This window comes from Haemaphysalis longicornis, unplaced genomic scaffold (genome assembly GCF_048455015.1).
Source record: "Haemaphysalis longicornis isolate Haplotype H1 unplaced genomic scaffold, Haemaphysalis longicornis Haplotype H1 scaffold_5, whole genome shotgun sequence".
Lineage (NCBI taxonomy): Eukaryota > Metazoa > Arthropoda > Arachnida > Ixodida > Ixodidae > Haemaphysalis > Haemaphysalis longicornis.
Genome location: NW_027526385.1, coordinates 89,937,647 through 90,008,772, shown reverse-complemented (window position 1 = coordinate 90,008,772; position 71,126 = coordinate 89,937,647). Strand labels below are relative to the sequence as shown.

Sequence of the window (71,126 nt, the reverse complement as noted above, 5' to 3'; positions counted from 1 at the left end):
GGTGTTTGTTCTACAAAAACTAGCGACCGCTTCGCCAGAATCGAACTATCCCTTGTAAACTTTAGGGCTACGGTTACATGTAGGTATCGGCTCCGAGACGCGAAGCTCTTTCTTAGGGATGACCGCCGTTAACTCTTGAGAGAAATAAAATTTGTTAATACCTCTCGCCAAAACTCTGCGACACCTCTATGTCGTGTGCTGAAAAGCTTCACTGACATATCAACCTTCACAGAGGGGAATGACTGTTTTAATCCTCTTTTATCCGTCATTTAGAGCATCTTCATGTTTTAGTCTTCGGGCCCTCTACACCCATATATACATGTTTTATCCAGTAATATATTTATCTCGTACATTATTTATGCTTAAACCTGACATTGAAAGACCACCTAACAGAGGCTGGCGCTCTTTGGTCATAGATACCCTTGCGCCAACAATCGCAAGCATGCTACTACTGCTACTTTTTTTAACACGAAAGTGTTTTATTCCTGGATACACCAAGACTTCACTGACGTCATATACGTCATGGAAATGACGCCAGTACAACGAAGCAAGCGGCCTGTAAAGGGTGCACCCCTGCACACAGGGTCTTTTTTCGGGAAAGCAACCTTTAGTACTAAAGAGTACGTTATACTTGGATTGTTCGTTTTCGGGTTTTATATTCTCACACGAAAGTATTTTATGCTGGGATGCACCAAGATTTCACTTACGTCATATCCGTCACGGAAATGACGCCAGTACAACGAAGCAAGTGGCCTGTAAAGAGTGCACCCCTGCACACAGGGTCTTTTTTCGGGAAAGCAACCTTTAGTACTAAAGAGTACGTTATACTTAGATTGTTCGTTTTCGGGTTTTATATTCTCACACGAAAGTATTTTATGCCGGGATGCACCAAGATTTCACTTACGTCATATCCTTCACGGAAATGACGCCAGTACACCATTGCCGAAGCGACCCGCCAGCAGGACGTCGCTCGCCAAGCGCACCCACTAGAAAGCCGCCGACCCGCAAATAATGTTCAGCTGCAGATTTCGCTGCACGTTTCACTTTGGTGTTTTACCGATTACTATGAGAGCGGAATCAGCGGAATTTTTGAGCATTTACTATTCATAGGTGTTTCAGCAAAGAACTTCCCTTACAGTGCCCGCCAGTGCGTTGGAATCCCTACAACTGGTAACGCCGGGCTCTTCAACCGCTTCGCACGACGGCGGAAGTTGGAGTGGAGCAGGCGCTCCCAGTACCAGTACGGGAAGTGCGTCGTTGCCCACGGAACTCACGATCGTGGTGAACATCCTGCATGACGACCCCAGCGCCCAGGAAGGGAGCAGCCATCAATCAGAGACGCCACGCCGCCGTCGGGGAAGACCTCGGGGCTGCCGCGGAGCCCTGCACGGCTACGACGTTCCTAACCCACCCGTGCGAGAGGCGCCCCGGAGGCCACTGCGGATCGGTCAGTGCGAACGTTCAAATATCGTTTATAGCGAACTGACGGTTACATCGAAGTCATCGTGATCTTCATTATTATGAGATGTTCAAACAAATGAAGGTTATAGCGAAACGACGGTTAGCCGAAGTCACTGCGATTTCCATAATTATAACAAGTTCAAACAAGGTTATAGCGAACTCACGGTTACATCGAACGCATTGCGGTTTTCATTTTTGTTGCACGTGGAAACAAATATCGGTTATAGCGAACTTAATGTTTCTTCAAACTCATAGCGATTTTCATAATAGTTATACGTTGAAACAAATATCGGTTATAGCGAACTCCCGGTTACATCGAAGTCATTGCTATTATCATCATTATTATTATTATACGCTCAAATATCGGCTATGGTGATATGACGCTGACATCAAAGCCGTTGCAATTTTGAGTATTCTTATTACACATTCAAATACACTTTACATTGAAATGACGGCATGACGGCTACCTACATCGAAGTCATCGCGATTTGGTTATTATACGTTCAAACAAATATCGGTCACGGCGAACGGGTGGTTACATGGAAGTCACCGCGATTTATTATTTGACCGGATTATTATGATAAACATTGATGACGACGAGGGAGTGGTAAAGGACGGCGGCTTTGTTGCATATTTCGACTCAAATAGAAAAGATGTCAGTGTGGGATTTCCGCCGGCTAAGTCTTACGAATAATGCGGCAATACTTAAGCGTATCGTTATAATTAATTCGATAACGATGAAATGGGCGCTATATCTATAAATCGTCCCGATTGCACACAGCTGGGCATTGTTTCTTTGCGGAGTTCCAATATAAATGAATGGATAAAGGAATTTATTCATCCCATTGTTCCTTCAGCGAAAGAGGAAGTGGAATTGTATATTTTGCGATGTCGATGTGGTCTCACATGCAACGAGATGAGTACAGAGTGAAAGTGTCTGTTTTTTTTTGTTTTTTTTAAGTGTACCTTCAGGCTATTTGTTAGCCCGACTAGGACAGGCATTAGCCGAGATACGCCGCCTCTCCTGCTTTTGTGGCGTAACAGCTCGCCTGCCGCACATGCCGCAGCCGTCATACAGTGGGTCTTTACTTCTTATATTTTATGCATGCCCCAGGAAACGCCGTCAAAACAAGCGGGGCTAGTGCGTATCTACTGGGCTAATGACGTCATAGCTTGCCCACGCACGGCGCAATGGGGAATCCCCTGCCCCTCACTCGGCTGACAGTTACTCAAGCGTAGTGACGGATTGAGATCAACACACCAGAGGAGTCCTTGAACGTCATCGCCTAGAAAATGGTGCAGCCACGCCATCAACCGCTCGAAAGGTGGGGAGGTGACGACCCTGTGATTGGCCAAGGTCGAAGAAACGTCACTGTGCGTAGTCTGCGTTAGCCAAGGACGTTCGCAGAGAATAGGTGGTAGAGAGAGTGGAGCATTGCAGAGTTGTCGCTCGGTGGTGACGTCAAGGGCGTTTCGCGCGCTCTGACCGTCGTCGACGCAGAAGCGTGAGAGAGAAAAAACACGTCTCTTCTCCGGGGGAGATCTTCCCTGCGGCTGCTTTGGTTGCGTTAGAGGAAGCAATTGTTTCCGGTCCTGCAACGGGCCGACTTCCGGTGGGCTGATGGCCTCAGCAATGCTTGTTTACTTGTCAGTTTGATACCTTTATTTTCATTCGTCTTAGACCAGCACGAAAGGACTGGTTTCCGGCCCTGTCGGCACAAAAGAAAATTGACCGAAGTAATGCTTCTCTTTGTATTTACTTGCCGGCCTGACTAGAAACTCAGCTCTCCTGTATTATCTTCCCGCTTGTTTGTTTCAGTAATTCCGCTTCACCTTTCGCTACGTGTTTGAAATATGGCCTAATTTTCGTCACTCAGAGCTCAAAATCTTGGGTCAAGAGCTGGGCTCCTCCATCAACACTATTAACAACTGAACCCTAAAAACACGGGCGCAAGAGACGACACAGGCCGTGCGCTCCCGTCATGTCGTAAGAACATTGACAGTTTTTCCAGCAACTAGTACTACGCTATTACTAAAACTTGTATGAATGAACTCACGTACGTGACGTCTATGCTTTGGCGTGACAATCGTCCCGTTGAGATTGTCACGCCTACGCGTGACAATTTAGGTTGTAACGATACCGGCAACTCACCTATAGCAGCTAGTACTTCGCTATTACTAAAACTTGTATGAATGAACCCACGTACGCGACGTCGATGCCTAGGCGTGACAATTATCCCGTTTAGATTGCCACGCCCATAGGCGTGACAATCTAGGCTGTAATAATATCGGCAACTCACCCAGCGACTAGTCTTTCGCTATAACAAACAACTTGGCTAAGCAAATCCCCACACGTGCCGTATACGCCTATACACGCACGACAACTGTTCCACGTAGATTGTCGCGCCCCGGCGCGATAACCTTGCAGTGTTAGTGTGGCCTTCGGTTTTCTTATAAAAAGGTCAAGTAAAGTACAGTGACATTACCGGTACCACTTCCAGAGTGCAAGACAGATATGCTAAACGCACAATCACGTAGCTTCCAAGAGACTTGGGAAAGCGTGTAGGCCATTTATGAGAGCAAAGGGCAGTTTCGCTTACATTACGCACAATCGTGTGCTTGAAGAAGAAAAAAAAACGACCACGCTTTCCTATCCTTCCGATGTATGTGCGTAAAACTGACGCTTTCGTGCAAAGGAACCTTCTTACTGCCTCGGACTTGTTCGGACACTTCTCGTCGAAAGGCAGGCGCGTTATCTGCGTGTCGCAGCTGGCTTTGTCGTAAGTACTCAGTGAAGTACCGCATGCGCAGAGCTTTTGAAAGGCTTGAAGCGTGGCGTTCATGAGTGTTAAATCCATACTGTGAATGCTGCTGTGAAGTCAGGTTGCAGCGGAAGTCAACTTCACTAATTTAACAAGAAACTTTTTAGATGCGACGCATCTCTTTAACTCGCCTTGTCCCTCCATGCATGCATCCGGCGTCCATCCGCACGCCTCTCCCCCATTCTACTCGCCACGCCAGCTGCGCGGTAACGCCGCTCTCACCGCAGCGCCATCTTGCGTTAGCGCTCGCTCCCCTCGCCATGCCAGCTGTGCGTCAGCGCGCGTTAGCGCTCGGTTAACACATGCGCATGCGCTACTCTCTCTCTCATTCCCCTCACCGTTAACGCGCGGTACATATAAACGCGATAACTGCGCCGCTCCGCTCAGTCGCTCCCCCACCGCCGCTCCGATGACATCCGATGACCACCGATGATTTGAATGGAGACTAACAGGTCTGCTACCGGGATGGCCGGCGCAACCGTAACAAGCACTGCCCAGATGCGTCGCATCACCCCATGGTTTCCCCCCGCGGAAAGATGTGGTCAATTTTTTTGATCCGCCGTTGTGACTCAGGTAATAAAGAAAAACCGCCGTTGTGACTCAGTGGCTAAGGCGGTGTGCTGCTGAGCACAAGGGCGCGGGTTCGACCCCGGCCGGGGTAGCGATGCGTTAAACCCCATACAAAAATTTGCTCAGCATCCCCAGCCATCATTATCGTTGTGTAGCTGCAGGGTCTTCCAGTGACCGCTGCAGCAGCGCGAGGGAAGTCGCCCCCTCGCGACTCCTATAGTCTCTGGATAAATCTGACGAGTTATTTTTCGTTTTTTTTTTTCAATCCACCCAAACGGAATTTGAGAAAACAGCGAAACTTTAATGTTACGGGACCTAAATGCGACGCTGCCAATGCTATTATGTGATATTTTTGCATGTCAGCTAGGAGAAGTTTACGGCCACAAGTAATTAAAAAGTGAGTAGCTGATTAATTCAATGTTAATCTTCTGAATATGTATTTGTTGATATCTTAAATTATTCATTCCGAGCTGACGTGGGAACTCAGATGGAGGCTGCCATGTTGGTTATATGACGTCAAGCCAAAAGCGCACTCGCACAATAGATTTGGCTCATTTTGATCCGTGCCACAGCAAGATCTGGTTAATTTTCGATACGAATTACGATCTGCGTACACGTTCACCGGGCGTTATGTGACCTATTTTGTTGCAACCTGTTCCTTAAGGGAAAGTTCCCGAGTTTTTCTTGCCTTTGCTGTTTTTTATCTGATTAGTTTCGGTTTCTAGATTTGGCTCATTTTGAAAGAAACTTCTCATCTGTTTACAATCTTCTATCGCAATGCGAACCGCTGCGGTGGCTCAGTGACTGAGGCGTTGTGCTGCTGAGCACGAGGTCGCGGGTTCGATTCCTGGCCGCGGCGGCCCCTTTTCTGATGGAGACGAAAAGCGAAAATGCCCGTGTTCGAGATTTCGATCGGTACACGTTAAAGATCACCAGGCGGTCGAAATTAATCGGAGCTCTTCGCTGCGGTGCGGCTCATAGCCCGTGCAGCTTCGGCGCCGCTAGGTTGTGCTGCAGAAATGACAAGAAAGTACATATAAATCGAGACATGCTGATTTTGAATACAGCGGAGAGGATTGTTGATCTGGAGGAGATATACGGCGCGCTACCCGGCCTCATAAGTTTTTCTGAGGCCATATACCGTGTTCCGCTTGCGTCTCAGTGTCAGCTTTGGTGAAATCATCATCAAAGTGAACTTCCGGTGGAGGCAGTAGAGCTGTCTTTTCAAGCATTTCCCCTTCATGCAGCTTCTCTAAGCCACGCTGAATTCTGTCGAATGCAATGTCGACGTCTACGTACTCACACTCAAGCTTGTCGATGTCGGGTAGCTGCCTACAGACCTTTTTCCGGATGAGGTAGCGCAGGTCGAGATCGGCGATGGCATTAGCGATGGCGGTTTCGATTGTGGTCTCCACGTCACAGTCGAGTACAAGGAACTCGTCAGAATTTTGAAGCCGCTTCCGCTTAACTTTGGGTGTTCGTTCATTGTCCTCGAGGCATGGCTGTTCGTCGCTGCGAGCGCTATCTGCGAGAGTCATGCCGCTTGTCTGTACGTACGTGATGCTGGTTGCTTCAGAGTCATTCAAGGTATGGTCAGCTGGGCACTCCTTCTGAGTTAGAACAAAGTTTTTTCTGAGACCACAGACAGTGTTCCGCTTGCGTCTCAGAGCTCGACGTACTTCTCTTCAGGCGGCCGTCCAGATATGTCTCCAATACCAGGTGGTAGCTATAGGGCAGAAGTTACAGTATTGTGTGCGGTGCAAAGCGTGTATAGTAGGGTGTTACGAGGGTAGAAACGGGTTTTTAGTCGTGGAAAAGTGGTCGTTGCTTCGTCACGGAGTTATATTTTAGACAGCGGAGTCATATAGGAGTTGGCGCACTCCGATCTAAATCTTTGTCAAGTATATATTCCAGAAATAATTCCGGCACCGAACGGCGAGCGAAGCGGAATGAATGTGTCTCCACATAACAGCACCACCAGTGATAGGGTGAAAGACGCAGGTTCAATTCCCGGCCGCGGCGGCAGCTTTTTTGATGGAGGCGAAAAGCGAAAACGCCCGTGTGTTCGAGATTTCGCGCGCGTTAAAGATCCACAGGTGGTCAAAATTAATCCGGAGCCCTCCACTACGGCGCGCCTCATCGCCTGCGTTGCGTCGGCGCGTTAAACCGTACAATCAATCAACTATCGCGATGCGAAAAGGCAATGCCCGCTTCGTTATTTCAAAGCCGTTGTAATTTAGCACGACATTAAGAACGAAAGTACAATGAAACTTATCATTTTGTTTATTGCCAGCTGGGTTACTTCAAAACCATTGAAATTTCGTGCGACATCGTTTTGTTTAGTGTAATTTTGTTGCACACGAGTGTGGCTCCAATGCTTCTGTTGTCCCCCTAGCGACAAGAGGAAGGCAAGAAATAGCGAGGAGCTCTTTAATGAAAAGAGTAGGAGCTCGTCCGCATTGTGAACACCCGCCGCAGTTGAATGGCCTATTCGCCGCGCACCGACATAAAGACTTATGCGCACTCCAAAAACAATTGAGACGTTTTTTTTTTTTTTCCTTTCAGAAAGAGGCAGATACATTTAACGCGAATTTGAAAAGCAAGCGTAAGTTTGTCAGCGAACCTAAATGCAACCTCGTCAAAGCGATTATATGATATATTTTACATGTCAGCTAGGGGAATTTTATGGCCAAAAGTAATTAAAAATTATATGTGGGAGTAAACTAAATAAATGGAACTAAAGTTATTTCGTAGGGACGGGGGAGACGAAGTGAAAGCATTGTTTCACATCTCTGTTTCATTTCGTTCACTTCTTCTTCCGTTCACTTAGTAGTTGACATCTGGGGACAGATCTTTCGGCGATCTCTTAATTGCCGTCTCAATTCATAATAAGCCAGCTCCGAAAAGCAAAAAAAAAAAAAGAAAGAAATCCGGAACCACCCACGAAACACTCTGAACAGCCAAGCCAAAAACAAACTTCCATTGGGAAAATGGGTTAGGCTCATTTTCATCCGTGCAACTGCAGGATCTGGCTGATTTTCGATACGAAGTTCGATCTGCGTACACATTTTCAGGGCGTTATCTCAACTAATTTCTTGCTGCTCCTTTTGCATGAAAAGTTTCCTAGTTATTCTTCTCACTGCAGTTTTATCCGACTTCGTTTCGGTTTCTGGATCTGTCTCATTTCGAAAAAAAGAAACGCCTCAATTGAAGGCGGCGAAAATACGAGTGGGGCAAAACACAAATACGACGACTGACCAGCGAGGGAGGGTATACCTGAGATTAGGGGGCTACATCACTCAGATGGAACGGAAACCCACAATGGCCGCGTCGCCCCCGAATGACACAAGAATTGATCCTTCTGATTGGCTGACGCAAAGTGACGTCACTTAGGTCTGTGCGATCCGACAAAAAAAGGAGCGAAAAACACTAACTAAAAGGTGCGGGCAACACCGCATCGGTCCGCTTTCCAGAGTGAGGTCTTCTGATTGGTCGAGACATTGTGACGTCACTGCCAAAGCTGTGATCTGACCAGTGGCGGCGTCGCGAGCTCCGCGGCGAGGAAGAAGGTATGGAGCGGGGCTGTCCCCTCGGGGTGGGGTAGTTCAGGAGCGGCAGAAGGGAAAGAAAATAAAGAGCGCAGATACGCGGGTGCGGGCAACATTTGTGCGCCCTGTTCATTCACGGAAACGCGGTAGCAAGCGACAATGCGCCGCCCGCCGGGGGGAGCAACCGTCAAAATTTCTACGCCCCTGCCCACTCACGCACGCACGGTGCCGGCCATTCTCGTCCGCACCCGGCCCCCCGAATTCTTGTTTTGTATCTTCTGCTTGTTGTACTACTGCTTCCTTTTCTCCAGTGCGTCCGCCGAGTGATGGAATCGCGGGAGCTAGGCTGTATTGAATGAACCGCCGTGACAGAAAACGCGCCGCCTGTTACAGCACCAGGCTGTAAACGTTTTCTTCTTTTTTTTTTACGTAGACTGAGGCGCATGTTTAGTACATTTTATATATGACACATTACGAAACTGCGGCTGGTGCGAGCAATTTGCGCAGCAGGCGAAATGCACTGCTTTTTTTTTTTTTTGATGCACTAGAGTAACTCGGAAATGATAGTATAGACTACGCGACAAGGTTTGAGAGTTAACCACCCCATATAACCACCACGCGCAACCCCCCAAGTTTAACATACTTTTTGCTCCTGACAGAAATACGCACGCACATGCGCACGCGCATTCGGAAAACGTTCAGTGCTCTACTGGATATATAGTGTCAACTTCCTGTCTTCTTCGTGAGCCGAGCGGATGCCGACTGCTCAAGGATACCGGAACTCGTTGTATATACTATGTTGGCTCGCACACCGTCCTCGGAATACCATGCTGTTGAAGCTAGGCTGGGCATAGTTGTCGTGCAAAAGACATAAGGGATCGAATGATATAGCAGTTGCATAACGCTTCACTTAACGAGCTTCTCTTGAACGAATGTTTCAGTTTAACGAACTTTCATGAATATATCCCATTGGACTAAGTTTTACATCAACAAAAGATTACATCTTTATCTCTCTCTCTCTCTCTCTCTCTCTCTCTCTCTCTCTCTCTCTCTCTCTCTCTCTCCATCGACTTAAATGGTATTCACCTCCCTCTATCCCGAATACCCTGGTGGTCCATCCGGTTGTCATTTCGGCTTACTACATAACCTGCCCAAGTCCATTTCTTTCCCTCAATTTGAAACACAATTTGTTCCTCCGGAGTTTATATCCTGATACGAGATGCTCGCTTCCGGTCTTGCTTCACACTTATCACCTTTTGTTGCACGGCTTGATGAGTGGCCCGAAGTTTTCTCTCCAGGTGTTTAGTAAGGTGTCATGCTTCTGCCCCATGTGTCATCACCCGCAATACGCATTGGTTGAATGGCAATCTTTTTAGTGAAAGGGCGGCCTATTATTTGCGCGTGCTCGCCGCGCGTCACACATAGAGTAAGCGGATCGTTCTTTTCCGCTTATGAGTAACGCAAAGCCGGCTGCGCGTTCATGCAGGCAGGTGACAGAAAGCGCGTGGCTGTCGATTCAAGAGCTGCTGAATAAAGGCGAAGGCGACCCCGCGACCCCTTGTATTCTCCCCCTCTCCCTCCTCCTCCCCTTTCTGGAGGGCCGCATATATCCGTCACGTGGCTTCAGCTGCTCAGATTTGTCGACGGGGCTGGTTTGAAGCACGCATAAAAAGTCTATGAAGCTGTTTTATTTGTCGCATGGCACGCGGCCCTTGAACCTTCAGAGGGGACAGAAGTTGTGGAATTTTATTTTGCGATGCCTCGTTGCTCCTCTCAACCTTTTTGACCCCTCGTCGTCCTCGGTCGCGGGTTCGTATTCAATGAGCGAGTGGTCGAGTCAACAAACAGTCAGTGAAAGTTTGATACGTGACAAATAAAGAGCATTAACCTAAGAGACGTCGTGTAGCGGCTCACCTTTCATCGTCAGTCGTTAAGCCTAATCACGAAAAGCCGTATCCTGGGTCCAACGGTCATTGTATGCATAAGTGCGGTCTGAGTTGACGCGCGAACTCATTCGACCAAGCGGAAATTTGAACAAACCACTCTACCGAAAGAGCTGCTCTAGAATTTCCTTTATTTGCGTGGTTCTCTTCGGAAGATGAACTTCATATTTCCTGTCGTAGCAAGAAGCGCCCTCATTATAAAGACTCTACTGCGACACAAAAATTGTTTGAGCTACCCCCAGTTGACAAGTATGTTCAGCAAAAGCACCCCCGCGACCAAACCAATGCTCCCTTTAAATGATACTATATCTCAATCTTGTATGAACGCTGCGCTGAAAAATAAACACCTTGGCGCTGTCCCCTCCCCTTTTTTCCTTTTTTCCCGGCCTCCAGACGGACAGTGAAACGTTCTGGCAAGGCATGTGCGTAACGCGTCGCAAGTAATTAATTACTTGTAATAAATTACCGCTTACTGCAATTTTGTTACATAATTAAGGTGAAACGATCCTTGTAATTCTATAATTAAATTTTCCCTGTAATCGATTATAAAATTACCCTTTACAATATTTATCGCCTTCTTTCTCTCTGTTGTTTTTGCGAAAGGGGTTGCACGTTCTATAGTCAGACAGCTCTGGGCAAAAACGGTAAATGCCTTCCCTTCTTCATTTTCGAAATCACCAAGTACGGGACTTCGAGGATTAGTACGCCACTTCGGTATTCTTTGTTCCCGTGTAACTTTCCACCTTCTTTTTGGCGCACTGGAGACCGATCCTTCCGGCTCGATGGTGTCCACCCTTAGGTGAGACAAATTACACCTGCTTGGACTTTCCTTTCCGTGGTCTGTAACAATTCATTCATTCATTCATTCATTCATTCATTCATTCATTCATTCATTCATTCATTTACCGGCAGCCTCGCTATTTATGCCATGCTATATGTGTATCTGAGGGGTACCGCCATAAAAAGGTTGTATGAAAAGTAACGTGGGACGTAATCGACTATTGAAGAGCAGTTCGATTACTTTTTGAGGCTGTAATTGTAATCGGTTACTTTTTACAATGAAGTAATTGCAATTGCAGTAGGTTACTTTTTGCAGCGAAGTAGTCATTCTACTCTGTTAATTTTTACAGTGAGATTATTATAATTGTAATCGGTTACTTTTTACACTGAAGTAATTGCAATTGCAATCGGCTACCTTTTACGGTGAAGAAATTCTAATTGTTATATTTTACATTGAAACAATTCAAATTGTAATCGGTTACTTTTTATACCTAATTGTAGTAGGTTACTCTTTTTCAGTAACGAATAAAACTGTTTCTGGCGAATGAAGAAGTTTATAGCTGCTGGCAGCGATCACCGATAAATTACCGCATTCACCGCGCGCTGCGCAGCCGCCCGCACGGCTTTGTTTCACGGCTCCCCAAGAATCGCGCTTTGAGCCGCACGTGGCAGCGGCGCCGACTTCAGCCGTGAGCCGCAAGCCAAGGTGCCGGCAGCGCGGAAGAGTACGCTTCCTAGAAACAACCGCCGTCTCGCGCCTTCGACGCGACTCCGCCGCCAAGAACGAGCGGGCGCGAACGAAAAAAAACAACCTCGAATCAAGGCAGACTAAAAAGTCACAAATGGCCATAAACGCGACGCGCTACGTCGGGGTGTACCGGATATCAAAAGGGCATAAATATAAACCCACTGCGAGAGGATGGAAAGAGAAGAGGGGGGAGAAGGGAGGCAACAATAGGGGGAGAGACTGGGAAGGGGAAGAGAGGAGGAAGAGAGTACGTGAGGAGACTTGTCGGGCGGCTGCGTCGAGCGCAAGCGTTCCGATGCAGTGTGTGTGTCGGTGGCAAGGAGCGGCGCCCAAACGGCAGATGGCAAGTTCTGACGAGCCTCCAGCCGCCGCGCGAAACATCTGCTCTCTGTGATCCCGCGAGCGGCTGGCTACGCCACTGCGCCGGCACGCGTCACACAGCCGCCGGCCGGCCAGCCAGCCCGCCCGTCCATCGTGGCAAGACCGCGCGAAGCCGCTCCGGCCAGCGTGCCATAATTGGCGCGAAGACGCGGACGCCGTCTTTGGGTTCAAAGCGAAGAAGTGGTTCTCTTCTCGCTTCAATTGGCTCCGTTTTCCGTCTCGAAAGTGTCGAGAAGCGTTGGGGCTTTTTCTTGTAATGTGTAATGTTGGACGAAAAGTACAATATTCTTTTTTTCTAAACGTGTATTGTAAAAATAGTTGCGGTTAGTTAGCGTTTTTTTTTTTTTCTCGAATTTTTCGGGGGAAAAAAGAGGAAGAGGAGAATAGTAGAGGAGACTCTGGTAGAGGGAAGAGCGATAATGTTTTACGTCATTTTAAATAATTGTAAAGCGATGGTGGAAAGTGTCGTCCGTAATTTCATAGACAAGCGTGAGTGAGCTCTAAATAAACGCTGATAAACAGGAAACGCTGATAGACGGAGCTCTAGATAAACACTGGAAAACAGGGAAAGCTGTCTACTCTCTGACCTGCCTGATTCTGCTGTTTCTTTATAACGATGATGATGATGACCATCATTCTGTTTATTTGCACTGCAAGAAGAAATAGCTTCCCCGCACACTTTCAAACGCTCATATCCTCCTACATCGTCACCTTAACCTTGTAAATAATTTATACACAATTGTCCGTAGATAATAACGGAGAAATATCAACGAAATGCAACAGGAGGATTTACCCAAAGGCGATGTACGGAAGCCGGGGTCAAGTTCGCGGAGAAAAACTGTAAACAACAACAGCGTTATTTTTTAAAAATGAATCCGTTGACCGCCCGACCTACAGAAAAGTACAAAGACCTCCGCATATCGTTGTTTGGAACGAGCGAAGCTACGATTGGACTCGGATATCTCAGAGATCCGATAGCTTTGAAGTTACACCCAAAGGGGTTCCTTAAGGCTCAGTTGTTTCCCTACTCCTATTTAATATTACGATGAAGGATATCCCACCACTACTCAATGACATCAGGGACTCAAAGCGACACGCTCTCTATGCTGATGATCTTACTCTGTCAACACCCACCGGAACCATCGGGGGGGATCAACAAGAAGCCAGAAGGCCATCGACACCGCACAAGGATAGCTTAAAGCAAGAAGACTCCAACGAGCCCCTGAGAAATACGCTCTGCTTAATTTCAGCATACGCGCGACCGGAAAAACAGCCCAACCTATCCCAGACCCCAACCTCTAGAGCAAAAACTGATCCGGTACGGCATTAATCCATTACAGAAAAACCCTCGACCAACTCACGCCGGTTACGAGACGCGCCTCCCACTGTCGTTTTATACAACAAGAAAAAGACACAAGTTTTGTTGTCAAAGCCCTGGCCCCTGCTCATTGCCCGAAAGCGTTAGCTAACCGGTCAATTGAAAAAGGCCTAGACAACGAGCCGTGCATGGCCTGAGACTTCGTTAGCCTCCTTAGCCATTCCTAGCCTTAAAACACACAGAAAAACGTAAACGGCAACGCAGCCATCCGCGAAGCTTAGGAAAAGGCCTTGACTCTCCGTAAGGACGCTTAACAAGAAGCTTTTGAAGCTGTAGGCTAACTCCAGTGAAGAAGTACGGAAGCTCACCACGCAGCGCCGCAAAGTGACACCGCACACACTCCGCCGTACGCAGTATTTCGCTATCCCATGCACCTCCTAAAGATAAAAAGGTCGGGATACCTCCCGAAATAAGACAACTCATCGGAGTCTTTCCTATATCACTCACAACATGCATCCCACATATAACAAGCAGCGACCTCACCCAGAGCCCGTACCATCCATCTTGAATCCCTCCGTCTAATCCCGACGATGGTTGATCGCAAAGCTCTTTCGTGACGGATTATTTGGTTGGGCAATATTACACTGCGAGTATGTGCTACTCTGGAGGTACGCCCCACTTTTATAGAATACCCACAGCAACACTTGGGTTTGCATTCCGTAGGCCTAACGTTTGGGTTTCGGGCGTACGGCGCAAATCGGTACCTGCTGCTTGTCGTTCGCTTCGAGCGTGTCAAATGGTGCATCATAGAGTGCTGGGACGCCATCCTTTTCTGGGATGTTCTACAGAGAACGATAAAGAACCTGTAACGCCACATGGGATACGTTTCTTGGCAGTGGAAAAGGATGAAGTGCCGTACGACATGATAATGGTCCTAGGACTGCACGCAATTGGGCGCTCCCGTATGGCCGTGCGCCACTGTGATGTGAATGCTATGACGGTGAGCAAGTATTTCTCACAAAGTGTAACCAGTCTACTTGAAGTGTATCGTTTGGTAGAACCTGAACTGGAATGGTTATGGGTATTGGAAGAGCTGTCAACATTCGATGTTTGTTTTAAATCTTTCAGCCAACCAAAGTATGGGCGGCGGTTTTAGATGCGGCTGCATCTCATTCACTCGCCTTGTCCCTCCATACGGCGTTGTTGTTGTCCGTCTACACCCCTCCCCCATTCTCCTCGCCGCGCGAGCTGCACTCTCCACCGCTCACCCCCTCTCCTCTCCGATAGCGAATTCTCTCTCGCGAGGGTCATTGGATTGGATTCGATTGGATTGACTTGGCTTGGCTTGGCTTGGCTTGGATTGGATTTGGATTGGATTAAAGTGGATTGTGTTGGATTGTGTTGCGTCATAGCCGCGCCACGTTGCGCCATAGCCGCGGCAGGTATTTCACGGCACGTTTCACGCGATGGGAGAATCAACCTAACGGAAACAACAACGGAACGCATGCGTCGCATCTACACAGGGAAGGTGGGAGTAATTTTTTAATCCGGCGTTGACGCGTGTTCGTTGGTAACAAAAAGGTAATAAAAGAAATGTCAAATGGGTGCAGTCGGATAGACGCCGGCTTCATAGCACGAGGGACCCAGGTTTGATTCCGGCCACGGGGCGCTTTTTTCTTATTTTACTTCGCCAACCATCACTCATCATCATCGTCAAAAAAGTTGCCTTTCCTGCATGGCGTATTGGCATACAACGACATCATTGAGGACACTGAAGCTTCGTTCAAAAAAAAACATCAAAACGCAAGTACACTGCAAAATGATTTACACCCTATTTGTTTATAGCTAACACCATTACAACCTATCGAAAACTAAGAAACGCCGTTTGTAAGTGTGTAATGAACAATAAAACACCCTTTAAAAGGGTGTATCCGTATCTTTTTGCTAGGGCGTATACGGGTGTTAGTTATAGACAGTGATTTACACCTTTACAGTGTCCGCACTACACGGATGCTTCACCTCGAGCTCAGCAGCACGCACAGGCAGCAAAGGTGGTCAATACTCAAAGCACGGAGGACACCGCAGTAATGGCCCGCCGACAACGTCGGTACAGCATAAGTAGCGATGACAGCCCTATCCGCAACGACCGGCATAGAAATTATCACCGGAATTAAGGGCCCACGAGCTGCCTGTCGCAACTACCTCAGCGACAGGGTATCACCAAACCGCCCTGCGTATACTCCGGCAAATCAAAGCCCTATCCGACCTACAAATCATCTGGCCTCCAACAAAGCCCCTCCATATACTGCTCTGTAGTCCGCCCCCACGTGGACGTGAACAATACGGAGAAGCTACGGAAGTGATGGGAGTCTCCAAGCTACACGCCTGCAGCAAACGAAGCGTCTCACACCTCTCATGCACGACCAACTAACGCCCTATTTCGTCGAGTCCACACCTCTACAAACACACACAGAGGTACATGCTCGCTGCAAGAACGAACAGCGCAGCTTCTTGAAACCGCTTCTACATCTCTCGCGAGACGACGCAACCACCTTTAGGCGTCTACAAACCAATTCATATCCCCGTAGAACTTTTCTGTATGCTGTACACCCAACACAGCATACTTGTGTCCCTTTGTATGGGAGTGCCAACAAACCCCCACAGTCCCTTACTGAGTGGAGTAGCTAGGTCCTCTGGGGCCAAAGAGGCAGGACAGCAAGCAAGCTCTAAGGCAGCCTGGCCTAGAACCGCCTTCGGAAGAGTGAGGCCGCTCTAGCATCATCACCTTATCCATGATGAGTGATATATTACCAGCAGAGCTGTTTAGGCCGAGCTTTGTCCGTCCGTCGCACAAAGAAACTTCGAAGCCTCAAGAAAGAAATGAGGTTAGGGAGGTCCCGAGAGTCGAACACGGGCCCTTTACGCCATGAAACTAACAACCTCACCACTGGGTCATTCCAAAGGCCTGAGGTGTACGGTGTTAGCAGCGGCTGGGAACGATAACATGCGCGGTCAGTTGGAAAGAAAAAAAGACAAACGCTTCCCCTAGTGGGAATCGAACCTGAGTCCCTCGCGTTAGCAAGCCATGACGTCTATCCGATTTTGCTATATCATCGCATCACGGGCGCGCAGCATTTCCTTAGGGTTCGTAGCGCGGGCGTTGGCTTTGGACTTCGCAGCAGGACATAGCGTGTGCTAACGTGGTCCACTTTGGAAGAGATGTGAAAGGCTATACGGACGATACGATCCGGGCCTGCCAGTTACGGAGAGATTCAAGCGGCAAGTTCGGAAATCCCTGTGAGGTGCAACAGCCGGGTCTCCCACGAATGGAGAGGGGCCGCCAGTTCTGCTGTTTCTACAGCCTTGCACCACTACTGCAAGCTGCGCCAAGTTTTTATGAACCAATCAGATTTATACGCATATGTTTGCCTACAATTTACAGACAATCATACGAAACATGCATTTTGACCAACGACGAGCCCCGTATACGCTCCGCAGCTGAGGCCGACGCCGCGGCGCGGTACACACCGAAAAAGTGAAGTGAAACAACCTAACATGCGTGGCTGCAAATCACGTGACCACACAATGAGGCTGACGTTTCACTTCGCGCCAAGTATCGAGTACAGGTGGAAATGACGCTCGGCTCGTCATGCGACGTATGCTGTGACGGAAACTGACGGACGACGCAGCTGTGGAGGCATTTAGGGGACGCACGTACTATTTTGATCCCATACATGGTGAACACGTGGCATTCGCTACATCACAGCTTCGTAGCACGGAACCTGCGCGCATGCGTCTTGCGTGTGAGACGAGAGTAGCGGCTTGTCACCGCGCATGTATCGTCATCGCAGCGCTGACATGTCGTCTGGAGCTTTAGTGTTCTCGATGACGTCAAACTTTATGCCGAGTATCAAGCGTTGTAAAGAGTTAAAGTGAAAGCTGCTCGCCTGCCTCCGGCTTAAGCTCTCACGTCTAGCACAGTAACAAAAATGATTTTTTCGAATTGCACGATGCAGCTCTGTATTCTGTACTCCGTGCCGTCGTGCGCAGTCTTGCTGGAGAAGGAGGAGGAAGGGGTTGTTGGGGGGTTGGGGGAGGGGGAGTAGAGGCCGATAGCTGTCTGGCGTTACGCCGACACCTCAACCAGCCGAACGGAAGCGAAGAGGGGGATAGTGAAAGAGGAGGAGGAGGAGGAATGGTGGAAGAGAAGGAGGATTAATTATGGTGAATTAAATAAAACCGTACTGCACTTATTGAAGTGGAATCATACCATGGACGTATAGTGCTATAGCTGCGATGAGCGTGGCTGGTTGCCGCGTCCAAGCGGCTCTTGAAATTCGACGCTTAGTGTGAAAGCACTAAAACCAAAGCGCTCTTACTTTTAAAAGAGATTCTTAAAGCTCGAAGCTTTCTCTCACACAACCTGAGTCAAAGTCCGAAATCCAAAATCATAGCTGCTTCGACCGTGTCGGATTGGCGCAATCTAATAAAAAAAACGGCGCAATCGGATAGATATCGGCTGCGTTCCAATTCGCGGACAGCTTGGTAGACAGCCTACGAAGCAGTCTAACTAGACGTCTAAAGGAATAAAATTTGAACGGCGCCGCGGTCGCAAACGCGACACCAGGGGCGGTATTCTCGAGTTTTGTCCCTTTTGCGTCCTTTTCAAAAGTGTCCCTTTTGGCGAGCCCTGATTGGCTAAAAGCAAACAACCAGAAGTGACGTAACGCAAGCGCAACAAACCTACTGCCAACGCCCACTGCCTAACCGGAAGTACGTCACGATGAAAGGGACTCAAAAGGGACGTTTTCAAAAGGGACAGTTACGAGAATACCGCCCCAGCGCAGACGACAGCGTCGTAGCAGACATGTTGAGATGCGCAAGCCGGAAGTTTCGTGACTAATATAACCGTTGTTATTACAAACGCTATGGGATTTAAGAATTAAACAAAGTCATCTTCATCACTAGTAAATTATACTAAATATTTCAATAAAAAAACAAGTGCTTTTGTTTCAACATTAATACGCAAAAAGGCGGCGCTGGCGTCACTTAGTAGTTTAGACAGGAAAGTAGCCTGCATCGTTGCTGACTTCGGTGCTGTCTCCTCGAAGCAGTCTTCGTTGACTGCTTCGTTTGAATTGGAACGGGGCTTAACATGGCGGACCGTCCGCGAAGACGGCAACGACGCTGTCTAAACGGTAAATTGGAACGCACCCATCGGCTTCATATAACGCGAGGGACCCATGTTCGATTCCGACCACGAGAAGCGTTTTTTTTTTTGAGGCGCTTCTCGTTTCATCATCATCATCATCATCAATATGGGCCCTTTGTGGAAACCATGGGTGGAAACCCATTGTGCAAAGGCGGTTTTCCTGCAGTGTGTTTTGCTGTTACAATCTACGTCGTACGTGAGTAATAAAAAGCTTCGCTTTAATATTTATTTTTTCTAACTTTAGCTTAATCCTGGTTATGTCCACTGCACGACGAAGACCTCGCCCAAAGATCTGCAGCTACGCCTATCGAGTGCCTGAAGGCCGATAGTGTGATTGTGTAATCATTTGGATGTTTTTAGCAAATGTATACTCAACCACGGTTGCTAAATACTTGTCTGGTGAGGAAATGCTTTGTGTGTACTACAGGGAGCTTCACCTAGCATGGTTGAACTTACCCTGCAGCCTCCCGTGGTATCCGGGGACATTGTGACCGGACCAGGTACAACGTGTTCGAACCTGTACAACGCGTAGCACGGAAGGTGCATAGAGCGCGCAAGCGGAGCGCCAACGCTTCCTCCGCGAAATAGGCCGATTTCGCGGATATCAAGAATCGTTCCCCTGGCGAAGACTCTCGTAATTTCCAGTATATAACTTGCTTGCCCAAAGGTTTATGCGTAGTAGAGAGAGAGAGGTGATGATGATGATCATCATACTCTATGCTGTGGAAGGGATGCACGGGCTGGTGCCCAGAAGACGGGAGAGTCGGTAGTGCTCTGTAATGTCGTTAAAATTAATTAGGTTATCTCTGGTGGATCTGGCGCCGTGGGGGGAAGAGGGGAGTGGGGGGTTTCATGCTGGTTTGGTGTGATATATACGCTCTCGGGCCGCCATGGATGTGCGCCGCCTCATTCCCCTCTATAGCCCTGTGTGAGCTGTGGCCCTGACGAGCTCCATGATAGTGGGTGAATTTCGGTGGAGGATTTGGAGCGCATTAGAGGAGATATTGCCTCGCACAGAATTTTGAATGGCCAGTTTTGAATCTGAGATAACGGGATCTTCTATGCGACGGTCCGGCTTTAGGCCTAACGCTGCGCTTTGGTGTTATCATTGGCAACCGGCACCCGCAGCTCGGCGTATACTTGCCGTAATGTTGCCCGCGGCATGTCGTAAGGCTCAATTTCAACGTTACCTAAAGCTAGGCTTAATCATAGGACGTTAGGCCTAACGTCCCGCTTTAAGGTTCAACGTCGTAAACCATTACCAAACTGATAAAAAATACAAATTGTCCGTCAAGGTGCAGGTACCCCATATGCACCGTTAGGCCTATGATCAGGCACTCCGACACGTCCAAGACAGTGGCTGCTGTTGAATTAGCAAATATATACGTACCCACAAGTTTCACACATGCGGAGTGGGGTATTTAACAACGCTTCGCAAGCAGGAACCCATGCTGCTTCAGCGTGAGTTGCTACAGGCGCTGCACTGGACAGGCACAAAATCAGTCAGTCAATCAATCAGCCAATCAATAAATCAATCAATCAAAAAATCAGTCACTTACAGCACTAGGAGATTTGCCCAAAGCAAGGAGATTCGATCCGTGCCCGAGGTTCTCGGAAACATAGCTGTACGCATACTCTGAAGCCTACAGCACAGGGTTACATGTACAGAGTAGCACATACTCGCGATGGGTATTGGACAACGCTTTTTAAGCGGGAATGCAAGCGGCATTTCGCAAGCTATATCGTTATTGGCCCAGCCAAACCGTCTGTCATTGTTATAAACGAGTATAACTTTTAAACCCAAGATAAATTGTTCGCTCGAAGAAGACGTATTGGCAGCTGGCCCCCAACTCAGCACAACTGCAGCTGCTTCCCGCCGAAAAACGATAAATTGGAAATGTACTGCATTCGTGGAAAAAAAGATGAAGCATGCATGCAATGCAATGAACACAGAATACGGTCAAAATAACGTTTTGGGAAAGCCGCTTTAGTAAAGCATCACGCTCCTTCCCCGCCTATGACTGCAGGCCGTGACTCAGATAACGAACCAAAAGAGTCTTAGGAATCAACACTTAGTAGCTCATATTTCAATGCCGAGTATATTGGCGCACGCACCAAGGGTCCTGTCACTGTCTCCAGAAGTTTCTAGAAACGTCAATGTCATCTCCAATTGTAACCGCTCAATGCTGTTTCATTCTTAACACTAGCGTACGCTGAGGGCCGTGAAATGGAATCCAATTGTCGTGGCATTACGAACAATACACTAAGAGACCTTAAACTGAACAGAAGAGAATTACCTCCACCTCACCCTAACCTAGACGGGCAGCAATCAGTATTACTGAGACAAGCACAGACTAACAGAACATGCACCCCAGCTAGACGATATCTTTTCTCTAAAGGAAGAGCACAAGAACCACCAGCCTGCAAACACTGTGGTGGATATCCTAATCAGCAACATGTCCTATGGGAATGTCCTTAATTACACTATTCCCAGCATTCATCACTCACACACACCGGCGCAGCTGCCATATCCCATTGACCCAGCCTGGCTGTCTCTCGCCTCCACTTTCGCGGAGCAGCTAGCTCTAGTACAATACATCAAAAACGCACTAGAACTGAGTTCAGCATTCACTGAAGACGACCTGTAATTGGGTTGTCTGAACCGCCTTTGGTTCTAAATAAAGATCTCTCTCTCTCTCTCTCTCTCTCTCTCTCTCTCTCTCTCTCTCTCTCTCTCTCTCTCTCTCTCTCTCTCTCTCTCTCTCTCTCTCTCTCTCTCTCTCTCTCTCTCTCTCTCTCTCTCTCTCTCTCTCTCTCTCTCTCTCCGTGCGCCAGTGCTTGATGGTGATGAGGCGCAGCGGCAAATTCCGTTGCCGCTATGCCTCATCATCGCAGCCGAGTGTTACTACGCGCGGCGCAAGTAGGGCGTTACTGACATGGCACGAGATTACAAGGCAGCGCCCGCTTTCCGAATGAATAGAGTTATGGCAGGTCGGAAGTCCGGTGATGGTATACTGCGCACGGTACGCAGTCAGCGCGCATGCGCTCAGCTTGGTTCGACTTCTGCACATGCCCATGTACGCTGGTCGTCTACTGGCCGGCGCCAGTTCTTGCTCTGCTACGCACTTCCCTCTTTAGCGAGGAAGAGGTCATGTGACGGGGGAATGTGCTCACCGCCAAGCGTAATACACGGGCACTCGCACCGCCATGTCTAACGTTAGGGCTTCTGTAAGTTTATGAAGACGTCGGATTTCGATAACGCGTGTTTAGCTGCAGATATAAAACGAGGAACTGTTGAAGTCGAGGGCCGTGGGCGTAGTCAGAAGATCTGTGTGAGCCTCCCGGGTGGAAAAGCAGGGGCCGCGCTTCCCTAAATTCCCTTTACACTTCCCTAGGGTGCCGTGCGCAGTGATCACGAGGGAGCGCTTGCTGAGGAGGGGAGCAGTGGGGCACTTCGGGGCGGGCCTAAGTTTCCGTTATGCCGCGTTCGCGGTGGCTAAGACAAGTAAACGCCGTATGTACATGCAGAATTATGCCGAATTATATAGGGACGTACAAACGACCTTTGCTTGACCCTTCTTTGAACCGTACTAGCGCAGAACCCTGGAACAGTTCAAGGTATACCCCCTTGCATACCTTTTCACGTTTCGACCTACTTTCGTAGACGAGACTAACGATTCTTTTTTTGTTTTTCCGTTCCTTCCCTGGTCAATATGGCCTCTTCAATGAGCGTTTTGCCAGGTGAAGCGCATCATTCCCTCTTGAGTAGTAGTCGCCGAGTTTTCTCGAGCGCGACTCAACCGCGGGGGCTTTTATGTACATTTTATGCTCGCACATGTGCCAGTAAGGGTCGCGGATAACACAATGCCCCAACAGGATGTCGAGGTATGTATGGCATGCAGTGCAAAATACACACATACATTTATACATAAATTATCACATAGCTTAACAATATATACATACATTATACCCATACCTTAACAGTGCATACGTACTTACATACAGGCATGCGTACATACAAACATACTTACATACATACAAGAGATAATATACATATAATGTCGAAGCTATTAACCTATACTGCCATAAATCTCCTCAAATTCTCGCTGTCTGATTCCTTGTTTTATTGGCACACTGCACACTCAGTGCAGTGGAAGAAGAAGACGTCAATGCATGCAGTTCAACAAACGCAGTAGAATTAATGTAACAGCTATGTTCCTGACGCAGATCCTTGGCTGAGTCCTTCGCCACAAAGTTCCTGCGAGCTCCATATTCAGCCGCCTCCATTCTGATGCGACTTGACGTGAAAATGTACTGCGGGCGGCGCTCGGCATTTACAGCTCGTCAAATCTCGTAAAGTGACAGTTGAATAGCGTTCGTTGCGTCTTCTCTTTCTTGGCCATTTTCATCGCTACTAAATCTGTTGTTGTTTGGTCTTTGAAGCATTGTCTCGCTAGGCAGGAGCCTCGTCGCTTCGTTTTCATTTGCAACGACTCTTCCACTCAGCCGTACATCTCGCAGAGATAAGTATACTCCCATGCCCTCTCCTCTGCGCATGCGTCAGTTTAAAGGGCCCTGTAACACTTCCGATAAACGCTTTCGCTCTTTTCCTTTGCGTCTGGAAGTACTGCGAAAGCTATAGTTATCGCCAGCGCGCAGCGGCACTGCGTGGTTTGCTCGCCGCAGCAGATACGCCTTCCGTTTCTGCTTTGCTTTTGTGGCTTTCTCTTTATAGGGACCCTGCAACACATTAGATAAACGCTTTCACTCTTCCCTTCGCTTCTGGAAGCGCTGCAGAAGCTATAGTTATCGCCACGGTTCGGTACTGCGTGATGTGCTTGTGGTAGCAGATACGCCTTCTGGTTCTGCTTTGATTTTGTGGCTGTATTTTTAAAGTTGCTGTTGAATGCGTTCACTTCTCCAACTGAAGAAAAACCGGCCGACAGCCGCTTCATGGCCTTAATGACGTAATTGGAGCGGTCGAAAAACGCCATGACCTGGAAAGAGAGAAAAATCTTTTGAGCGAGTTTCCAAGTCATCTGATGAGCATTAGAGCAGTACTTCTTTGCTGACCTACTTTGCGGCCACCCAATCTAAGTACTTGGTGTGCTGGGTGACTACGTTATGCAAGAATTTAAGATTTTAAAAAAAGTTGGAAAAAGTGTTGCAGGGTCACTTTAAAGGGCCCTGCAACACTTCCGATAAACGTTTTCACTCTTTCCTTTGCGTCTGGAAGCAGTGCGAAAGCTATAGTTATCGCCAGCGCGCAGCGTCACTGCGTGGTTTGCTCGTCGCAGCAGATACGCCTACCGTTTCTGCTTTGCTTTTGTGGCTTTCTTTTCAAAAGTGGCTGCCGAATGTGTTCATTGCTGTAACTAAAAGAAAGCCGGCCAGATAGCCGCTACAGCGCTGTAATGACCTAATTCCAGCTGTCGAAGAGGGCCAATAACCGGGAGAGAGAGAAAAAATTTCCGAGCAAGTTTCTGAGTTATCTGATAGGCATAGAGCAAACATTTCTGGCTGAGATACTTTGCGAGCCCCTAATTACTAAGCACTGGATGTATTGGTTGACTGCGTTCTGCAAGCATTTCAGATTTCCAATAAAGTTGGAAAAGTGTTGCAGGGTTAAATGGCACCGATGCGGACTTAAATCATTTGTTGCTTGATACAGTCGTATAAGTACGCAGGTCAGCGTAAATCTATGAATTGATTGATTTGGGTTTAACGCGCCGACGCCATACACAGGCGACGAGGCGCACCGTAGTGGAGGGCTCCGGATTAATTTTGACCACCCCGGGATCTTTATAACGTGCGCCGAAATCTCGAACACACGGGCGTTTTTGCTTTTCGCCTCCATCAGAAAAGCGGCCGCCGCGGCCGGGAATCGAACCCGCGACCTACATGTATTAAGTATTTGTAGATGTAGCGCTTGGATATCGAAGACGAGAGTCATAAATTCACATATACAAACTAGCTTAAAAGACATCGCATACAGCTCAAATTAAGGGAGAGACAAGGAGAAATATTTTATCGACGCGTGAGCACGAGAATGTTAGGGCCTCCACTCCGTGAAATGACTTTATAGTCCAAAACGCCTTGGTGCTGGCTGGCCGTCCGGGTCTGCACCAGCAGTAGTAGCTGGCCCGAAAGCTTGGAGCTGGAAGGTTCGTTGGCACTCCAATACGAGGTGGTATAGTGTGCCAGCTACAGGGCAGACATCACAGGTCGCGGGGTATTGGGTGGGGCACAAAGCGTGCAGTAGGGTGTTATGAGGGTAGAAATTAGTTTTTAGTGCCAGAAAAGTGGTTGCTTCGTCGCGGAGTTAATGGGAGTTGGCGCACTTCAACGCGGGTGTTTGTCGAGTATTCCAAAAATAATTCCGGCATCGAACGGCGAGCAAAGCGGAATGAATGTGTCTCTACATAACAGCACCACCAGCGGCAGGGTGAAGGACGCGGGTTCGATTCCCGGCCGTGGCGGCCGCTTTTCTGATGGAGGCGAAAAGCAAAAACGCCCGTGTGTACGAGATTTCGGCGCACGTTAAAGATCCCGGGGTGGTCAAAATTGTTCCGGAGACCAGCGCGCATCATCGCCTGCGTTGCGTCGGCGCGTTAGACAATCCAATCAATCGGGTGACTCAGTGCGCAATCGTATTTCGTATTTAGAACACGGAGAGTCAGGGACATGAGACACTGTCACGAAACATATGCATGTGGTTTCCTCCGCGAACGTTTAAAAAAATGCTGCTGATTGTAAGATGCTGTATACTATCGCGGCCTCGGTGACCCGATAAGGGCTGTGCGGGCTTCTGTCGCATGTTATCGCGCGCAGCGGCCTCGTCGGGCCTGTCGTTTCCCGCGTCGATAGCTCAGTATCGTGTGGACGAGTCAGAGCTCACCAGTGATATAGCTTTCGCTCGGCCTATCGGGTATCTCGGCAGCGCCAGAGGAGAAAGCCGCGGCGGCCTACATACCTACAATGCATCAGTTTGCGCAAACAGGACGCTGTCTACGAGAGAAAAAGAAAGGATAAGGGCGTTAGCGTTTATCGACAGGCGCATACAGCCGTAGTGTGGAGGTTGCAATAAGACGACGTTAACTTTTGGATGCTTGTGGATGTATACTCAAGGTTAAGTGCTAGGTACATTCGCCGTACCAAAAAAAAATTTATTGGGCATCAGAAGGAAAAACCACCCCGAGAAATGCAAAGGGCAAAGAGCTGTAATTATAGAGCATTCAAAAAACGTGGAAGTTTATCGCTCCGCCATCTTTGCTGAATCGTGACGTCAAACCTTTCTTCCGGATTCGGTCCACAGAGACGAAGCAACACGTCGCGGCCGTTTGCCGCTTGCAGTTTGATAGCCCGTTCGATACATATTGGCGGTTTTGCATACGTTCTTGTGCGAAGGTTTTATCCTTTTTTTTTTTTTTTTGGTTGAGCGTCAAGTTTAAGTTCATTTTTCTTTCGTGTTTCACACAGCCAGCGGTACCACGGGTCTTGAAATTTGCTGCACATCGGCGGTGTCACTTCAACTGTGCATATTACGTGGCTTGTCACGGGCTGCGCCCGGTTAATTTCCCTCCTTCAAAGACGTAATAACCGCCACTTAGGGCCGCGCCGGATGCCTCGCGCTCAACAGAGCAGAACGCCCAAGCCATTTGGCTGCCGCTGCGCTGGGGGCTATGAGGAGAGATTCGTACAATTTGCGCCGAGAAATTTTGCGCCATCGTACCTTTTCAACTTAGGAGCCGTTTTTATCATTGGGCTGTGCTATAGCGTTTATCTAATTGGCGCAGTTGACAGGAATATCTGACTGCGCATGATACAGTCCTGGATATTTTGCGATTTCGTGCAGACCTTTTCAGCAGAGCAGCCGTTTTTATCATTGGGCTGTGCTAGCGCTCATCTAATTGGCGCAGTCGACAGGACCATCTGACTGCACGTGTGCAGTACGGTTCCGGAGATTTTGCGCTCCCATATAGACATTTTCAACGTAGCAGCCGTTTTTATCACTGGGCTGTGCTAACGCTTATCGAATTGGCGCATTCGACAGGACCATCTGACTACGCATGCGCAGTACAGTCCTGAGCAATCCAAGGTGTTATCGATGTTTACAGGTTCGAAAAGGTCTATATGCAGGGATAAGTCAGAGGTGAGGGAGAAGTGAGAGGGGGGAGGGGGAGATACTGGTGAGGTGAAAGTGAGCAAGTTCGTTAACACGCATGTCGATCGTACCCCGCAATCGCACTGCTGGCGCCAACCCGAACGCAACAATCGAAATGAGTTTCCCTCATTTTATTACCACTTAGCATCAATCTTGGGCTACTAGTATACGCATCCAGTACAGCACAAACTCCGTGGTGCCAGCGATTTGCCAGTTTACGACGGGTAATGAAGTCAACTGCGCAGGAAGATTTCAATAAGTCAAACCAGTCAAATAATCTGTCAATGAATGAATGCGTCAATCATTTAGTCAATTCTCTATGACGTTACAGAAGTTTGTAAGATTAGCGAACGCCTGCCTAAGCCATTTTGTTCAATAAATCAACGAATCAGTCAATTAATCTGTCCATGAATGAATGCGTCAATCATTCAGTCAATTCTCTATGACGTCACAGAAGTTTGTCAGATTGGCGAACGCCCGCCTAAGCCATTTTGTTCAATAAACCAACGAATCAGTCAATTAATCTGTCAATGAATTAATGCCTCAGTCATTCAGTCAATTGTAATGACATTACAGAATTTTGTCTGATTGGCGAACGCCTGCCTAAGCCAGTTTGTTCAATAAATCAACGAATCGGTCAATTAAAGGCGATTTAGCCTTTAGTCTCTGCCCCTGTAGCACACTATGTATTTTTTTGTTTCTCCGAATAAAGGATGAATGAAGGATGAATGAATGAATCTGTCAATGAATGAATGCGTCAATCATTCAGTCAATCCTCCATCACGTTACAGAAGTTTGTCTGATTGGCGAACGCCTGTTTAAGCCCGTTCCTTCCTTTTGATAGTGTCATTTAAATGGTAGCAAGCGGATGACACACTAACTATATTTTTGGCTCTGGCCTCTTTTGCGTCTTTCGAATACATCGCTGTAGTGCAAAATTTGAAAGTTTTTAGGTACTTCTTCCTTTAATAAAAACGTATGTAGCTCAGTGAGTTACCGAGGGCTCGTTCTTTCGAATTAAACGACGTTGTATTTTGTCTTCAGACCCCTTTAGCCATGCGAGCCAGGCGCTGACAGCAAAACAAACGAATAACAAAGCGAGGTTCGCGGCTTTGGATGTAGAACGGTCGCGCTATTTCGAATCGCACTGGTGTTGTTTCGGGGTCAAGTTCGTGACATATATCACGAACATTACAGGCGGCACTGAAACAGTGCGCGTGATTCCGCTGGTTATTTTCGTTCTCACCAGCAGCCTTACAGCTGGCTTAGCTGTTTTCAGACGTTTGAAGCAGCCTTGACATTTATTGCCCGTCCGCATACATGATCAGCTCGGCTTAACGGGGCTGCAGACGACGCTGATATGTTTTGCTCCGTTCGAGAATTTTATTCTGCCGGCGCGGTTTTATTATGGTTTTAGTATTTAATGGAGGACTGCTGTAGCATATTATGCGCGTCAATGCCGTCTTTACACGATGCAGCGGTAATACGAAAATTATACCAGCGAATGTAAACCTCGAGCACACTGAAAACGTGGAAAAAAAAAAAAAAAAAAACCGAATGGGCGCGGCACCACCAGAAAACCTAATTCACGTTGTAGTGGGAATATAAATACTGTGAGCACAGGCGTACTCGTTGCTATATAACTGTTACCGGAATGGTCAATCCCACCTAGCAAATCATCATCAGTATGTCACACGCGAGCACCACACCATCTTCATCTATCATCGTCGCGCCTTCCCCATCTTCGCTTTTTGCAACGGCTTCCCGGCGAGGCTGCGTCGTCATTAGACGCGTCATTGAGGTCTCCCGTGCCCGAGCCTTGCAATGTATACAATAGAAAGTATGAAGTGCATGGCAACTGGTATTCATATTTTAAAAAATCACGTCGAAAAAAATATTTATTCAGGCCTTATCAATTGGGTTCACCATAACGGCCGGCCCTCGGCCGCAACGTCAGAATAAATGTTGTTTTGGAAGTTATTTGTGATTATATATATATATATATATATATATATATATATATATATATATATATATATATATATATATATATATATATATATATATATATATATATATATATATATATATATATATATATATATATATATATATATGAGAGAGAGAGAGAGACGCGAAAAACATAAAAAATAAGTTTACTGACGTTCAAGAAGAGGACTTTCTGCACTTTGAAGAAAGGAAGTCCTCTTCCTAAAACGTCAGTAAACTTTTATTTTTTAATTGTTTTTTCTCGTGTGCCTCTGTCTCTACTTGGCTTATTTTCTCGCGCTCTGTGAATTTAGAGAGAGAGAGAGAGAGAGAGAGAGAGAGAGAGAGAGAGAGAGATAGAGAGAGAGAGAGAGAGAGAGAGAGAGAGAGAGAGAGAGAGAGAGAGAGAGAGAGAGGACTTACCAAATTTTATTAGCTGGCAACTGTAACTATTCATATATTAATACACCTTATAACAATGGGAAATTAGGGGCCCATGTAATGAACACGGAAAGGAAACTAAAGAGTAACCACCGCCAAACAGGGCATAAGGGAGGTAGCCACTTTTCTTTTGGTATGCTAAAAGAAAAAGAAGGAAAAAGCATGTATACCCCAGATCCCAACCCAGAAATTCAGACGTGACAGACGCTTCACCAATTGAACTCCCTGGACGATGGTACTGCCCTCCACCTACTGTCCCGACATCATCCTACGTTTAGGTGAACAGTATGCAAACAAGCCTTGTTTGGGAAAGCCTGAGCAATGAAGCTACGAAGACCGGGGACACGATCGTCCACTTGACTAACGTACTTATCAAATTACAGCATCGACCAACCGGCCAACGACAGTGACCGCTGCGGAGCTTCATGAAAGCCCTCTATCGAACGCTGTGCTTGTAATCGATCTTGCGGGGAATTTCCAGCTCGTCGTAGCTGATGACTTGCGCCTAGGCTGTTGCTCGCGACATTAGTAATCTCAGTAAGCGTCAACTGAAACATTATGATCATTTCTGATGAAGATGAAATGTGCAATACGCAACACTGCTGCAGTTTCAACATGTTTGGTTCATCTCTCGTCGAGGAATTTGTTGCGGTATTCAATGGTAAATTTTCACTACTTCGATCCCAAGTGTTTTCGTGAACGTGCGAATGATTGGCAGCGCTCAATAAACGTTTTATTGCCACCGACTGGGTATTAGAAACTGCAACAAAATTGTGCTAAATAGCAGGGAGGGAATATGCTTTTTAGCATTGCGCACATGATCCGACAGCTACAGCTGAGTTTTGCCTGGAACATAAGCGTTCATCTAGCCCCCTTGCTACATTATTTTCGATTAGAAACATTTCACGGACATAATGGGTTTACCATCACTGTTGGAAGCAAATTAAGCGCCATCATAATACCGGGATTTGCTCTCAATGTCTTCCCACCGCCGACACCATTTTGTGACATAAATATACAGCTCCTAATTGCGCGCATTTTAAAAAGCATGACCGAGCGCCAGTACGCGGTGCTGATCCATCTCCATCATTCTTCGGTATCACGCCCACTTTTCAAACGGGGGCGTGATTGCTGCTTTATCCGCTATAGGCGCAGCATCTAGGCCGAGTAAACTATCTCGGAGTGTCAGCTGTAATCAGACACCGCCATTTTCACTTCTCATTGTGACCATCTTACCCTTTCAAATGTGTCTCACACCCACCCCATCACTTTTTAAAACACAAACACTCCTCAGGCGCTCTTGCGCCACTAACACACATTTTTTTATATTTTAGCGGGCGTTGATTGAGTCGCTACGACTGCCCTGAAGAAATTTTCAAACCGCTGAATGTTTTTGACGCACGACAATCCACCCCGTTTTACGTAGTCGCTCGTCCGCTGCAAACAGTAGAAACGCAGCAGCGACATGCTCGTTTTCGTGCTCCGTTCCGTGCGTGTGTGCTTACGTCGTAAAAAAACAGAGCACGCGATGTTTGAAGCTCTCCTTGTTTTGCATTCTCTACTCAACAGCTGAACGAACGAATGACAGATCGTGGAAAAAAACACGAGCAGACGAAGCCAGCGTCGGCAGTTGCCGTCATTGCTTTCCGCTCCCGTCTGGAGAGGGCACCACAATCGCCAACTTTTCCGCTCTTCTATCTCTCTCTCCTTTGCGTCACAGGTGACGTCACTTCAGAGCGCGCGAGGACTGCCGGGAATCCCGAGCCGTCCACAAAGCCAAGCCGGGGGCGACCAGAGGCGCAGGACTACGTCGCACCGCCTTCCGACGACGGGATGGAGCTCTCCTCCGTCGGCGAGCGCGTCTTCGCCGCCGAGTGCATCCAAAAGAAGCGGATCCGCAAGGTAGGCACCCGCGCCCGGCATCGTTCGAGCTGGTACGCTCACGATCGGCGTGCTTTCGGCGCAACCCTAGCCGCGTTTTCTGTCTCGATTTCGGACCTCGCAACGTTCCATTGCAGGGCCGTGTCGAATACCTGGTCAAGTGGCGCGGCTGGAGTCATAAGTAAGTAGCTGCCATTTTCGTCTTTTTGCTCGCGTATGCATCCAACGCGGTCACGCATCGACGGCGCAAGGATACTTTTAATCGCACTGCGTGTTGCAGCCGAAAACCTAGCGCGCCACCATGTTTTTCTCGCGTCGTTGTGACGGCTGCGCCCCCCCCCCCCCTTCCCTCCCCCCGCAACCCTCCATTTCGAGTGATTCTGACGCTACGGCGGGCGTTGCCTATTTGGCATGTTTATTGTGCGACACAGCCGCTGAACGTCGAGTTTGGGTGCAGTTCCCGTCTCATTCTGACCGTGCGTAACGCAGGTACAACACCTGGGAACCGGAGGAAAACATTTTGGACGTGCGGTTGCTGGAAGCCTTCGAGAGCAGGTAAGAGGGCGAGTGCGTATGTGGCGAGGAGAACCTCGGGGTTGTTTGGTTCGTTCCGCGGGGTCGCGGCTCTCCTCCTCCCACTGTCGGACCGGTTTCCTTCCTCTCGGGGCTCTTTTCCTTCTTTCTAGCCACTCCTGCCCACGTGCGTTTTCTTTTTATTTTGTATTTGTGTGTCGTCTGCGATCTGGCGTGCGCGGTCGCAAGGCCTCGTCCCTCTCAAAATGGCCGCCGCCTTTGTCGCTCGCTCGGTAACTACTAGATTTACGCAGTTTATGGTGGCCATATTACTAGTCAAGCTGTGTGTATAGGTAATATATGGTCGCTGTTTATGACGAGATGCGCGCTGCTAACTCGTTAACAGAGGCGCAGCTTCTGTTAGGATTGACCGTACCTTATTGCCGCAGGTCTTCCGGGGCTTTCGCCGCCGGCAGCGCCGCCTTGCATGTTTAGGGAAGTGTAATCCCGCATAATTATTGGCCGCGGGGGCCGAGTAGGATAATGGGAAGTCACGTGACCAGTAGCACGAGTTGACCGCGACATGTTTTCTTTTATTTACTTGTGTGGCCATCTCGGTAGTCGGTGACAGTCGCTGACTCTTGGTGTCAGAGGAGTGCTTGGCGTAACCATGGGCGTAACGTACTCATTGTAACTTTTGCGTCTCGCTGACGCACAGTCGCGGGCGTCTTGAATCGATCTCGCGAAGTGCTTGACGAGTTAACTTTTGCGCGCGTGCGCTGTCTGCCATTGACGTCAGCATGCGTCGCCGGTCCCGGCGTTTCCACGTGTGAGTCACCTTTGAGCCCGCCCGGGCGACACTCTTTCGGTAACGAGTTTGTTGATTGCTTTTTTTTTTTTTTTAAATCTTGCAGCCAGAAAGATACGGGGCCCGGGAAGCGAGGGCAAAAGCCAAAGAAAGAAAGGAGCCAGGTAAGGGCCTTGAAAATTACCCTCTCGTGGCGATCTTATGCAGCGCACTTGCCATTTACACTGTTTTTACATAAATGCTGTTTCGCCAAAGTGGCGTTGCTCATGTCACTACAAGCGAGTTGGTTTTGTGCCGACCGCATGTTCTGATTTGGGCAAGAAATGTTCTGGTAGGCGCATGTCGACAGCCTCTTGTCCCATTTATGCGAGAAATTTCTTCGCAAGCCTTATTGTTGTGCTGCATATGAATATTCTAGTCATTCAGCCCTAGTATGCCGGCCTATAATAACAACAGTAGGAGGCTTGGAAAATGGCTTGCTGCACTGATGTGAACTTGCTCCACCATGGATTCATATTCACCTTTAGGGCTCACAGTTCTTGAATGAGCCCGAACTACATTTATCATCGGCATCCGACAATTTTTAAAAGGACACTGAAGAGTGCTATAGGCATTGTCGCTAATTAGGTTAATTAATGGAAATTTTTGTTTAGAATTTATAGCTAGTTCACCAAAGCTCGAAGATTTACATTTCCCCTGTATACCATCCTTGTTTCTAATTCAGGGACACTACACTGCAGATTTTGTTGGAGGGAATTAAAATTTTGGAGTTTTAGTAACGTGCTGGTTATGCTTTAGCTACTGCCTTAGCTGCAGTAATGCCTTAGCTACACTTGGGCCACGCCATGCGGCGTAGTGCAAGCCTCGCGGTTAATTTTGACCACTCTTGGTACATCAACGCGCACCAAAATTTTGACAAGCATTTTCACCTTACGTTTTTGGGAGAGAAGTGGCTGGGATTCAACCCGCATCCATGGGCTCGGCTGCATAATGCCTTAGCCACTCAGCCACCACGGCTGGTGCAAGACGGCATATAGCAAATCTGAGTGTTTAAAGGAGCCATGAAGACAAAATACAAGTTGGGTTTATTAGAAAGACTGCTTAGACCCGATAACAATGAAACCAATATCATCGCACTGTTCGAATAAATAACGGAGATATTAAAGAAAACGTGTGAAGCAGTCGCGACCCCCTAGCCACTTTCCCGCAACTTTTCTATGACGTCACGGAACCTTGTTTGTGCGATTGGCGGCCGCCTGACTGACCTGTCGCGACGACACATGAGTGGACGTCTGTAATGGGGCCTCTAGTTCCATTTGACCGCATCACTTGAATGCTAACGTGCAGTTAACGCACCGAAAATTGTGTTTTATTGTTGGCCCGTATGACGTCATTCTTGCTCATAACACGTCACTGTGGCGCAAAATTTGAAAGTTTTTAAATACTTCTTGCTCTTCTTTTTTTCGTTAAAAAAACATCTTTTGGGGCTGTAATGGAGCTGAGTGAGATACTGAATCTTAGTTCTTTCAAATTAAGCGAAGTTGTATTTTCTCTTCATGGCTCCTTTTACTTGTACAAGCTGTCCGTGAAGGGACAAGAAGAAAAAAGTCTAAGAAATGAGTGTATGTCGGAATTTTGAAGGCTGCATTAACAGCAAACTGAATTGCAAGTTTGTTACAGTTTCGCGAGTTGGGTGAGAAGGTAGAACCAAGTTATGCTTCTTCTAGCTTTGCGAGGGAATAAATGTTCAGGATACTGTGAACTGGTGGGACAAGGGTGATTGATACTTGTGCTACACAGGAATTTGAAAGGACATTCGAGGGCTTTCAAAATTCAAACTGGAAGGAGTTCCGCTGATCGACGTGACAATTTTCAAAGGTAGTTGAAAGCATTCACCAGCCATGTTTTGGTGTTGCTGCCGCTGCCCTGTTTTGTTCTTTTGACTTGAGATGTTAAACTGAGCCAATATCACACCATTGGGAGTGATAAAATTGGTTATAACCAACAAACATGCACAATACAGGATGGTCAATATGGCTTCTCTAAATACCCCTTTCTTTCATTTCCTCACCTCCTGTGTCAAGAGTACAAAGTTATCTTGTAATTGTAGGTTCAGTAATTGAAACCCAAACAAGTGAAAAACAATTGAGAATATGCTCTTTGAAAACCAAGGTCACTTTTAAATATTTTTGTATTTGCGGCGTGCAGAAACTGTGCCCGAGATTACAAATGTTCGCGTTTCAAAGGCCTTTGAGAACCTCTAAGGTCGCTACTGGTGATTCTTTGACCCAAATGGCATTTCAACCCAATGCCTTTGAATAATGACAGCATCTGCACTCCGTGGATGATGGCGAGGGTGCGGAGTACGGGGACTCGAAATGACATCCAAGTTGCGCTCCGAGTGACATCCGATTTGCGCCCCGACCATCATTCGATTTGAGCCATGAGTTGCGCCATGATTATTCCCTAAATTAAACTGCAACTCGCTGCTCAAATCGAATTTTGCTTGATGGTGGTGTGCGCACGGATGGACGCGGACGGACATTGGGGGGTCCTAAGGTACTCCGCACCATTACAGGCGAAGGAGTAAGCCGTTTGACTGTCGGGTACTAACTCACGGTCGTGGCCCAATGGGTAAGATGACTGACACTAACTCTGTCTGGTCTACCAGACACTGGCTCGAATCTTGCCGGTGCCTGTGTGATTTTTTGCGGTTTTAAACGCTATGCGCACAGACGCGGACGGACATTGTGCGGTCCTAAGGTACTCCGCACCTAAAACGCCACGTAGCAGCTCAATAGTTGCATTTGAGTCAAATGACGTTTGGTTCAAAGGCCTTTGAACTGCCCGTGTCGCAGGGGTAATTTCTGAAATTGCTGACCGCTCATAGAGGTGAGAAATTCTCGTTCATGCCATAGGTGCTGCGATCGGTCTTCCCCGGGCTTCCATTCAGGATAGCTGATTCGTTCACTACTGACAATCAGTTGGCTCATCATGGCGCTGCTGGGTGGCTTCAGAATTAGTTTTGGGGTTTTACACGCTGAAGCTTTGTACAGGGTGTGAGGTGCACTGTACTAAGGGCTGCAGATTGATTGTATGGGGACCTTTACCGTGCGCCGATACTTCAATGGTCTCGTTCCTAGCCTCCACACACACACAAAAAAAAAAACTGCTGTGCTTCCAAGGCCGAGATCGAACCCACCTGTTTAAGCTAAGCCCACACATTCATAGTAGAGCTTGGCGGCTTTCTCTTCTCACAAGTCTGCTAATTGGGAGATCTCTCGTTTCTAGCTTAGGCACGCTGTTTACAAGGTCGCATAAATTTGTAAGAACTTGTAAACATCCTTATGGTGGTGTTGCACATAACTGTTTGTATATGTGGCTGAAGCACCTAGCTGTTTGTATGGACTTTTCTTCGAGACGATTGATGGTTCGAGGTTTCCTATGGGGTGCGTAACCAGACATACCCTACACATGTTTGTAAATGTCTCCTAATTGACCAGATTTAGGGGAAATCCCCAAGGCGGAGTAAGTTCCTGCGAAGGAAAGTTTAACTGCGAACTTTCTGAGGAAGCTGTATAGCTTTCCTTTGTAGCCGTATGGCTGCATAAAGGTGGATGTCAAACTTTCCTTCGCAGTAAATGTCTCCTAGTGTGTACTAGGGCACCATTGGGTAGTTCTTTTTAGCAAGGATTTTCTGGGGGACAACCGTTGCAAGGACAGGCTTTGTTGCTGCCCAGTCAAATATTGTGGATTTCCAGCAAGGCAGCACATTTTAATTGTTTCTTGTGCCATCTCCCACTGTTTCAGAGCACAGGTGAGCAGCACCAGGAGTTCCGGCACGACTCCAAGGGGAAGAGCGAGGACGACGCATCCAACGATGCCCCCGCCACTCCACACGGAAACAGCTCGAGTACGGAGACAACCTCCGCCATGTCTCCCTCTCGTAGCCCTCCCCCCACGCTGTCTCCCGCCGTTGCCGCAACACCCGAAGACAAAGAAGGCTCTGCGGCGCCGTCTGCGTCGCGGCTTTCGGCGTCCTCATTGCCACCCACCATAGCGCCGCAACTGCCGGCTGCCCAGCCGGCTCCCATTGCGACGCCGAAGCCGCAGCCAGTCGAAGCCAAAGAGTCTCCTCTCGCCAAGGCCAAGCCCCCCGCCCCTGTCCGGCTTCCCACCAGTCCGCCGCCATTACTTTCTCAGCCGGCAACCAAGGTGCAGAAGGAGCAGGACGAGAAGGCCAAACCAGCGGTCGGGGTTGGCAAAGAACCACCTGCCGGTCCCCCGTCTGCAGAGAAAAAGCCCGAACCAGCGGTAGCGCCTTTGCCACTCTCCAAGCCGCGCCAAGTCGAGCCAAGCTCAACTCCGCCAGTCTTGGAAGCGGCCAAGAAGCCAGACCCGCCTCCGGTCGCTGCCAAGCGCAAGCTGGATGCAGCGCGGCCGTTGTCAGTGGCCTCTAGTCCCCAGAACCGGGTCGGTGCTCTGAACCAGCAGCCTCCTGCAAAGATGCCCAGGCTGTTGAAGCCGCCTGACATGCCAGCAGTGGTCCACACTGTTCCGAGGCCGCCAACCGTTCCGGCGACCCCACCGTTCATTAACGGTTCGGCCGCCAGGGCCCCGCTGCGACCGCCCATGAGCTTCAAGCCCATCACGCCACGCATGGCGGTCGGCGGCGGCGGAGTTTCTTCTCCTCAGCCGACGGTCGGGCACCACAGCCATCCCCCTGCATCGCACCTCGCCGTGCCCCCTGTAGCCGCCCGCTTGGGTACCGGGCAGCTCGGACCGGCAACGGTTGCGCGGATCTCCCGGCCGCCGTCGCACCTGGTGGTCTCCTCCGCCGGTTCGCCGGTCACCAGTTCCGCCAACTCTGCCGGTCCTACCCAGAGTCCCACAGTACCCGCCGCCGTGTTGCCCCGCAGCCGACCCGTTCCGCCGACCGTCGCCGTTCCCCCACAGCCGACGCCACCGTCGCCGATCATCCCGAACGGTCGGGAGGTCGTCGCGCCCGTCGGCAACCGCGAGTCGGCCGCCTGCAAGCCGGCCGTGTCGGCGGTCTCCCAGGAGAAGCCCCTGCACAGTCACAATGGCCAGGCTGCGTCGCCTCCCACGCTGCTGCCGCCGAAAGAAGCCAGCACCGAGCCGGCCCTAGCCGAGCCGGAGTACAGCCGGTCGGCCATCATCCCCGACTTCTGGCAGAAGCAGAGCCCGGTGGTTGATCAGGTCCTCATCACGGATGTGACGGCCAACCTGGTCACAGTGACTGTGCGCGAGTGCAGGACACAGGCGGGGTTCTTCCGCGACCGCGGCAAAGAGCAGGCCACCAAGGACATTAAGTGAGCGTCGTGGTCGTGTTCTTCTGTTTTTTTTTTAATGTTGAGTGAGAAGAGTGTCGCGAGCCGGGCGCGAGAGTTCCACGCGTGGGAAGGGGGTAGCCTAACTGGCTGCCCCATGTCATAGCCTCGTAATATCAGTCAGTGTCGTGGCAGGTCTTCATTTCTCTTTTCTTTTTTGTCTCATTTTCTGCCGAGCTTGAAAGCCCGAGAGAGGTTGCAACACTGGTGGTGACGAGCGCTGGAATGGTGAATCGGTGACGTTTTGAAAGTTTTCATGACAGCGAGTGTAAGATTTGGTAGTGATGTGGTTAGTGACCGAAGTTGCATTTTTCGCTTGTCGGGAAAACACATGAAGTGCTTTTCAGTGGGAATTGTTTGTGTCATACCCTTGTAACGTCAGTGAGTGTAGCAAGTCTTTTCTTTCTCCCTTCTTTTTTTCCTGCCGAGCCTGAGAGGGGTTGTGACTCTGACGGTGAACACCAAAATGGTGAATCAGTGTCCTCCTCTGGAAAGTTGTTTTCTTCGTGATGGCGATGGGAGGGTGTTCTAGTGTTGCGGCCACGTGACAGAAGTTGCTTTCGTCCTGTCGTGGAAAAAAAGTCAAATGCATTTAAATCTTTTTTTTTTTTACTTCGGTCCTCGTAGCTTTTTGCACACGACGGGTAGCAACACATCCGTAGCCGTATTTGGGGACTGTTGTCATGGCGTGTCGGCTGTTTTTGCAGCTTTTTTTCTAGTGGTGGCTTTAAAAGCTACTCTGAAGTCAGAGAAACTTTAGATTCCTTTTTTTTTTTTTTTCTGGGCAGTACTCAACGGTGTTTTTTTTTTCTCATTTTTTGTATATGTGTCATTTAGTGTAGCCGTTGTCTTTCTTTCAAGGCGCACAACCTTGTGTCCATTGTCGGTTTTTCCTTTTTCTGTGTATAGTTATTTACTTGTGGTGTTCTACAACCTTCCTATGCACGTCTACGGTATTTAAGTGTCTCCCAAAGTGACTGTCACGAACTTCTGCAATAGTGCCTGGTGATTCTGTGTAGAGCATCTTACTCTGCATACCCGGTTTCGGTTGGATGTACATCCGGGAGCACGTCAAGTTCTGGCTGGACTTGGGTTGGATTGTTGTGTGTCGTGCTTACGCGCATCGACTTGGCCCCAAAAGCACCTGCCGCTAAGAGACTGCAGGTGAGCGTGAATTGCAGTGTGGGAAGCGAAGTCCAAAGAAGGCGCCATGCCCTCCGTGAATACTATAAGGATTCTATTCATCTTCTGCTGGAATGCCGATGCGCTACGATCAACTGGGTGAGGGGAGGGGTTGGGGGGGAGAGGGGGGTGTTTGAATATAGCCATGGCATGTGCGCTGTGTTTGACCTGTGCTTTTTATTTTCTCTCACCGAATATTTGGTGCTTTCTGTTTGTTTGCTGCTGTAGTTTTGGGAAGAGTTTAGTTATTCCTGTGGAGCTGTTGGTAGACTGAGGGACTATCTAATATATTCTGTTGGCTCTTGCTAGTTGTGTTGTCTTGTGAAGACCCGGAGAAGTACCTGTTTTGTGAGTGTGTGCTGAAAGGTTTCGACACCAAGTTAGTTTGACCAGTACAGGCAAAAAAACGAAAGTGTTGCGTACTCTAAGCTGCCAAAATTTATCGGTGACTGCTGCGCATGATGATGCAAGTTTGCTTGGAGCCCTGTCGGGTTTGGAAAGCGATGCCATGAAGTGCACTCACTTGCATCTATCGATCTTTCAACGAAGTCGACATACCTTTTTTTCTTCTGTAAGTCAGGGCGGAGGCATAAGATTGAATGGTGAACAATGTGTCGGGTACCACTCGGAGCCGGCTGTTGCCTATGCACATTTCTGCACTCTTCATTGGTGACATTTTCATCTGCTTCTGCTGCAAGCAATGCTAGCGCACACTTTCTTGTACAGATGCATGCAGAGTGTTGTTCTTTCAGTTTGGTTTGGTTCAAAGGACATGCCATGGTACAAAAAAATGAAATCTGTGAATAAAATGTACATAGACCGAGTGTGTGTGTGTTCCGGTGTCTTTTCCTGTTGGTGTAAAGACGTGAGTGGTTCTAAAGTTTTCAGTCAATCCCGAATGAAATCCTGAGATAATGAATGAAATGAGATAATTCTCAGATGATGAATAGCAGCCTACCATTGTCCCTGAAGAAAGTGTACGACAGCTGCATCTTCCCGGTACTCACCTATGGGGCAGAAACTTGGAGGCTCACTAAGAGGGTTCAACTTAAACTGACGGCGTCTCAGCGAGCAATGGAGCAGAAGATGATAGGTGTAACATTAAGGGACAAGAAGAGAGCAGTGTGGGTCAGGGGAAAAACGCGTGTTAAGGACATATTAGTAAAAATTAAGAAGAAATGGACGTGGGCAGGGCATGTAATAATGCGGAGGCAAGATAACCATTGGTCAGTAAGAGTAACAGTGGATTCCTAACGACAAGCGTAGCACGAGGCAGCTAAAAGTTGCATGGGCAGATGAGATCAAGAAGTTTGCGGGGATAAATTGGAGATTAATGGGAAAAGCCTTTGCCCTGCAGTGGGCATAGATAAGCTGATGATGATGAAATCCTGGAGGTCACTGGCACAGTGGAACGACACACCAGTGGAGTTTTGCAATCCTAGGATGCAAGGCAACACCGCCATTCCCATTGTCTTCAGTTTTGCATTGCGGTATGAAGTCCTCATGGGTGTTGAAGAAGTAACTGCGAGAGAATGTTTGCTTCATCGTGTTTTCAATAGTTGTGTTGTGGAAGAGAAAAACAAGGTGCATTTTTAATTCCTACACTGCATCCGTCTTTGTGACAAGCCATGATACGCACGGTTTCATCTTTGCATCTAAGTATAAAAGCAACGTGGTGACTAGAGGCCTGATCTGTAGGCATTACAAAAGTGCGCTTTAGACCTCAGCATCGTAAATATAGGCATCATAAATTTTATATGTAAATAATTTCAAACTAGGACATCTGCGACCTGCAATTACAATAGCTAAACAAGAAATGTTATTCTTTATGACGGCACAAAGACATTTACAGTCGTACATAGCCGTTCAATTGTCCCCTAACACGGATTTATTTATTTATTTATTTAAGTGCATACATTCGCCTGAAAGCATTACCAAAGAGGGCAATTTTCACAAGGCATAAAGAATTGCGCTTAACAGTCTCAAATGCTACAGTCAGAAAAAAGTTTACAAAGAAGGAATTAAAATGTACAAGCAAACAATAATATGAAAACAAATAAGCATAAGCACTGCAGTTTAAAATTGCACGATATGTGGTAAGGACTGCTTGCAAGGCATGAAAGAGGACATAAAAAGTCACAAAACATAGCTTAAAACAGGGCATATCCAACACAGATTTTTAAAATATTGCAAGAAGGGAAAAGCACAAACGCGGTACTACTCACTGAGTAAATGCTAGGTTAACAATTCAAAAAATTTATCGTCGCTTATCATCCCCATGACGTGTTGCGGAAGGTGATTCCAATGCTTGATGGAACGGGGACTAATGGTCTAATGACAATCCATTGGCAGAATTCAACCACCGCACGTGCTCACATTCGTGCTCAATGGTCCATGTGGTTTGCTCGACCATCACATATAGTGAAACAGGCGTGAAAAAGAACACTTGAGAGCTGTAAATACTGATTGAAAACTGCTACTTTATGTCTGCCTGACGCAATTTAATTACGACAGAACAAAAACAGACATGTAATGAACTTTAGAGATGATTTATCAAGGCATTAACATGCTCTTACATGAGGGCTGTTTGGTACAACTCGAGCAATTTTCTCGCATACATTGGTATTATACGAATTGTTCAAGCAAGCCGTCTCAACACGGCCAAATACACTTTTACACATTCACAGAGAATTTCCAAAAGGTGTTTAGCAGCTAAGCAGCAGTTTTGTGGAAAAGCGTGTCTTAGAGCCCGTCGGCAGAGTGAATTTTAAGACGTAAGGAAACGCAGCAGCTCATTGATGTCTCAGTGTTGGCTTTTCAATACAGGAAGGATCTGCCAGCAAAGGCGGGTTCGATGCTCAACCGTTGCGTTTCAAATAAAGTTGTATTTGAGTATGCTTCTAGAAACGAGGATGAGACTGCACATGTTTGAAGAAATATGTTTAGACAGCCCGGAGAACTCAGCCTAAGAGGGAGAGAAGGAACTTTATTTGCCCAGAAGTAGAGAACTTGGAGGCTCACTAATAGGGTTCAACTTAAATTGAGGACGCCTCAGCGAGTGATGGAACAGAAGATGATAGGCAAGGGACAAGAAGAGAGCGGAGTGGGTCAGGGAACAAGCGCATGTTGAGGACATATTAGCAGGAATTGAGAAGAAGAAATGGGTGTGGGGAGGGCATGTAATGCGAAGGCAAGATAACCGTTGGTCACTAAGGGAAACAGAGTGGATCCCCAGAGAAGGCAAGCTTGGCAGGGGGCGGCAAAAAGTTAGGCGGGCAGATGAGATCAAGAAGTTTGTGGGGATAGATTGGACGCACTTGGCACAGGACCGGGGAAATTGGAAATCCATGAAAGAGGCCTTTGCCCTGCAGTGGGCGTAGATAGGCTAGTAATGATGATGATGAGAGAGCTTGGGCTCTCTCTGTTGCGTTAGTCAGCCAGGAGATCGTGGCTTTTTCGGCCGTATGGACAAGGTGTAGCTGTGTTAGGGGATCGGAGCTGCGCAGCAGGGTTTCCCAGTGCTCTAGATGTGTAATGTTTATAAGGGGTAAGAAGGTCTTGTTCCATGGTTTCTTTTGGCATTTCCATGTGATGTGCGTGAGGTCTGTGCGGTGGCCGCAGTGTTTGCACTTATCTGAGAAGATCTCTGGATGGAAGTAACTATAGGCCAGCGGGTTCGGGTAGGTATTGGTTTGAAGTTGCCTGCATGCCTTGGCCTGCGCAGCGTTGAGTGTGTGGTGGGCGGCTGGAAATTCGCACCTGCTGTGTTCGTAGTAATTTGTCATCTCTTAGCACGAGTTGACGCTGTAGAATTTTTCTGAGTGCTCTGTTGCCACTGCAGGGGGGGGGTAATTGCTGCTCAGGTGACAATCTCGCAAGCAGCTGTGTGGGCCTGTTCGTTGCCCTGTAACCCTTCGTGTGCAGGAGCACAGATAAGTTTCGTTGATCGGTAATTTGGTGCTCGCAGCTGTTGAAGCATTCTTGCGGCGACTGCAGCTACGTATTACTGTAGCTACGTATGGCTGCCTTCAAGTTGCTGATTATGTATCTGGCCCTGGTTGTGGGGATTGTTAGAGCGATTGCTGCCTGTTCTGAAGGCGCAGTATTTTTTGTGAGAACTGTCGCCGAGGGGAGCGCTTGTCCTGTGTGGTCCACCACCACCACGACCATGGCGTTGTACGGATAGTCTGCTGCGTCTACAAATACTGCTTCGGGATTGCTGCCCTATTGTTTTGCGAGGGCATGTGCTGTGGCCGCTCTCCGGACCTTGTCATTTGTCGGATCCATGTTTAAGGGTAGTGGAGTACTAGGAGCTCTCGTGGCACGGTGGGTACGTCAACAGCTCCGCTTTTATCAATCCGTAGGGAATGCAAAGTTCTCTTAGGATGTGTCGCATGTATGAGTTTTGGAGAGTCTTTCAAGTTGTGAGATTTGCTGTGCCTTTATGAGCTCGTCGATGCGGTTGCGAAGGCCCAAGGCATCAAACCTTTCATTTGGGGTTGAAATGGGCAGTCCAATAGTTCTTTCATATGCTCTCTTATTCATATTGTTGATTTCTTCTTACTTCTTTATATTTAGGTATGGTGTGGCGTAGACGATGCGGGTAATAAGGAAAGCCTGGACGAGTTTTATTGTGCTTTCTTCTTTCATTCCCCCTTTTCTGTTGGTTATGCGAGAGATAAGGTGGACGTCTGTGTAGTTTACTTGTCAAATGCAGGTATGATTTCCTTGTTACTACTTGTGCAGTGGATATGCAGACCCAGGATTCGAATTGAGTCTACAGTAGGTATGGTTCTTCCTGGGTGATGCAGCTCAATCTGGGGATCATCAGGGGACATTGAACGTCGCTTTCGCTGTGCAGGTCTGGAGGCGAAAAGCAAACGCCCGTGTGTACGAGATTTGGGCGCACGTTAAGATCCACTGGTGGCCAAAATAATACGAGCCCCCCCGCCCCCTACGGCGTGCCTCATAGCCTGCATTGCGTCGGCGTGTTAACCCCTACAATCAATCAATCGATCAATCAATCGCTGTGCACGGCGGAAGATCAGTAGTGCTGACTTCTTCGTGGAGCAGGTCAGACCCTTAGGAGAGATGAATGCGTTTATCGTATCTACCAACGTTACTCGAATGTTGGCATCAACGGCGCGCTGTAGTCATTCTTGTATTTCTCCTCCTTTAATAAGTCCAGAGCATGATATCGCCTGCATAAAAACTTCTTTACTTTTTTTGGTAGATCCGAAGAATCACAGTGGAAATTGTGGAAACAGTAGCAACTACCACCATCTCCAGATTTTTGGATTTGGGCCTCTTGTCCAATTCCACCGCTGCAAGTGATTGTTTTCGTGAAGTTGGTTGAACTGGAGGACTGGGTTGAACCCAATAGAATTCCGAAGAGTCGATGCTAGCTGCTCGGTAACAAATTGCACTCGAAAGCAAAAGTTGAGGCTAAATAGTGTTCGTATACGCGCCGATTTCGAAAATAGGCACTTATTGGCATTTCGGCACAAATACCAAAATTACATTTATAGGCACTATAAAAACACCATAAAAGCTCTTCTTACCCTCTAATACATGCTTATATATCAATGTGCATGATAGGATCACAAGTAGCAAAATAGGCATTTGCCTAATAAATTCCAGTCTCTAGCGATGACATATCGCTATCAAACTACAGTTCCGTGTCGAAGCCCTGTGAATGAAAGGGGCAGATAGAACTGAAAACCCGCAGCCGATGGTTCATCAGATCAGCTTATAAATTTCGGCTCTTAATGCGGTAGCGAGAGCCCATATTACAAAAGAGCGCAGAAAAGGCGCAGAATAAGAACACATAGGATGGTGCGCAGCTGTGTATCTCTTCTCCGCATTTTTCTAAAATCTTAAACCAACCCTCCCAACTTCAAATTGTGCTGAAAGACCATACAGTCTCGAGTCTTCAGCTCTAGAATCCACTCAGCACTTCATACTTTGCTTAGATGCACTGCTGCAATTTAACACGCTCGAGCATATTTATTTTTGTTTGTTCTGAAAAATTCTGATACATAAGACGTCAGTCGCCCGTTGGCGCCGGCAATCAGGCCTACGTCATCAAGCAATTTCCGTGACATCATGCCAGCTGCAACCTCTCGTTCATAAAATTTGCTCGGTTTGCTCTCGTCATAGCGGAAGACATGCGGGATACGGCAAAGTTTTGGCAAATAGCCCATCGTAAAAGCGGTCAAGGTAGTACAAATCATTGGTTCCTTCAAAATTGATATGCATTGCAAAATGAAAACAATAAAAACGCGTGACACGATATGTCCTTCACGCCTTCAAAATAAATGCATAATTTGTCATGTTAGTACACTGAATCGTTAACACTAAGCGATGGTTCGCACACTCCAAATCAATTCGGAATCAGTAGAAAAGAAATGTATAGTGAAGCGCACCATCGACGTACAAGATAGCTGCTTACATTGAAGCCAAATTTAAGGGGACTCGGCGTGTAGCAACGTTTTCAGATGAGGTTGGTGTGTAGGAGAGTTTAGAGAGACTGTCCATTACACACTACAGTAGACACTTCTCACGAAAGCTACCGTGTGTGGTGCAGAATGCACGTGTAGCTAAAGCCCCTCTAAACTACTCTCGCTGGCCGCGGTGCACACGGTGGGGGGGCTTTACGAATATTCAAGTAACCACAAACTCTACTTCCACAAAAACGAATACACAAAATCGCAAAATCAATGGAGATAAGTTATATACCCTTTTTTGCGCCTGGATCTCCGCCCGCTGGGTAGCCGTGATCGTATAGTGGTTAGTACCTTGCGTTGTGGCCGCAATAACCCAGGTTCGAATCCTGGTCACGGCAAGTTTTTTTTTTTTTTTTTTTGCAAAATTTTTGTTTGCACAAGGTAGATTTCGACATTTCCGTTATTTATAGACTGGGGTGATAGCAAACCAGACATGAATAAGCGACAACAATAAGCCAGTGAAAACAGACCGATGCCAAGGGTTTATTCTCGAATGCACTCCATAAGGCTTGCCATAAAAGAAGTGGACAAATTAAGCAATTTTTTAAAGAACGATGAAGTGATCAATTGGATTTCATACCTTCACGTCCGCTAGCAATTTCTGGTATTCAAAAAACACTGTTCCAAACATTTGTCCCTTATGGTGTGCCACAATGCTCGGTATACCTGCCCAGACGTGAAAATGATATTTTTTCTTTAGCTGAATTATTAAACCACGAATTCTAGCTAGACATAAGCAAAAGACATAGGCAGAATTTCTAGCGAGAAATTCACTTTCTAGCTCATTTTTAGCTGGATTGAGATTTTGTTCCGGCTGGCAGCTCCAGCTAGCATTTGTCAGTCCAGCTGGATGAAGAAAAAAAGACCTGCAACCTGGGAATAATCGTCTCTAAGTAGACTACGAATTTTTTTAGTTAAAAGCTTTCGATTCCAGCTCGAATCTATAAATCTAGTCAGAAATTAAGCTAGAAATTATGATTTCTTGCTGTAAATCCTCTTTCCATTTTCACGGGGGTGATTCTATTAAATTTTGTTTATATTATACATTAACGATATAAGTGGAGAGTGAATGCAAATTTGAGACTTCACACCGACGATAGTGTGACTTATTCCGATACAGGGACCACATCAGACCAACAGCGCTAAATGATGTACCAATAACGTCTATAGTTGTATGGTGTGATTTGTGGCAGGTGTCAATAAATATTGACAAAACTATATGTACATTACTGAAAATAAACAAGCTACTCCACTTTCAATACTCTGCTACAAACAATCTTCTCTGAGGTAGTGTAGACAATCTGAGGTAGTGTGTGCACTTCAAATGACCTCAGTTGGAACAGCTTTTTTTTTCTTAAGTGGACCTTAAAACTTATACGCCTACTTGTCTATAAAACTGTCGCTCTCCAAACATCATACTACGGATGATTATTTGGTACTCCTATGCACAAACTAATTGCATTGACAAAATGGAAAGAATACAAAAAAAAACCTATATATATATATATATATCTGCTCGCTGAATTTTTTTTGGTCGCACTTCAGTGACAGAACTCTTACCCAGAGCATGTTTACCACCATTATCCGAAGTTTCCGATAAAGAAACTTCAGCCTTGAGGCTGAAGTTTCTTTATCAATTAAATAATTGGCATTTTGATATAAATCTCGAGATATGTACTTTTGTCTTTTTCTCTGAGTATGCTATAGAAAAAGGCACAGGTTCACAACCACCGGCCCCTTTTCAAAATCGGACAAACTGTTTTCTTTAATTATGAGAACAGAGTTGGTTGGGACAACCTTCCTAATAGTGACAATATAGTGAAGTGTCTTCTAGGCCAGCGTTGCGTTGTTTACATCAATTAAGTGTCCCTTCATCGACAGTGTTGCCATGATTGCGTGAATTATATTTTGTTTTCAGCGAACATTTCGGTACCATCCTGCCAAAATTTCCTGTGGGAATTGCAGTATAAATAAATAGATAAATAAATAAATTGGAAATATAAACTGCAGCCCTACAGCGAGTGTAACTATGCTGTTACCATATTTTCACTGTTACTATCCTAAGCACGATAGTAAACAAAACAAAACAGATTTCAAACGTTAGAATTTATAACGTGTCATTAATACGCTAATATACGTGAGACTGAAATGTGGGGGTACATATTCTCGGCGGCGCAAGGTAAATTCGTAAATTCGAATTTCTGTTAAGGAGCCCAAACACGCGCGGGTTCGGTCCCAGCTGCGGTGGCTGCTTTTCTGATGGAGGCGAAAAGCGAAAATGCCCGTGTGTCTAGATTTCGGCGCGCGCCAAGGATTCCAAGGCGGTCAAAATTAAGTCTGAGCCCACCCTCCCATACGGCGCGCCTCCTAGCCTTCGGCGCGTTAAACATCATCATCATCATCATCATCAGTCGTCGAATTTCTGTTAAGCGGTCTAACGTAGTTCAATTTTCTAAAATCGCGCATCGTACGTTTCTAATGGGTGCTATAAAACTAGAAATTCTGGGAGTGACAGTTTCATAATCATTTGCACGTATGTCCGCTTCGATGTGTATATCAGGCAAAGTCGGCGCGTCTGCGTAGCTTCAAAAATTACATACAAGGAAAACTTATACTTCGTGTGCACTTTATATATATACATATATATATATATGTGTGTGTGTGTGTGTGTGTGTGTGTGTGTGTAAGCAACAGAAGAAACTTCTCCAGGATCCAGAAGAAGTATTTGAGAAAATAGTTGACTAACGATTAAAAACATAATGTTTTACTGACGTTTCGACTGGAAGGCCAGTCTTCATAGATTACTCCGATGAAGACTGGTCCTCCAGTGGAAATGTCAGTAGACTGCTTTTTTTAATATTTTTGTCTCCTGTCTACGTTTTTACTTAACTTTAACACACACACACACACACACACACACACATATATATATATATATATATATATATATATATATATATATATATATATATATATATATATATATATATTCCTAATCGGCGTCAGCCTGTAAATACACCTGGATGGACATACTTATTTGTCCTCCATTTTGTTGCAGTTGCACGCACTTCGAAGCGGACACGCCCATAGCCTGCAACGTTCCAACCTTACCCTACTCACCGCAGCATTCATTGCCTCAGGAAATCCCCGCCCCGAGATGAGTACCGTCCCAACCCCCCTTTCTCCTCCTCCTCGAGGCGACAACACCACCCGAGCACGATCGCTCTCCAAACCTTCCAGTGTTCTTCGTTTTTAACTCTGTCACACACATTTCCTTCATCTCGGATGACCTCTGTGACAAATAAATAAGTTGCGCTGAATTCCATACCCTTCGGGCAAAGTCTACGCTTTTGAGCCGGCGCTATGTCATTCTCACCGACCTCATGGCGTTGTATTTGCCGCAGAAATAAAGAGGGTCACCGAAATGACGGCAAGGGAACACTCCTCGCGTTTTTCGATCGACACACAGACCCGCTTCGATCGTCGCCCAAGCAGAAAAGTAGCGCACACACAAGAGCACTTCCTCTGTGAGCGCGGCCGTGTTTCGACATGCAGGACGATCCGGGCTACGCTGAAGCCGGGTCGCTCTCCCCCTCCAGGCCGTCGTCGCCGAATTTTCAAGGCCGCGCAGGGGGGGCTCGGCTGGCTTCGCGCGGCTCTGAAAAGGAAGCAAGCTGCCACGGAAAAGTACAGAAAGCGAGAGAGAAAGAAAAAGAGAGAGACGCTGGGACGGTTCCTGGGAACAACATTTCTTTATCGCCGAAGCCATATGTTTGTAAATATACCTGTTGCGCCGCCAGCTTATCGAAGGGTCTTGTTGCCCCATGAGCGTCTACGAGGATTCTCTTTTCTGGGAATCTGACGTACGCCCTCCCTCTCTTCCCCCCTTTTCGAGCCTCAGAACGATCTTTCTATGATAGCCCCTCGTACCCGAGCGAAAGCTCCCGAACCCTTTCCCGCCAAAAGTAAACAAACTACCAGCGCATTTCAATACCCGCCTCCAAATAGGCCACCGCAAGACGAACGCACGTGCGAATTGTGTTCAGTGCGCTCAGTCTGCACCGGTGCCGAATCGCTAGCAGATAGATGTCCACGAGAAAAGCGCTGGAACGGCTCGGGGGCGATCTGCCACGAGGGGATCGGCCGGAACCAAATTTCAATGCCGCTCATCCTAGCTGGGGCCACGTGGCTGGGGCTACCAATACAAAAACCAGCGGGGACCCATTCTGGCCAATGTTATCGACGACCTTAATCTACTGCTGCTCAACCAACCTGATTCACCAACCCGCACTGGTGCAAGCGTCACCAGGGATACTACCCCGGATCTTTCATTTCTTTTGGGCTCCCTAGACGTCTCCTGGTTTCTCCCGCGGGAAAACCTTGGATCTGATCACGAGCTTAAACTAATAACAATTAAAAACCACATGTATAATGCTCAGCTGGGGGTGGCACGCCTTACCAATGGGACGCCTTCAGAAAAGCAAATTCTTGCAAACCTATTGACCCCTGTCAGCCCCTATCAGCATGGATTGATGATTTACTTCAAACTGTTCACTCAACAACCAAAACCGTGGCTATCACCTACCACACCCCTGATGTCGACCCGAAACTCTTCAGGCTTTGGGAGGCACGACGGAGCATCGTCAAGCGCTGGAAGCGACAGCGGCACACGAGGCCAACTTTCGGGGACATCCCGAAAGCTTCGAAAATCTGACACCACGCGGCGTTCCAAGGTGGAGACTTTTTCTTTTTTTTTTTCCTTCCTTCTCCCCTACTCGGGAGGCCCGAAGCCGCTCTTACTGCGTCTCCGAACCGCTCTTCTAAATCAACAAGCAACAGAGTACGATAACCACCTTTTAAAGGAAAATTGGCTACAGCTGTGTGACAGCCTCCAAGGTGCCCTGACAACCAAAAGAACTTGGCACCTGCTCCGGCATCTCATCGACCCCCAAACCAATAGGAACGCTTCTCATCGAGCATTGACCCAAACTCTTCATTCTTTCGATGGCTCTTCTGAAGCCCTCATGCGTTCCTTGGAAAATAAATACCTCCACACAGCCAGAAATTTCACTCCCCCTCTCTACACAGGCCAGCCAAATCTGGACCTTGATCAAGATTTTCAACTTCACGAACTAGCTCTTTCCGAATGCAACAAAAACAGCACCCCGGGCCCGGATCATGTGACCTATCGTCTCTTAACCAGCTTGGATTATGACTCAATGGAACAGCTTCTGCAGCATATTAACGCCCATTGGAAATCTGGAAAACTTCCCCCACAATGGAAAACAGCAGAGATCCACTTAATCCCGAAGCCTAACAAGTCACCACACCTGGACAACCTTCGTCCTATTTCTTTAACATCTTGTGTGGGTAAAATGGTGGAGCGCATATTAGTCCGACGTCTACAACTCTACCTAGAAGCCAAGGATCTCATCCCAAATACAATGTATGGTTTCAGAAAACATCTGTGCACTCAAGACATCCTTCTTCGCATACAGGCAGAAATTCTCATGCCAGCCTCCCGAAATTCCCCTCGTGCAATTCTTGCATTGGACTTAAAGGGAACCTTCGATAACGTCTCTCATTTTGCCATCCTCTTCCGTCTCAACGAAACATGCTGCGGCTTTCGTACTTACTCCTACATTGCCGATTTTCTCACCCACAGACAGGCGATCCCAAAAGCAGGCGATGTGAAATCTGATCCCATCACCCTAGGAGATCGAGGCACTCCTCAAGGTTCTGTTCTTTCACCTTTGCTTTTTAATATCGCTCTCCTAGACCTCCCTCGTCAGCTTAAAGCCATTCCCCGTGTTCACCACGCACTGTATGCGGATGATATTACCGTGTGGACTGACACGGGTTCTTTAGGTGAAATTCAAGATATCTTTCAAAAAGCCACAGACACTGTAAAACAATATGCCTCATCAATTGGCCTTCGGTGTTCCCTTCAAAAATCTAACCTCATCATTGTACGGAAAAGTCCCCCTGCATCCAATAAAGAATCAGTTCAAATTACCCTCAATGGTCAGCTTATACATCACAGACCTTCACTCAAGATACTTGGTGTTACAATACGGAACGATCAGACAGTATTCAAGCTCACCACAGTATTCACTCAAGTTACCCACTGCTTCGCCGCATCCCCAATCGACATCGCGGCATGAAGGAGGAAGACCTCCGCCTTATCCGCGCCTTCATCATATCACGGGTCATCTACATCGCCCCCTACCTCACTCTCAGCAAAAGTGACACGGAAGCCATTGATCGCCTCATCCGCAAAGCTGTAAAGAAGGCTCTTAATCTTCCTATGCCCACCGCGACAACTAAACTGCTCCAATTAGGCATTCACAACTCGGTCACGGAACTCATCGAAGGGCATATTTCCAGTCAACGTTTCCGCCTAACACCAACAGGACTGGCACTTTTACAGGACCTCAAAATGTCAACTCCTCAGACCACGGACAGAAAACCTCTTCCCATAATTGGCGTCAATCCATTCGTGTCCGCCCTCTTCCCAAAAATATGCATCCCACTTTGCACTCCGGTCGTCGACACGCCCGTAACCAAGCCCAAGAACGAATCTACGGAAACAATCCTAATGAATTTTGTACACAGATGCCAGCCCTTACTCCAATCCGTCCCATCACTTAGCCATAGCGACCACTAAAGACAGAGAGAGAGAGAGAGAGAGAGAGAGAGAGAGAGAAAATATTTTTATTTCTCCAGCAGAGGCTGATGTGCGGGCGTTGCCCTGTGGAAGGCGTCCCTAGTCCGGGATGCCTTGACTTCGGCTGGCCGTCCGTGCTCGGGTCACCAACTTAAGTTGGATATCCGGGTCCGGGCTGGCCAGGGAAGCCCTCCACTGCTCGAAGGTTGGGTTGGAAAGGGGGGGCAAGTCTGGAGTTCGCTGGCACTCCCACAGTATATGGTAGAGGGTGCCAGGCTGGGGACAGTGACTAAAGACAAGATCATCACCTGCGCCTCAATCAAGACCACATCTATCTGGGCCACGGAAGAATTTGTTGTGGCTCTCGCCATCACTCAAACACCCGCAGCGATTCTATGTTACGGAATGTCAAGCCGTCTGTCGCACCTTTTTATCAGGTTACGTGGCCTCAACTACGTGGAACCTCCTGGCTCAACACGCCCCCAACAGGAAGATGTGGACCCCGGGACACTCCTCACTAACGGGCAATAATTTTACCCATAGACAAGCCTGCGAACTCTCCTCCCAGACCTCTGAGGAAACACCAAGTATCATTCCCCTGCTCACATTTCAAGACATCACCCAACATTACCGCACATCAAGACAACATTTTCCCACTCCTCACCCGCAGCTCACTAAAACAGAAGTAATACTCCTGAGGCTTCAAACAAACACCTTTCCTCGCTCAAGTTGGCTACATCGGATGTACCCAACCCAATACCGTGCCACATGTAAATTCTGCCCTAACCCATGTACCCTCATAACACATGATCTCGGGGTGCGCACACAACCCAGCCCTCCCACATTTACCCACTTCCCTTCCCCTCCCTGAGCTGTGGGAGAACCTGACGACCAGCGCCGGCTTGGATGCACAGAAACTCCTGGTGTCCAGGCTGAGACAGCAAGGTCGTCCATGGTCTCCTGGACTGAGGATCCACTCCCACATCACCAGGCTCACAAAAAGTTTTCCCTGAAAGACCCCCGCGCGAGGGAATCTAACCGAGCTGCAGGCACTTTAATAAAGTTGTTCTCTCTCTCTCTCTCTCTCTCTCTCTCTCTCTCTCTCTCTCTCTCTCCTCGGCATGTACGAACAAGGTGAATAGGTTGGGTGCGTTGTTACCACCATATATACATTTATTAGAAAATTGGATGACTGCATGGTTGACTGATAGACAGACAGACAGACAGATAGATAGATAGATAGATAGATAGATAGATAGATAGATAGATAGATAGATAGATAGATAGATAGATAGATAGATAGATAGATAGATAGATAGATTGATTGACTGATTGATTGACTGATTGATTTTGACACGCATGGCACATGGTTCTGCGAACAAAAACCTCAGAGTATACCTAGGCACGTCTCATGGGTTGGCAATTCGAAAGCACTTACGTCCTCTTTCCGCTTGAGACTGCGTCACGATCCGTTTCCGCCTTATAACGCGTTCGAATGGCTTCGATCTGTCTCCTACGCGTTGCGCCACCGCTCGCTCCTGCCGCTGTGCAATGGGAGGGTTGCCGGCGATGGTGATTTTCGCGGCCTACCTGTTCACTCATCCGTCCGTGTTCTTCCGTTGCATTACGTCACTACCGCGGACGGTCACCTTTCGCTGCAGCGGAGTTTGTACGCGTTCGCGCTATGGAACGCCTTGCGCTATGGAACGCTGACAAGTAGTTAAGCCGTTTGACGGCTTTCGACGCCGAGGACGGCTTTTTCGCCCAAGGGGCTGTTGAATGGTTTCGCATTAAAATGCGGTGAGAGGAGCAGAGGAAAAACAGTGGGAATGATGGCTTGACTGGCGCCAACTTTCGGACGGCAGAAAACAACACAAAACTGGCATGCGTGAAAGTTCACCAATGCCACTAAAGAACTTTAGGGTGGCCCGCGGAAATACGATTGTAAAGAGCGAAATCTATACCTGTTACGAAATCACACATTTAGTGAAGACAGTGATGCCACTGTACACTGTATTGCAATGGGTACACCAAAAGAAAAAAAAATAATGCAGACGGGGGCATTCAGTTTAATTCGAAACATAGTGCCAAATTTGCTGGCATCCAGATGCCGTGGTGGAGCACCCACATCCACAGTGAAACGTTCCGTCTATAAGTAATTCATACGGAGTATTACGCGGCCAGGCGTAACTAATGCAGATAATCTTTCCAAAAACAAAGGAATCAAGTCATTTATCAGAACAGAAACGTTTGACACAGTTTTCGTGTTTCTGTCTTAATTAAAACGCAAAATGCGACACCACAAATTTTCCGTATGCTTTCTTAGTACTCATATACGAAATTCATGCGGACCACGATTTGGCGTTTCTGGCGGTAGTACGTAGATAAAACTGGTGTCGAAATTTCTTTACGTAATACCGTACTCTATTATTACGTGTTGTGGACACATATTTATGTTTTTAGTCCGGCGGTGTGTCAGTAAAGGCAAAAAAAAAAAAAACTGGTTGATCGTTCTGTCATAGGAATCGGTAAAACACGAAAGTGAAATGTGCAACGAAATCCGCCTTTGAGCTTCATTTGCGGGTGGGCGGCTGTCTCATGGGTGTGCTTGGCGAGCGACGTCCTGCTGGTGGGTTGTTTCGGCAAAGGTGTACTGGCGTCATTTCCGTGACGGATATGACGTCAGTGAAATTTTGATGTATGCCGGCATAAAACACTTTCGTGTCAAAATATAAAAACCGAAAACGAACAACTCTAAGAATAACGTACCGATGATGATGATAATTCCTATTGGTTTCCCCTTTGAAGCGGGGTGATGACATGTCATCTTACCAAAAAGGGCTAATATACCTATGTTTTACACTTTTGGTTCAATACTAGCGCTGCTTAGGGCAGGCACAAAAAGCTTATTAGGCACAAAATACTTTTTTTTTCTGTCACAGGTGGTAACTGTCCTAGGCAATATTCCCCTCTCTGCTTTTCGTCCACCAGCATTCTAATCTTCTTTTCGTCCCCTCGACAGCCTTGAAGTTAACTTCCTCTCTGATACCATTAAATCCTACTAAAGGTTGCTTTCCCGCAATAAGACCCTGTTTGCAGGGGTGCACCCTTTACAGGCGGCTTACTTCGCGTTGTACTGGCGTCACTTCCGTGACGGATATGACGTAAGTGAAATCTTCGTGAATCCTGAAATAAAACACTTTCGTGTTAAAATTCAGGGAAGCTTGCACTCACGCGCAAACTTGGATGACGAAGCTGTTTGTAGGGGAACATTGCCGGACACATAGTTAAGTTTCAGTATCATTGTTTATTTGCATTGTTGCGGTGCTAGTAATCGCCGTCATATGCACTGAAGAGTCATCATATGCCGTTGCCTGCGAACCCAACTTCCGGGCTTCCCGACCGAGGACAGGCGACTCGGCACCTGCACCACCCCTCCAACACAGATCACTATACCGCCACAGTCACTGCCACAACCCCCTCCTCACCTGTTGCAGGCCCGAACGTGAGGCAGATTACAGATTGACACAAATTTGAACTAAACCATAGCCCCGCTTCACTTTCTCCTACACTCTCTCCGCAACATCATATCTTGTATGCCTCTATAGAACCCACTATATCCCGACCCCATCCTCTTCCCATCCCCTGAGCGGTTGAAATGCGCACTGACCAGGGGCGGTATTCTCGTGTTTGTCCATTTTGAAAACGTCCGTTTTGCGCGTCCGTTTTATTGTGACGTACTTCCAGGTGTGGACGGGCTTTGGGTTGACTTTTGCGCAACTGTTCTTGTAAACACATTTTAAAAGACTAAAACTATTTTAAACTGTCTTTTATGTGTTTATTGTTCCGCCAGCGAACCAACAACCAGGCGACGAAAAATCGTCTGCTCCAAGTCGTCTGCTCCGAAATCGTCTGCTCGGACAAGCCGCGGCTTGTAGCTCCGCCGTGCTTGCATGGCGTCACATCCGGGTGTTCGCTTTTAGCTAATCAGGGCTTGTTCAAAACGGACACTTTTGAAACGGACACAAAACGGACAAAACGCAAGAATACCTCCCCAGCTAGCACCCGGAGAAACAGCAGCGACGCGTGATCAACCGGGCCAACCTGGCAGCCCACAATCGCAACAAAATGGAATAAACGTGTTTTCACTCACTCCACTCGGGCTGCAAAACTGCATCCACGAGATCCGTCGAGTGGCACAATCCACATCGTTTGTAGATGAGATGTTATTCCCCACCAATAGCAAGAAGCAGTGTACTGCAGATCCACATTGAATGGTTACCTGGAAGTAGGGAGGCAGTCGCCCGTCAGCCGTCATGTGACCGCTACCGCGTTTCCCAAGGACCACAGCAGGGAACTGGCACGACAGAAGGGATATCTCCAACGCACGTGCCACACGAGCTCTCATACCCCCAAGTGGTTCAAACGTTCCTGATGACCTAATTTAACCCTCCGAGTCGCGGTTGCGCTGCGGAGACCATAGGCGTGCGCAGAGTTATCGATTAGGGGGGGCAAAGTCTAACCGCTGCGCCCCCCCCCCCCCCCCCAGCAACTCCCGACCTCTTCCCACTGAAGGCCTAGTGGTGCGAACGCAGTGCAAAGAGGGATGGTTATAAAATTTTTATTTCAATGCGATGGAATTGCAACACATAAAAATTATTTCTGAGCAGAAATTTTTACTTTCATGTGTTAGATCGACAAGGCATGGGGCAAATTTGGCGCCCCCCTTCAGATGATTAGGGGGGGGCGGCCCCCCCCCCCCCCCCTCTGCCCCCCCTGTGCGCACGCCTATGGCGGAGACTACGCGCTGGGATGGCCCTGACGCCGTCGGTGATTGCCTTCCGGCCATCACAGTACCGCGCGGCCCACGGCCCATACGGCTCCACCTGCCCATTCTGCGACTCCTCCATACAGGACGTGAATGTGCCGCATCTGACGTGTACTTGCCCAAGATTGCATCAAGTTCAACGAAAGCACGTTCGTGCAACTGGTTGCAGCGCTCGGTCCGTGAACAACCCATGGACCTCATACAGGTGTTCTGCTGAGCACGATGACGCGGGTTTGATTCCCGGCCGCGGCGGCCGCTTTTCTGATGGAGGCGAAAAGCAAAAACGCCCGTGTGTTCGAGTTTCCGGCGCACGTTAAATATCCCTAGGTGGCCGAAATTAATCCGGAGCCCTCCACTACGGTGCACCTCATCGCGTGCGTAGCGTCGGCGGGTTAAACCCCACAATCAATCAATCAATCAATCAATCAATCAATCAATCAATCAATCAATCAATCAATCAATCAATCCATCAATCAATCAATCAATCAATCAATCAATCAATCAATCAATCAATCAATCAATCAATCAATCAATCAATCAATCAATCAATCAATCAATCAATCAGACTCCATACAGGAATCCACCTTGTTCGGGCCCCTGTGAACACATTTACTGATTATGCCACAGGGCTAACTTTTGAGACAAAAAAAATCACTGCATCCTACTAGAGCTATGTTTCCTCCTAACTGTTTACGCATGAGCACCCCCCTCCCCCCCCCCCCCCTCCTCTGAAAGCACGAACCAGAAATAAGACATCAGCAGCCTTCTTGTGAAGCATTTCGAAAATTCCTGGCAAAGCAATGAAAAGCTTGCTTACTTCGTGAGTGCTTTCAGGCGTGCCCAAGAAAATTATCGTAGGGAGGAATTCGAAAAGAGCGGCTAATAGTGCCAAGAGGACTCACCCGTACTCCATGTATAGTTCCACTGCTATCGAAGCCCTGTTGCATGTTTTTAATGCTTTTTGAACCAAAATTCATTCGCACCGTGATTGAAATAAAGCTTTCATAAAAGTGCCGCATCAACTTGAGTGTTTCAATTCAATATGAGCCAAATCCAAACTTATCACGTCAAATATCAGTCAAATACACGGAATAATTTTTAATTACTTGTGGCCGTAAACTTCCCCTAGCTGGCATGTAAAATATGTCATATAACACGTTTGACGGCGCTGCATTTAGTTCCGGTAACAAACTTTCGCTTGTTTCTCAAATTCGCGTTAGGTGGGTCTGGCTCATCTCGAAAAAAAAAAAAGTCTCAAATGCAAGTGCAGTGGTTAAACGAAACCGCAAAGCCTCCTCACTCGTATCCGTAGAAAACGTGTTCTTAGCTAATGTAGCACCGCTAAGCATATTGCCCCAAGCCTATTGTGCTAAGCCTATTGTGCGTCCCCTTGAGCTTGCGTAAGTCTTTCCTTTCACTGATAAAAAGAAACAACAACTTCATTATCTCCCGTCCCCATCCCTTGACTCCATTACAAAAGGAAAGTATATCTGGACACGCTTTCTTTGTTGTTTAATTTCCGGGAATGAAATTAGGTGCCCAAACTAAGCACATTGTGCTGTCTCGAGAATTTCCTACGTCATTCATCATCGTTCGTCACACTCACGGCGAAGGGGCAGTTTGTTCTGTCATCTAGCGGCAGCGCCTTTGAAGTGTCACTCGTGAGTGCACTGACAGAGTGCTTTCTTGACACTGGTATTCGTGCATATACACAGCATAAGCAGTGTTAGACCGCCGGCCTGGCTACACAAGCAACACCGCGGGTGGTCGTAACGCATTGCTGGGGGCTAATTTTCCTTGAACGTGGTTAAGTAAACTTCGAGCGCTAACTAGCACAGCAGGTGCATGAACCACCCGGAGCAAATAAACGCGGTAAAAATTAAACAGTAAGGAAACATACACGGAAAGGCACGCACGCTGTAAGCTCAGCCTCGGTTCAGCGCCTGAGCTTGCGTGTGCGTGTCTCTGCGCCTCCACCGACTGTTTGCGCAGCTCGGCAGGGGCTTTGTTAATTGGAAACTTTCTTTTTGTCAGCGTTTTGCAACACTTCCGAGCCGCGCTGGAGCCGCATATCCTGCTAAAATCTAACGAAACCCGGTAATTGCACAACTCCGGCATTCATTCCCCCCGTCATATAGGCGTAGATAAGCGCTCATATACGACGCGGGCTCTGTTGCGTAATGCGCCGACTACGGCTTCCGAGAGGACGCAGATGCGCACCCCCTGTCGGCGGCCCCCAGGTTTCCTGGGAAAGGCGTCCGACGATAATGGTCATTGTGTGTGGCTTCTCTGAACGCGACGAAGGGAAGGGGACGTGCGCTTGTAGGAGAGGAGGGTTCGAACCCCTTTTTTCGCGCGCCCCGGTGGCCTTGAACCGGCGGCGACCGTCGAGCGAGACGGGTTAATATAGCAGCAGACGACATTTCCCACCGCCGCCTGCATACGATCGTCTGCTGTTGCCCGGGGGCACTTTGAGAGCGCAGGCCCGGTCGAGCCGTTCGCTGCCGGCGGGCACGGACACCTTAGAAAAAAAGAAAAAGACGCAACAAGCGATAGGGGAAGTGCCAGCACGCACTGTTTAATTCGTTTAGTCACTCCACAGACCTGTTTCCATTAATCAGTCCCGGAGGGCGTTGCGAAAAGCCGGTAGCGATATCCGGTGTCCGTCCTTCTTCGTAAACACTGTTGCTCTTTGGGTTAGCCTTGAAGGATGAACAGCTTGAGTAATTGTGGAAATCAAACGCACAACTCGATTTGGCCAGATAAATAATTAATCAACTATGAAAACGATTAAAGGAGCTTGAATGAGCAATGTGAGCTTGATAGGTGAGCCGGCTACAGTTGTTACGTATGAATTACCATTAGGAAATGACTGCATGCGGCGAACGCGTACTATGGTAGGACTTCGGCATCTCATATCGTCATCGCGGAACGTCGAAAGCGCTACTTTGTGCCCTTTATCGATCTAGCATTTAGGTGACAAATGATCTCGATATATTTAAATAAAATTTGTAATTTTGCGTAACGATTGAAACGCGCTATATTCACGTGTTATTTGTAATGAGCGGAAACCCGCACAGAAGAACCTACGCAGAAAAAAGATTTGAAGGAAAATAATTTGGCTTAACATTGTGAGAATGAGCAAACCTGACCAAAACGACGGAGGTTTGCGACGATCGCTTGAAAAATCGGTGCGATCAGCTTTTAAATTGGTTTTTCAACTAGAAAACCGTCACAATCGAATAACTTATTGCGCTCTACTTTTATCTGTACTGTGATTTCAGCTGTGCATAATTCAAACACAAGCGTCGAAGCTAATCTTTCTCATGATACCACAGCATGTTAGCACCACTTGTAAGATTATCACTTTTAGCAATAAGAGCGCATAGCCATGTAGGACCCTTTTTGTATCTTCAATATATTTTCGTAAGTCGTCACTGAATTGCGGTGGTTCGTCCACTCGCGCGCTTCCTTTTCAAAGAGAGACCATAAAAATTGTAAAAAGATGAGAAAAAAATTTGAATTGGTCAAACAAACAAAACAAAGAGGCGCCTCAGTCGTATTATTCGATCGAATTTTGTGTTACTTGACTGCGAAGAATCAACTGGTTTGTCAACATTTTGAATTGACAAACGTTTTGTGCACATCTCATGCTACAATTGAGCAGTTCGGTGTTTGGATGCAGTTACTCCGTCGCGCGAGATTTTCTACAGCGAAGGAGAAAGGTGGTGGGGCCGTGGCAGCTCCAAACACTTACGGGGACACGCAGGTGACGGAAGCATGGACGTGTAGACTACGAACGCTAAGAAAGGGAAATGCCGCTTATGGTGACACATGAACGGTGCCATCTAGGTTACCGACGCACCCTCAGCTTAAAGTACGTCGAGTATTTTTTCCAACTGATACCAGTTGACAACGTCAGGCGGCAAAGCGTGAAGTTTGGCCTAACGTGTCATGTGTAGGCTTAACAAAGCAAAGCCTTGAAGGACTTTGGCTTAACGTTAGGTACCTTTCAAGTTGAGCATAACGACATACCGAGCAAGGTCATAGACAGTGTACGTCAAGGTTAGGGTCCCCGTTAAGACGTTTTAGCTACGCCTGGCGCTTGGTCAAGGAGGCGCACCGTAGTAGAAAGCTCCCGAGTAATTGACTGCATGGGGTCTTCAGCGTGAGTCGAAATGTCGACACGCGGGCGTTCTCGCTTTTCGCCTTGTTGTACCAGAGCACCCAGCCCAAATTCGCTGCACGAGGCGACGCGCCGACAGCGGGACCGATTCGAGCCTCGACCAAGCCGTCCGCGGCAGACATGCCCAAACTTGAAGGCGCATCAGAGTTGCCTCTCCTTTTCCCTTCTCAACGGCTGGGCCGAATCATGCCTCGGAGGAGTGGCCCGCGGCAGACAGGCAGCAACACGCCTGCAGACGGCACCGCTGAGACGGCGACGGCGTCGACTTCCCTTTCCCCGTAGTGGAGGCTCAGTTGACGCAATCGCTTCGCCTCCATTCGTCGGATTCAAACTTCGGCCAGCGAGAGCCCTGTTTGGAGCGATTCAAACTTCTCGCGGCTGAAACGGACTCCCGGGGGTATAAAACCCTCCCGGAAGCACAGCGAGGGCGGAACTTTTCGGAGGCACCGATTGGAGACGTGCACTGTCGCCTTTGTGCGATCCATGTAACGATCTTGTTATCCTTGTGCATACTGTATATAAATGTTGCTTCAACTTTTTGTCGGCTTGAGAACTTCCTCGCTCTGCTCTGCACCGCGTAGGTAGCGGACGGAGCAAGGCAACGTCGCTACACCGTTGACTGCGCTCGGATCCAGTCGCAACAGCCTTTTAGCCACCTGAAAAGCGGCCGCCGCGTCCTTGGGCTCAGCAGCACATCCGGTTAATTGATTGATTGATTGATTGATTGATTGATTGATTGTGGGGTTTAAAGGGCCGACGCAACGAAGGCGATGAGGCGCGCCGTAGTGGAGGGCTCCCGATTAATTTTGACCACCTGGGGTTCTTTAACGTGCGCCGAAATCTCGTACACACGGGCATTCTTGCTTACAACCGGTTGAGGACGTTAGGCCTCAAAGCGTCACGTTAGCCCTCAGTAGAGTTGTTGCATAGCCGCACTTTCAAGCGAAGCTTGTACTGACTGACTTGCGTCGTGGAAGCTTGCGATGGTGTTCGAAAAATCAAGCGCCTCAAGATAAAAAAGAAAACGCTTCGCGTGGGCCAATAAAGTTCATTGTCTGTCTGTCTATCTTCTCGTGGGCGGATCTAACCTGCTTCCCTCGCTTATGAAGCTCACGTCTATTTGACTGCGCCCTTTTTTTTGTCTTTATTCCCAAGCCCTCTCAAGGGCTTCCCGGGGGGGAGGGGGGGGGGGCAAAGATTTTCCGGTGATTTTAATAGAACTATCAATGCTCTTCCCGTCACGGCAAAAAAAAAAAAAAAAGCAGTATCATCCGCATATGTGAGTACCCGGATCTCACATGCCCGCAATTGGAAACCACGAACACTGCTGCTATTGATTAGCCTTGCACAAAGACACTCAATGTGTGAACAAAATAGTAGAGGCGACAGCGGGCATCCTTGCCGTACTGAACGAGTAACATAAATCGGCCGGGTTACACACCTGTTCATTATCAACCTGGTCGACAAATCCTCATAAGCTAATTTTACGCACGCCGCGATTATTTTCTCCAACTTTGCACGTTCCAGTAAATTACACAGCAGCTCATGAGACACCTTATCGAAGGCCTTCTCAAGGTCTATTTGTAGCATATAGCAACGACTTCGTTCGTACCGTACTCGAGAATGCTTCGAGCAATGTGCATATTGCTTGTTATGGACCTACCCTTCATACCACACGTTTGGTGTTCGCCTACAATATCACGGCATGTAACCTCCTTGCTATAACTTTAGTTAATATTTTGTAATCGACACTTGTTAGTGTGACCGGCCATTACGCAGTGACCTTTGTAAGCTCCTCAGATATCGTTTTTGGTGTAAGTACCGTATGCGACCGTGACAAGGACGGGGGAAATCTTTCCCGTTTATAAGATTCTTTATATAGCTCGGACAATTACCGCACTTCAGTCATTTCGGAAAGCTTTATAAAACGCCGAGCACAACCCGTCGGGGCCTGCAAGACATTTCCCAGTACTTAAAGGAGCCGTGAAGAGAAAATACAACTTGGTTTAATTCGAAAGAACTAGGATTCAGTATCTTACTCAGCTCCATTAGAGCCAGAAAAGATGGGTTTTTTTAACGAAAAAAAAGCAAGAAGTATTTAAAAACTTTCAAATTTTGCGCCACAGTGACGTGTTATGAGCAAGAATGACGTCATACGGGCCAACAATAAAACATAATTTTCAGTGCGTTAACTGCACGTTAGCATTCAAGTGATGCGGTCAAATGGAACTAGAGGCCCCATTACAGACGTCCAGTCATGTGTCGTCGCGACAGGTGAGTTAAACGGCCGCCAATCGCACAAACAAGGTTCCGTGACGTCATAGAAAAGTTGCTGACACGTTTTCTTTAATATCTCCGTTATTTGTTGGAAGATTGCGATGGTATTGGTATCATTGTTATCGCGACTAAGCAGTCTTTCTAATGAACCCAACTTGTATTTTGTCTTCATGGCTCCTTCACATCTTCCACTGCGATTGACCCTTCTATCACCTCTTACCTCGTCGTGTATTGTCGGCAGGAAACTCATAAAGTGTGCCTTAAATTAGTCTAAGACGACCGATTGACACCAAAACAAATGATCATAAAATCGCAAAAGGCATTCTGAATCCCTTAATTCCTGGTCTTTTAAAGCTTGTTCATTATACAGTCGAACCTCGTTATAACGAATTAGTATCGGGACAATAATTTAGTTCGTTATATCCGATGTTCGTTGTAACAGCAGAGCTAAAAATAGGCTCAAACCAATCGGCAGTATGGCTGCCACAAAAACTGTCGATACAAACACGAAATATTTTAAGCTTCGAACACCACTATAAACAAGGCAACCCTTATTTCAAGCTCAATGAACCAGAGCATGAAACGTGAAATTACAACAGAACAAAGTTCATTTGACAAAGCAGGCCTGCGTTATTGTTTTTTTTAGAAAGGATGTCATCTTCGTCTGGTGGCTATTCACAGCACTGAGTAGGATGAAATTTTCACAGTGTCCACGAACAAAGGGGCTCCTTCTGCTTCTGCAGTTTCGGACGCCGGAGAGAGTTTCCAAGTAACTTCTCGGCCTACTGGCCAATATTTCTTCGTTATATCCGATATTGCGCACGGCTTTCACTGTTTCAGTTTCGTTATAAAAGAATAGGTGTCATTGAACTCAAACGTGACAAACCAAAGTTCGTATTTAGTTCGCTATAGCCGGTAATTCGCTATATCAGTGTTCGTTATAACGAAGTTCAACTGCTCAGTTTGGACACGGCATTCATATGCAAAGCGTTGGAGGTGATCCTTGCGCTGCGTCGTTACCACGGACGCCGCCATTGCTGGGCCGCACTGCACGCCGGGAGATGAGCGGGAAATTTGAAAGTTGCGTGACAGCAGACATACCAGCGGAAGTGTATCTGTACATGATGAAGCGGTTCCTTTTGTGACGAGGGGTGATTCTCTATCATGGTGCGCGTGTGGTAGGGTTTTCTTTTAAGATGGTGTCAAACTTAGCCAGTGGATTGGGTGGGGTTTGGTTTGTGTTGAGCCAGGGGTTGGGTTGAGGTTGACTGCCATGGGTAAAGGTTTGGGTTGATTGGGGATGGGTCTGGTTTTGGTTTGGTTCCCCCAGTTCTCATCAGGGAACAGACTGGTTAGTTTCTTATTTCCCTCCCACTGCCGCGAATTCCAACAGGCCGCGCTCGCAGCCAATGGGAATTGAAGAGCTGCGTTTGTACGAGCCAGTGCAAATTTCCGCGTTCCTGGCAAGGCGGCCTTTTCACTTAAGGGGCCACTCAATGCTTTCGAATTTAAAAGACGGCAACTGCTGGAGAGTCGAAGATTTGCGAATATTTGGCGCGAAACGCTTTCGCGATCCCATCGTAGAACAAAGGTGCGCACGTGCGAACATTGCTAACTTCGCCTGATGTCTAAATGGTATCCGTGCCGCAATTCCAACAAAATACGTAATAGAAAGTTAATAAGTTCAAATAAACCACATTCTCTTGTGCTAAACTAACGCAGGAAAATAATGCTTCTTGCATATGTATACACCCAATTGAGGCAGATGTAGGTAAAATCCAAACGCGCCGAATGGAGCCGATCGTCGGCCGCCCCATACTGACGTCTCAAACACACGTGCCTCGTTTCGATACGCGGTGTTTATCTTAGGCGTCCGCACAAGTGCACCCCTAGCAGCAGCCCGCCAAAAATTCATCACCCTAAATCAATTTAGAAACTCCGATACGCAAGGCGATCATAGGGATAATTTTAAGCAATAAAAGAGCACTAAACAGACGTGGCTTCTTTGTCCTCATGCGCAACTTCACAAGTCACGATAACTCGGCAACGCACTCGGGCATTTGACATGCGCAGGACGTGCGACGTGCGAAATGGCATCGCGCATGCGCGGGCAAAATTAAAAAGAGAAAGGCGCTGCCAGCCGCATCGTGCGGCTACAAAAGCCCTTGTTTCGCCTCAAGCGGCGCAGAAGTTCGCTAGGATACGGGGTGAGTAGGTCCTTTGATGCTGAGTTCAAGGCGTATGCTAAAATTGGGGCGTGGGTCGTTTTAACGAACGGGTAGCTGTTCAGCGGAAACATCCTACCAATCTTTCTATAACAAAGTAAACGCTTGCGGTACAGTTATTAGGCATATGCTGCCGTTCATAACAGTGCTTCCAATTCCTCCCGCCTTTAAATTTTAATTCGGCTTGAACTTAGGAACTGTGTCACGTTTTGTGTACCGTGTCGCAGTAACAGTTGCCACGTCGTGCTTACGCTGATGTATTTGCCGCTCGCAGCGGAGGTAGTCTACCCCAAGCCTCGTCATGGGTCAGTTGTGGCTTCTGCTGCTGATTGCTTCGCAAGCTGCTCTCTGGCAGTCCTCCGTGGACGCCACCTTCGACATCGGGCTGAGGTGGCTACGCGGTGACAATTCGTTCTTCTACAGCATCGTCAACACGACCACGACTCCGGAGACTGAACCGCCTCTGCCCACACTTGAGGACGTCAACACTACCGTCACTGTAGGTGCGTTGAACGGAAGGCGTGCCAACGTGTCTGCAAGTACGACTCCTGCCACGCCAACGCCTGTGGGCACGACTGAGTTCGTCGACCCTGCCACCACCACTGGAGTTCCGCCGCAGGAAAGCCGAAGTGAGCCCGCTTCCAGCCCCGCAACCACTGGAACGACTGCCGCCACGCTGCCGTCGACGACACCGCTGTTGATCGAGAATGCGACCCGGGTTTCGTTGGACGACCTGGCCCTGGAGATCGCCAATGTGCAGGACCCGGTGCTGCACCTGATGCAGAATGAGGATGGTTCTCCCTCTTACGTGGTGGTCAGCGGTCGGCTCGGTTCTACGACGGAGACCACGACGGTAGTCACGACTGCGGCGACTACGACCGCTCCAACAATCGGTAGGTCGCAAAGCATTATTTGCGTTTGGGCGTTTTTAACCATGGTTTCTCATCTTCCATTGAAATGTGACTAAGTCGTACAGGCCGGGACTCTATATTCCGGATCGCGCTAGCGCGTCCCAAATGCCACCGTTGCGCATTCTGGAGGCCTGGCGCCTTTTGTAGCTACCGGCGCGGCGGACATGCGCGTCTTTTTTTTTTTTTTTTTTTGCAGGCACTCGCAGGCACGCAGATTTTTCTCGCTTTCTGGAGCGGTGCTGCGATGGTCACTGAAGCACTGCAGCGCGACGCCTTTGTGGCATCTTATCCCGAGCACATATGCGGCCTAATGTGACGATTGCGCCAGCTTTGGCGCCGGTGCTCCTGGCGTCCTGATTCCTCACACGGAATGTTTTGTTTCGTATTTCTTTTTTTTGTGCGTCATCGTTTATACACGATGAGACTAAGTACTGGATGTGTTGTTCACTACGTTCGTCACATTCACGATTTTACAAACTTCGCAAGTATTACAGGTTCCCTTTGATGTCTCCTTTTCATACTTCGCAGGTACAACTATGCCGCCCCTGCGCAACACTACCTCTGTTTCCTACGAAACATTGCTCGACTACTTGCGCCCGTGGATCTTCGGTCGACTGTTTCAAGCCCCCACGACCACCTCGGCCCCAGTCGCTGAACAGACTACTTCGCCTCCAATCACCGCCCCTGGCCCGTCGACCCCGCCCGCATGGACTTCCGGCCCCGCTGCCACATCCACCACCGCCTCTCGCATGATCACTCGGGCGGACCTTGCCATCACCGCCACTCCCGCAACCACCTCGGACACTGGTACGCACCTTACTGAGGATCCCACAACCACTACCCAATTTCCTGCTGAATTCCGGGAAACAGAGTCGGTAGAGGATTACGCCCTCACAGAGGCCACTGCGTTTAACGAATCCTCTAATGCAACGGTCGCCGGTACAGCCATGCCTTCCACTGTGCAGCCTGCCTCGACTGCTGACACGGCGACTCCCGTCGCCACGGATGCTGCACCGACACCTCGAACCGCGAGTACCAGGGGTGTCGTCACGGAAACCCGCTCGGCCTCCCCCGCCCTGACCACATCGTCCGAGAATGTGACCGCAAGTCATGACGTCACAGCAGCGGGCACGCCTGCGACCACCACTCCCATGCCTTCGCAGGCAAACGTTACCACCCGGGCGTTGGTAACCACTCTCCAGCCCCCTGTTGGCGACCTGCGGGAAGACGCTGTACTTCCGACGACCGCAGAGTCTCCTACATCCCTTCCGACGGTCAACCAGACCTCCGAAGGCTATAACGTGTCTACTTTGCCGTTTGGTGCGGTCGAGGAGCAGCCGGCCTACAGGTTCTACTACGATCCTAGTGAGGTGACCATGTGATTTCATGGCGGCTTTTTAACCAATCACCGCGCAGCCGCTCTCTGTATCTTTCTGCATGCACACTATCATGTATCCGTGAAATAAAATTGTATCCCACGTACTACCTTGGTGTGCCTTTCGCGGCTCTTTGCCGGCATGTCAATGGCAGAGCGGAGTATCAAAGCGCAGCGCAGGACGAGGGACAGAAACACCGAAGACGACACACGGAGGGCTATGTGTCGTCTTCGGTGTTTCTGTCCCTCGTCTTGTGCTGCGCTTCGGTACTTCCCTATGCACAAACTCGCCCATACCAATGGTACTCTGCTGAACTTACGCCAGTGCATACTATTACGCCCTGGGTTCCAGTACTCGTCCAGCGCTCTGCTCACTATCACAGCTGCTCCTGTCCGCATGACACCAACCCCAGCAAACACCTTAATTCGTTGCTATAGCAGCAACGGCAGGCCTGCTCTTTCCGTGCAAATAAAATTTGTATGTGCGAATTCACGCTATATACGCATAATTTGAATCCGTCACTTTACGCTCATGATGCCAACGGACCACGCGGGCGCGCGATCGTACGCGCCTATGATGCATGACGGAACGATATGAACGTGTTTTTGATAGTCTTTCAATCTTGCACAATACGCGAAGATGTCGCCCCCTGTGTTTTAGCTCTGACATATTGAACTGAAGATTTAAACTTGCCATTTCGGAGGGCTTGAGCAAAGCATCGGTGACAGTCGACAATAGTGAGTTATAGCAGAGCGGAGAACCGGCAAGGTATCCGGTAGGCGACTAGCGCTACTGCGCATGCGCAGAGGCGGAAAAACTGGTTGTGCGCATGCGCAGTTGTACCGGGTACCGTGCCGGGACCGGTTCTCCACTCTGCTAAAGGATCATTGCTTCACTTGTGAACGCTCGTGAAACCATAACCCAGTAAGACAACACCGGGCCAGAGAGCCACTCAGGACCGCGCTGCCCCCCGAAGTATCGAGCTCGTTCGGACAGGTTGTCACGGGGCAGTGCGACGGCTGTAATTCTGCGCGATTTATTTCTGCGTGGAGTACGAATGAACGAGCTTGAGCCGTGTTCGCATGTCATAGTCCTAAATTTCCACCGTTATAAGCGCCGGGCTGCGCCTCTGTGCAACAGAATTTAACGCGTACACGCATTTGGGAATGACATCGTTGATGACTGCACGCGGGTTTATCCACCTATTTAGCGGTATCGCTTGTGTATGTGAGAGCGAGAGTGAGGAGGAAACTTGTCATAGCTCTTTCACACAGCTGTTTGGCGTAGCAAGTCCGACAGGTAGTTTGAGAGAGAGATTGGCCGATATGTGGACTTTAGGATCACTAGGTGAGCGTAGCTTATTTAGTGGCTCTAGATTAGCCAAACTAGGGTGGCTAGCCACCCTAGCCAAACTAACGCATATATATTAGTTTGGTACAGGAGCGTTCAGCAAAAAATCTTCGGGCCAATCTAAATTCGAACCCGATTAATAAATACCCGATTATTCCAACCACTACTGGGGTCGGACGTATACGGTCTATTTCAAAAACATCTTTATCAAACTCTGTTGTTAGAACCGTTTTCTGTTCCCTTATCGAATGCACTGTGTTGGATTCTACGCTTTTGCTCTCACAGGTCGATCACGGCACGACTGGCCCACCGAATTGCGAGGAAATTACGTGCAGTTTCCTGGACTACACTCTTGAATGGTTTAAAAAGAAAGGAACATTATTGGAGAATAAACATGACCGTCTTTCACGCATTTCGACAGGTAAAACGAACGCGGTGGAAAGGGCGCTAATCTGTTTGTTCGAAATGAAAGATCCGATACCTTTTACAATTCGCTTGGCTTTTGTTCGATAAAAGAGAACTCGCCGCATTTTTTGTAAATAAAGCTGAAATTTCTGTTAAGGTACACAGACGTCACCCTTCATGCCAAAAAAAAAAAATTATCCCGCCGTAACAGCCCTCCCGCTGAACTAATGCTTGGCGCTGTGACAAGTTCTATCGCAAAGTTTCATACATATGCGACGCAGATCTTCAAGATAGAGCATATCCGCTCACGCATAGAGTTGCATACTAAGGTATTATATGAAACTCTATTATTAGTATGAAACTATGTATATACCGTAAAGTTCCAAAAGAACACCCACCAAAACTACAGAGGTATCAAGTGAAAAATAGGGAATGGGCAAACTTTCGGGTCAGGTGCGAAAAACTACAAAGTGGATGCACCACCAACCAAAACTGCGTGTATATATATATATATATATATATATATATATATATATATATATATATATATATATAAATAAATGGGCGAATTTTCTGGCATTTTTCTGGTCAAGCGCAGAAAGGACAAATAAGTGACCGCATGAACATATGGATAGATGATTTGCGTTTATTAAAGCAATCGATTTTAGGGGGTGGGCGACCTTTGGGGACTTTGAGTAAATTGAATATTTCAGTCCTAAAGGGAGGTGGGCGATGTTTCGGGGGAGGGCGTTCTCTCGGAACTTAATGGTATTAGTATGAAACTCTATGCGCTCACGCATACAACTGAAAGTTTCACTAATCCGAATACGAGTGGTAGCGCTAGAACGGGGCAAGCGCTACTGTTATGCACGGAGCAGACGACGCGCTGGGAACGCTCCCGCCTGTAGCGCCACGTAGCGACTTTCCTGAATGCTGTCTCGCAACCGTTTTTTCGCTCGCGCGGCATTTTTACAGCGGAGCTGTTATAGGCTGGGTTCTGACCACAACTGCGTGCGTCGACAAGGTGTGTAGAAAAATTCGCGTAGGAAAAGAATTTTTAATTTTATGGCAAAGCCGACTTTCTGGTGAATGCTCGGAAGCTCTCAATCTAAAGTGGGTATCTTAAAAAAATCGTACTGAAACTGACCGGTAGGACGGCTCTATCATTACGCCTAGTTTCATTTGCTCGTCATAAGTTAAAAATACTACAGAATTCCCGGATGCTGTAAACACATGGCCGCCTAGGGAAGGAATGTTGATGATGATCGTTGGATGTTTATGGC

General features: G+C 47.9%; 2 protein-coding genes, 1 long non-coding RNA gene and 1 other non-coding gene across 6 annotated transcripts in view; 3 read left to right on the top strand and 1 right to left on the bottom strand.

Moving 5' to 3' along the window:
* The window catches only part of LOC144138566 (uncharacterized), a 61,766-nt gene extending 41,350 nt beyond the window's left edge, over positions 1 to 20,416 (bottom strand). Inside the window, exons 1-2 of the long non-coding RNA XR_013315901.1 lie at positions 20,343 to 20,416; positions 20,174 to 20,266 (exon numbers count right to left, since the gene is read on the bottom strand). This is a non-coding gene — a long non-coding RNA (uncharacterized LOC144138566). The remainder of the gene's footprint in view (positions 1 to 20,173; positions 20,267 to 20,342) is intronic.
* A 10,699-nt stretch (positions 20,417 to 31,115) lies between these two features.
* Positions 31,116 to 39,936, top strand: LOC144138565 (uncharacterized). Of its 2 annotated transcripts, XM_077670912.1 has the most exons (5): positions 31,116 to 31,279; positions 31,396 to 31,439; positions 31,748 to 31,813; positions 32,686 to 32,743; positions 36,390 to 39,936. In XM_077670912.1, the coding sequence occupies exons 1-5, from the start codon at positions 31,211 to 31,213 to the stop codon at positions 37,914 to 37,916; spliced, it is 1,764 nt and encodes a 587-aa protein (XP_077527038.1). In that variant the 5' UTR covers positions 31,116 to 31,210; the 3' UTR covers positions 37,917 to 39,936. The 2 variants fall into 2 exon arrangements, with proteins under 2 accessions (XP_077527038.1, XP_077527037.1); XM_077670911.1 differs by lacking the exons at positions 31,116 to 31,279; positions 31,396 to 31,439; positions 31,748 to 31,813 and adding an exon at positions 32,206 to 32,600.
* A 5,948-nt stretch (positions 39,937 to 45,884) lies between these two features.
* On the top strand, positions 45,885 to 45,956 carry Trnah-gug (transfer RNA histidin (anticodon GUG)). Its single transcript has one exon. It is a non-coding gene; the product is annotated as a tRNA-His (tRNA).
* Positions 45,957 to 65,631: 19,675 nt separating this feature from the next.
* On the top strand, positions 65,632 to 68,194 carry LOC144138564 (uncharacterized). 2 transcript variants are annotated; one of them, XM_077670910.1, is made up of 4 exons: positions 65,632 to 65,783; positions 66,076 to 66,694; positions 67,241 to 67,519; positions 67,678 to 67,837. In XM_077670910.1, the coding sequence occupies exons 2-4, from the start codon at positions 66,103 to 66,105 to the stop codon at positions 67,692 to 67,694; spliced, it is 888 nt and encodes a 295-aa protein (XP_077527036.1). In that variant the 5' UTR covers positions 65,632 to 65,783; positions 66,076 to 66,102; the 3' UTR covers positions 67,695 to 67,837. The 2 variants fall into 2 exon arrangements, with proteins under 2 accessions (XP_077527036.1, XP_077527035.1); XM_077670909.1 differs by having other exon boundaries at positions 67,241 to 68,194.
* Positions 68,195 to 71,126: the final 2,932 nt, after the last annotated feature.

What these genes read in the sequence shown, in the direction of transcription:
- LOC144138565 (XM_077670912.1), top strand. Translation starts at nt 31,211, where the DNA reads ATGGAGCTCTCCTCCGTCGGCGAGCGCGTCTTCGCCGCCGAGTGCATC. An exon ending in AAAAGAAGCGGATCCGCAAG is followed by an intron (nt 31,280 to 31,395) that starts GTAGGCACCCGC and finishes GTTCCATTGCAG; the next exon opens with GGCCGTGTCGAATACCTGGT. An exon ending in TGGCGCGGCTGGAGTCATAA is followed by an intron (nt 31,440 to 31,747) that starts GTAAGTAGCTGC and finishes TGCGTAACGCAG; the next exon opens with GTACAACACCTGGGAACCGG.
- LOC144138564 (XM_077670909.1), top strand. Translation starts at nt 66,103, where the DNA reads ATGGGTCAGTTGTGGCTTCTGCTGCTGATTGCTTCGCAAGCTGCTCTC. An exon ending in TACGACCGCTCCAACAATCG is followed by an intron (nt 66,695 to 67,240) that starts GTAGGTCGCAAA and finishes CATACTTCGCAG; the next exon opens with GTACAACTATGCCGCCCCTG.